This window comes from Zingiber officinale, chromosome 8B, assembly GCF_018446385.1.
Source record: "Zingiber officinale cultivar Zhangliang chromosome 8B, Zo_v1.1, whole genome shotgun sequence".
In the NCBI taxonomy this organism is placed as follows: Eukaryota; Viridiplantae; Streptophyta; class Magnoliopsida; order Zingiberales; family Zingiberaceae; genus Zingiber; species Zingiber officinale.
The window spans coordinates 113,439,924-113,495,276 of record NC_056001.1 but is presented as its reverse complement, the minus strand read 5'-3'; the positions used below and the strand labels follow the sequence as shown (position 1 = coordinate 113,495,276).

At 39.2% G+C, this 55,353-nt stretch overlaps 2 protein-coding genes and 1 pseudogene across 6 annotated transcripts; all 3 read left to right on the top strand.

The window, feature by feature from the left end:
- The first annotated feature begins 19,975 nt into the window (after window positions 1-19,975).
- On the top strand, window positions 19,976-20,760 carry LOC122016152 (auxin-responsive protein IAA4-like). The gene is made up of 3 exons (XM_042573372.1): window positions 19,976-20,149; window positions 20,241-20,510; window positions 20,600-20,760. The coding sequence occupies exons 1-3, from the start codon at window positions 20,013-20,015 to the stop codon at window positions 20,661-20,663; spliced, it is 471 nt and encodes a 156-aa protein (XP_042429306.1). The 5' UTR covers window positions 19,976-20,012; the 3' UTR covers window positions 20,664-20,760.
- Window positions 20,761-38,844: 18,084 nt separating this feature from the next.
- LOC122014208 lies at window positions 38,845-41,686 on the top strand (annotated as a pseudogene).
- Window positions 41,687-42,042: 356 nt separating this feature from the next.
- On the top strand, window positions 42,043-54,643 carry LOC122017015 (UPF0481 protein At3g47200-like). Of its 5 annotated transcripts, none has more exons than XM_042574469.1 (3): window positions 42,043-42,245; window positions 51,892-52,016; window positions 53,119-54,643. In XM_042574469.1, exon 3 carries the CDS (start codon window positions 53,122-53,124, stop codon window positions 54,310-54,312), a length of 1,191 nt encoding a protein of 396 aa, XP_042430403.1. In that variant the 5' UTR covers window positions 42,043-42,245; window positions 51,892-52,016; window positions 53,119-53,121; the 3' UTR covers window positions 54,313-54,643. The 5 variants fall into 5 exon arrangements, with proteins under 5 accessions (XP_042430403.1, XP_042430404.1, XP_042430400.1 ...); XM_042574470.1 differs by lacking the exon at window positions 51,892-52,016 and adding an exon at window positions 50,539-50,673; XM_042574467.1 differs by having other exon boundaries at window positions 42,044-42,245; window positions 51,892-51,991.
- The last annotated feature ends 710 nt before the right edge of the window (window positions 54,644-55,353 follow it).

Below are 55,353 nucleotides of genomic sequence, written 5' to 3'. Positions count from 1 at the left end.
GGTTTTGACCTGATACATTTGGCTTTGTGGAACTAACTGGAGCTACTCCTTATGAATTCTAACTAGTTAGACCAGAGTTTTGTTATTAAATTCAGTGGATAGGACTATTTGAAAAACCTCGAAGGTATGATTACTCTAATGATATCCAGGTGACTCACCATAGCATAGAAATTTATCCGAAGAATGTCTATTTGTTGAACCCAAAGCTAAACTTGAATCTAACACAATGTTAAACTCAACCCTAAAATTCAATCTAAACTCATCTCACATAATTATAGGATACCCTGATTGAAAACATAGATCAGTTGAGATGACTAAGGATCATAAATTAATATTAAATCAAATTACATAAAATTAAATTAAATCAAATTTAAATTAAAATAAAATAAAATAAATCAAATTTAAATTAAATTAAACTCAAATTCAAGATAAAATTAAAACAAACTTAATTTTTGATTCAGTTAATAAATGACTTCTATCTTTTGTAGGAAATCAAGTGGATATTAAACAGTACTTGTTCCAGACACGTGACTGGAGATCACACCATGTTCACTCAACTAACATACAAAAACTTAGGAACAGTTGCCTTTGGTAACAACGATAAACTCAAAGTAATTGGGATAGGTAATATTGAACTCAAAAATGACTCTATTGTTTAAAAGGTATTATTGGTTGATAACTTCAAATATAATCTACTTAGCATCAGTCAATTGTGTGATTCTAGATATAAGGTTAGGTTCATATATTCTATTAATCAAGCACTTAGATAACCCTAACATAAACCTGAAAAGGTTCAAGAAGGACAATATCCATGCAATCAATCTAATTGTCTCTTTACTTAAGTGTCACCTGAAACAAAAAGAAGAAACCTAGTTATAGCATGGAAGAATGTCTCACACAAACTTTAGAAATTTAACAAAATTAAATGGCTTAGTAAGAGGCTTACCAAAATTGCCCAACTTAGATCCAACAATATGTAATGCTTGTCAACAAGGGAAGCAAACCAAATCAACCTACAAATTTGTTGGTGTGATTTACACTAACGGTCTAACTCAGGTTTTGATTAATGACAAGTAAGTTTAGTTAGGCTTTATTGAGATCTAACCATTTGATTAAGTGTGCAAGAAATCCAGCTAGGTTGATGGGTTGACCGGATAACTGGTATGTGCCACGCCCCAGAGGAGTCTCTGCCAGAGGAAAATCAAGAAAAGGTCAGCTTTATCACAGCCGACGGAACATTCTGCTACAACATCATGTCGTTCGGACTAAAAAACGTCGGTGCCACCTACCAGAGGCTCATGAACAAGGTGTTCCGGTGGCAAATCGGCCACAACATAGAGGTATATGTCGACGACATCTTAATAAAATCTCCAAAAGCTATTGATCTCTACACAGACATCAAGGAGACCTGCCAAACTTTGAGGGCTTATGGAATAAAGCTGAACCCGAGCAAGTACCTATTTGGCGCGAAGAGCGGCAAATTCCTGGGATACATCGTCACCAAGCGGGGGATCGAGGTGAATCCGAGCAAGGTCAAGGCTCTACAAGATATTCCACCGCCATGCAACTTGAAGAAAGCCCAACGGTTGATCGGGCGTATTACTACTCTATCTAGATTCATATCCAAATCATCCAGCCGGAGCCTACCATTCTTCAAGGTGCTGCATCGGGCGACAAAATTCTAATGGGATGCGGAGTGTAACCAAGTGTTTGAAGAGCTCAAATATTATCTCAACTCCTTGCCTATATTATCTAAGCCGAGCATAGGAGAGCCGCTCTGGATCTATCTGTCGTCCACCAAGAATGCAGTCAGATCGACGTTGGTTAAGAAGAATGGGCAAGAGCAACAACCCGTGTATATTTTAAGTCATATATTGAAAGACGCTGAATCCTGCTACACTGGTCTGGAAAAGTTACCTTACGCTTTAGTACTAGCCGCTTAGAGACTCCGCTCGTACTTCCTCTTCCATCCAATCGTCGTGATGACCAACAGTACTTTGGGAAAAATCCTCCTCCATCTAGAAGCATCCGGTCGGCTGATCAAGTGGACAAATGAACTAAGTGAGTTCGACATCCAATACCAGCCCTTAACGACGATAAAAGCTCAGGCCTTGGCTGATTTTGTCACAGAAATCCAGAACGATGAGCTAGAAGCAACTTGGAGAATATATGTTGATGGATCTTCCACCTGACAAGACAGTGGAATTGACATCCTACTCATTTCCCCAAGGGAAGACCGAATGCAACTTTTCGTTCGGCTAGATTATCACGGCACCAACAATGAGGCTGAGTATGAAGCCTTGATAGCCGGCTTACAAGCAGCGCGGCATGTCGGGGCCGCAAAGGTCCTCATTCACTCAAACTCCCAATTGGCTGCCCAACAGCTGTCGGGGGACATTCAAGATTAACAACCCTCGACTCAAGTTATATGCAGAAGCCTTCGAGAAGCTAAAGACAAATTTTCAAGAAGTCACTGTACAGAAGATCCCTCGAGCGGACAATCAAACAGCAGATAACTGGCTAAATTAGCTAGTTCATTATTACCGATCATGATCAGCCAGTCAATTTAACAGGTTTTTTTGCTGGCACATATTGACCGGAGGGAGGGAGTTGTCTTTCCGAGCGATTGGAGAACACCATTAATCGGAATTCTCCGATCGGGTAGTACGCCGACTGACCAGGAGGCGGCGCGTCTATTAAAGAAGAGGGTTGGATGGTTCACCTTAATCGGAGATCAGCTATACAAAAGAGTCTTCTCTAGGCCCTTGCTCAAGTGTGTTGGACTAGAGGACGTAGTGTACATCTTACAAGAAGTGCACCAAGGCTCCTGTGGAGGCAGCCGTTCGCTAGCTCGAAATATTCTCCTGGTCGGATACTTCTGGCCAAATCTCCAAGAGGATGTCACTCGGACGACAGCCACATGCATGTCTTGCCAAAAGTATCACAATATTTCATACCGATCGACCGAAGAGATGAAGTCATCCACAGTATCTTGCTCGTTCGACTAATGGGGCATGGACATCGTGGGATCATTTCCCATAGCGATGGGTCTACGAAGGTTCCTGCTCATTGCTGTGGACTACTTTTTAAAATGGGTGGAGATCGAGCCCCTAGCAAAGATAAGTGAGCAAATGGTCATCAAGTTCATATGGTAGAACATCCTCTATCGGTTCGACATCCCCCGCCGGCTCGTCTCAGATAACGGGAGGCAGTTAGCGAGTCAGAAGCTCAAGGAGTGGTGCGAATTCTATGACATCTAGCAGATCACATTCACCATAGTCGCCTACCCCCAGAGCAACAGCTAGGCAGAGGTCATAAATCGGGAGATCCTCAGAGGCTTACGAACTTGGCTCGACCACGTAGTAGGTAGCTGGGTCGACGAGCTCTCAAGTGTATTGTAGGCCCTTCGTACGACTCCAAAGGAGGCAACTGGTGTAACACCATTCTAGCTGTTGTACGAAGGAGAAGCGGTGGTTCCTGTAGAGCTTGGAGTAGAATCCAACCGGGTGCGACTCTACGACGAGGGAAATGGCAAGCGAAGGTTAATAGAGTTCGACTTGGTGGATGAAGCACGGCATAAAGAGGTCGTTCAGCTTATGGCTTACCAACAGTGGATGAGGCAGAACTACAACAGGAGGGTGATCCCGAGGTCCTTCCAGGTCGGTGATCTGGTGTGGAAAAAATCAAGTCGGTCTGCGACGTCACCAAACTCGAGGCACCATGGGTGGGACCTTACATAGTCGTACAAAAACTCCGCTCGGGAGCCTATTACTTGGAAGACGAAAATGGGAGATGACTCGAACGGTCGTGGAGTGCGAATCATCTCCAATTCTACAAGCCTGGGTGAGAGGTGCGTGAGTAAATATAAATGTACTTGTATATATGCCTTCTGGATGCAGTGTTGACTTGAATAAAAACCAAAGCTTTCCAACTCTTGGGTCGACCAGGCCATGTTAAAAGTCGAGCGGTGACTATAAACCTCTGTCTCTATCAACGGTCGAGCAACGACCTTAAATCCTTGTCTCCATCAACGGTCAAGTGGTGACCTTAAACCCCTATCTCTATCAATGATCGAATGACGACCTTAAATCCCTATCTCCATCAATAGTCGAGCAGCAACCTTAAACCCATGTCTCCATCAACGGTCGAGCGGCGACCTTAAACCCCTGTCTCCATCAACGGTCGAGCGACAACCATAAACCCCTGTCTCCATCAACGGTCGAGCGTCGACCTTAAACTCTTGTCTCCATCAACGGTCGAGCGGCGACCTTAAATCCTTATCTCCATCAGCAATCAAGCGGCAACCTTAAACTCTTACCTCCATCAGCGGTTGAGCGACAACCTTAAACCCTTGTTTCCATCAGCGGTCGAGTGGTGACCTTAAACCCTTGTCTCCATCAACGATCGAGCGGCGACCTTAAACCCCTATTAGTGGTCGAGGGCGACCTTAAACCCTTGTCTCGATAAGCAGTTGAGCGTCGATCTTAAACTCAAGCCCTATGAAGAACAGTATTGACTAAAAACGGTCGATCGGGAACATGCGCTACTCAAAAGCTCTAAGTTTTTAAAATACGGGGACTGTTTAGTAATCAGGAGTGGATAAATCTACTATAACTGCTCATTACTGATCAGAGGGTCATAAAATCACACTTCAAAGTATAAACAACTCGTAGTTTCATTCGGATCTACGCCGCAACACGTGAACGACTAAAATGTAAGTCAAACCGAAAAACGCCGAATGGCAATAAGGGGACGAGCAAACAAGAAAAGATCGCCAGACGAGCAATCGTTTATTAACACTTGCATGAGGATTACAAACATACATGAAGGGTAATACAAATTCATTCGCTCGAGCAAGATCACTCTAGATAATCCAAGGCATCGTTAGGCAGCGACTCAGTTAGCTTGTCCCGACTGACGAGCGGGGAGGTAACTGCCTTCCTTAAGTTGGCCGAGCGTCTCGTCGATCGCAAGGTTGAACAGACGAAGTGCCCGATCAGTGACCTTGTCATTAAAAGCATTTGAGCGGAGGTTGGATCACTTTATGAGCTCAAACCTACTTAACTCGGGTAGCTGATAGGTCTCTAAGGCCGTTTGGGAGGCTTCCAACTCTACCTTCAGTTCCGCCAGCTCCTCATCTTTTACAACAAGCTGAGTTTTCGCGGTAGTCTACTTGGCCGACCCTCCGTCCCGCTCTGCCTTCAGGGTAGCCTCAGCATCCTTCAAGTTCTGGGCCAACACCCGAAACTCTTTATTTTTATCTTCATATCTTCAATAGCATGGAGTTTCCTAGTGTTGGCTGAATGAATTTTGGATTCAAAGGTGTTGGTCTGTTTATTAAGATAAACTAATTGGTTGGCCTGCTCGACGTTTTTCCCTTCTCCGCCTCCAGCTGCTCGGCGCTCTTAGCTAGATTGGCTCTTAATTGAGCCATCTCAGCATTTATTTGCTCCAACTGTGCCTGAAAAGCAGATGATTGGCCACTCGCGCTCTGCTTAACTTCCTGCTCCAAAAAAGTAAACTTTTGACACATGACCAGGCTCTCTACCCAATACTATGAGGAACCAGGAAATTATAAGAGTCGATTGGAGATAAATTAAGAACATACAAAAGCTTATCCCAGTGGACATCTGAGTATGGCGGTCCGTGAGCGCCTCCGGAGGCATGATCGATGCATGGGCTCGAGCGTCAGCCCATATCTGTGCGAACAGCCCCTAAATGATTATCTGGTGCTCGGGGGCTCGGGATTCAGCGTCGTCCGACTCACGTCATTTCTCAGTCAAAAGATGGATAACCACCGTTATATGGCGCCGGTCGCGCGGGGTTGATTGGGTCGAGGTCATTCTGCCAGACAGTCGAGACGTTGACATCGGTCGGATGCCAGACTTTTGAATCTTCGGCGGTGGCGACATGAAAGCAATTGACGGCACACAAATAGTTTCCTATGGCAAACCGGATAAGGATGATGTTCGATCAAATGATGTAGGAGGAATGGTCGCCGTGGCGGGAGCTAGTATTGAGGTTTTAACCCACTCGGCTGAAGGAAAGCATGGGCTAGTTCTGGTGGGAGTCCGCACCACGGAGGAAGCAGACCACGATGTAGTCTCTGCCCGACGTCTCTTCCGGCTTATCAGTGGTTCCCCAGAAGAGGCCGAGTCCGACGCCCCCTCAATCGGAATCACCAGCAGCCGTGCGGAGGGAGGATTCGATACACCAACCGCTCCACCGTTGGGCGTCCGGCTGGCTATCCCTTCGCTCACTAGGGTTGGCACTCCCTTGTTCTCTCCAAGCGGGTCTTCTTATAAGCCGATTGGCTATAAACCGCGGCTCTCCAACTCAGCCATAGTCGCAGCATTGATCTCTGCGTTTGCGAGTTAGGCTTTGTCGACCAAACATGCCCTTAGCATTATGTGAGTTACAAAAATGGAGAAACAATTAGTTAGATTCAATGAGAGGGATGACAAAGAGCATACCTAAGCTGGTTGGAAGCTTCATGCGGATCGGGTTCAAGTCGAACACGTAGAGGACTCCCTCATGTAGTAATTTATGGATATGGTATTTTTACCCGACCAATTGTGAAGTTGCGTGGAAGTAGTCCGATCGGCTCTTATACTTCTTGAGTTCCGATGGGTTCGACACCTCTAATTGCCACCTGGTCGAGAAGTCCGACCGCTTGGGAAAGTGAATGAAGAAGTAGTAGTCCTTCCAATGCTTGTTGGAGGACGTCATCTTGTCAAAGAAGACTAGGCCCACTCGGGCTTGAAAGATAAAAGTCCCCGGCTCGGACAATTTGGGATAATAGAAGTAGTGGAAGAGCCGATGAGTAAGGGAAATACCGTGTAGGCAGAATAGAATGATGACCCCGCACAACAGCTGAAAGGAGTTCGACACTAGTTGGTGGAGAGAAATATGAAAATATTTACAAGCAACAGAAAAGAAAGGGTGGATCGGGAACCGCAGACTGGCGGTAAATTGGTCCCTAAAAAATATTACGAAATCGGGCGGTGGTTCGTTCGGACGGTCAAAGGCAGAGGGAAGACCAATTTGATAGTTAGGTGGAATTTCATATTCAGCCCTCAAACTCTCCGCATCACTTGCATCAAACCTACACTCAATGGAGGTGTACTAGAGTCCAGGGACGGCGATGGGAGGTTGAGATGAGCTTGCCATCGAAAGAATGAATGAACAAGATCGAACATAAACGATAAACGAACACTAAACCGAATCGATCGAAGAACCTTACAAGGAAGATCATATATAATCGATCAAAGAAGCTTACAGGGGGATCACCAGAGTACAGGGAGACCACCGGTGAAGAAGTGGAATGCCACAGCGGCGAAGCTCGAAGACGAAGGCATGAAGTGGAGAAGATGATGGCACACGCGAGGCTTAAAAATCTCACGGTCAGTCGTTCTCAACCGTCCGATCCAAAGTTTCGAAAACCTAGAGGAAGATCTGACCGAGGAATTCAAAAAGGCGCTAGTCACGCCAACAGAGGATATCCGTCTGTCTTGTCAGGCGTGCGGCAGTAGAAAAAGAGATACGTGGCATGCGATTACCGGACAACATTTAATGAACTTAATTAAAAGGGATGGTCGTGTACTCGGCCATAATTGTCAAGGATTTACACGGGCTTCGAGAATTATGGATGATGTCAGTGACGACCGTGCTCGCTCAAAGAAGCGCATTTGGAGAATTCTCAAAGTATTGTTGCTGATCGTCCCGCTCTGCATGGAGAACGGGTTACCGGACCAATCGTCCATTTGCCGAGCGGCGTTGGTTGATGCGTCGATCAGATACTAGGGACCAAACACTCCGATCGGACGTAGAAATCGCCAAGGAAACCAGTTGTCCAGCCAGTCGGACCTGTAGCTTGCTTTGACTAGACTTGAGGGGGAGGCTTGTGATACGACGATAAGGGGGAGCCCACCTGTCACGGGTCAGTGGACACGGTGTCGATCAAAGTCAAGGCGGTTAACGTCGGGGCTTACGGAAAGAGCCTTGGTCAAAGGTGGTTGTCTGGTTATCCTAGTCGACAAAGGAGTGGCCGAGCGGATCACCTGGCCAGTCAGACGAATGGACGTCATGGACCGGTCGGACAAATGATCAAGCTTGTAGCCAATTGTTTCGGTCGGTAGGAAAACGAGCCGCTCAAACCACCCGTCCGACGCAAGGGATGATATTACACAGGAATGTATGAGAAAACAAAAGAGAACACTCCATCTATCATTAAATATGAAGAAGTCAAGATAAAGAAGAACACTCTATCTATCATTAATATATAGAAGTCAACATAAAAAAACATTCCTCTGACAATTAATATCATTAAATAAGGACAAATGAACGATCACAAAAAAAGTATAAAAGGGTACGTCAGGTATGAGAAAAGATAAGATTTACCTATTTCTTGATTACTCATTTTCTCTTCCTGATTCTAATTTGAGCGTCGGAGGGTCAATACCAAGAATACCTTCTCTGGTTTAATTTTGTTTTGCAGGATTGAGATCTTCATCCTGTCAGTAATCATCTCATTCTCAACTTTCTAACTTTTTTCATTCGGATATGATCAGAGCTGATTTGATTTGGATGTGTCTAAATTTATGAACAAAATTCATTATTATATCATCAATACGTTTTAGTTAAAATTCGTTGATTACCTTTAACTTATCATATTCGATTCAGATTAATATATTTTTAGACTCTCCCAAGTGTAATTATATCCCTGAATTTTGATTCCACGCTATATTTAATCCACAATAGGATTTAAAAATAATAATAATTTTCAAGAGAGAAATAGCTCTTACGAAAAAAAGATCCGCTACTAGTGTCAGTTCAATGGATATAATAAAAAATAAATATATATATGCTAGATATACGGTGAAATTATCATAAATCAATAGTTCTTAAATATTTACCGACCATTATATTAAAAATATCATTACGCTCATTATCTGTGCTATCCGATGCGACGAGAAACAGTTGTTTTAAAATCGTATAGTTGGTTTAGTTTTGGATATTTTAAGGTTACGTCTAGTTAGGTGTAATGTAATCGAGCTTATAATATAATGTAATAAAGATTACATTACTATGTTTGGTAATATAATGTATATAATCTTTGATTACAAGGATGATTACATTCTTTTGTTTGGTATCCATTATTTTTTATAAGGAATGTAATTCATATTATTATAAAATGATAAAAATATTCTGTGACTTTTATTGACGGCCGCCGCACCTCTGTCGGAGCTTGCGTCCGGTGACGGTCGGCCATCGACGGTCGGCGACGACGGTCGACGACCGGCGGCTACGGCGGCGGTGACTGACAACCGACGGCGGCGGCCAACGACCGTAGGCGACGACGGCCGATGGCGAGTGACCGACGGTCGACGACCGACGACCGGCGACGGCAATGGTCGACGACTGGCGACGACCGACGATCGGCGGTGGCGACTATCGACTGCGATAGAGGCGGCCGACGACCGGTCGCGACAGTGGACGAGTGACGACCGATGGGTGGTCGACTAACTAAGGGTATATTCGGCATTTATATTTTGATTAAACAGTGACCTCGTAATGCAATCGGATTACATAGTATTTACTTTGTAATTCAGATTATAAATTTTCACTATCTTTTATAATCGATATTATATTACATTACAGATTTAAAATTAAAATAAATAAAATAATCAACCTTATAATGTAATCTTGATTATATTACAAGACAGATTACATCTTACCAAACCAAACGTAGCATAAATATATTTTTAGTGTTTGAGTGAGTTAAAAAAAAAAAAATTGTGCTGATAGAGATATTTTTGAAAAGAGGTGTGTGATTTGATAAATAAATCTAAAAATATAATGCATGATTTAAATATTAATAAAAATTAAATTCGTGGGTCACTAATATTAGCCCATGGAAAAATTGGATCCTATCCTGACGTACAGTACGATAACGGTGCGAAAACTGTACGCAATCGTGCACAATAACTTTTTTTATGATTTTTTTTACAAAATTTCTGGTGACGTCAATAAGAATTTTTTTTTAAAAAATCTTAATAGTATACTTTAACTTTTAACTTTTAAAAACAAAATTTTAGTGATGTCCATCCTATGAAAATGAAAGAAGAGATGATACGTTGTGAAGAATGACTTTTTACTTTACATAGAGGTGCCCTTTTATCCTATCCATATGAAAACGAGTAAATAAAATATCAACATCTAGAAATTAAAAAAAAAATCCTTCATTAAAATTCTCCGATACTTAAGTTAATATAAATTTTGAACGGATAAATAAAGAACAGTATAAAACGTACGTGTGAGAGTAAGTTTCAGATGTTCAGAGAACAAAGAGGATCCCCTTTATATACCACCTCTCATGACCTCCGTAATCATGAGGTGACAAAGAATGTCAGAGATGGTTAGGTAAAAGAAAGTATGTAACCTATGCAATAATTGTCGTTTATACTTAAGTTATTGATAAGATGATTAAAGGAATATATTGTTATATGTAAGAAGGTTTCAGAAGAATATTCTCTAGCATTTAGTTGTTATTTTGACAGGTTGTTAGGATTCTATGCTCATATTGTCAGCTGAGTATATCCCTACCGGTCTATAAGGATGATTGTCTTTATGTTTGTCCTCGCATTAAACTGCTCAGTTATGTACTGCATAATATTAGCGATCCATTCAAAAAATAATATGATGTATTATGCGTACTTGAAATCTGTTCAAGAAGTCATATGATAAACTGTGTGCTGGAAACCAGTTTAGGAATTAATATGAAACTAAATGTCTTAGGTACGGGTGACCTTTTATCTGGTCGGATATATATAGAGAGATTTATAAAAATTGGAGAGACCGACTCTTATTTTAACTAGACTTATGACTAGTCGATTGTGAGATAGGCCGGATATTTTAAAGCTCCAGTCAACTATTGAATGACTGGACATACTATCTTCCCAGATCAAGAGTAAAGTATTAAATCTTTTATGTTCAACTGATTTAAGAGTCGGTTGATCCTCTTTCGAATGACTTGTGATCCGATTAGACTAGTCCTGATAATCTTAACCTAGGCGAATAATGAAATTAGATAGGGGATACTTTTTGTTTTTTTTTTTTTTTTTTTGACCGTCACGTCCTGATCCACTCGTTATATTTAATCTCAGATATAATCAGCAGTTTAAAAAAATATTAAAAAATTAAAAATTAAAAAGGAAAATAAATTAGTCGTACAGTATCTTACGGGCAATGTGCGTAAGGGTAGGATAACAACAAACATGCGGTGCCCAACGACCCTATCAAAATTGCGAGAGCGAAAGAGTCCAAACGACAGCACACGTGGACTTTGACGATGTGGGTTGGATATGCCGCGCCCATGATCTACTACATTTATTGCACATATTTTTTTTTTTTTAATTTTCTTAATGAAATAATATCCAAATCCACCTCCATTACGGGATTCGAACTCACATATTTTGAATTTTTAAATATAATTACAGTTGGAAAAGTCTAATGAAGACATTGGAATTAATACGGAGTTTGTGTTAAAATCATTTAAAATTCAAAAACTAATACTATGTTTTCTAAGCTGCGAAATTAAGATTTAAGAGCACAGTAAGACTTAAGAAGTTTCGCTTGGTCCATATTTGAGTTGATTTTTATGTATCAAAGATTATTAATAAGTTTTATTAAAATTTACTAATTATTTATCGTCATACAATATCTATATTTTAAAATATTGGATATAGTCAGAATAAGGAGAGCTCATGAATACATTAATAATAATATTATTAAGTGAATATAATATGTCTAATTCTAATAATAAATTTATGTCAAATTTATTTAAAGTTCTATAAATTTTAGAAATTTAAAATAATCAATGTAGAGTATGAAAGGTCGGAGGACATGATAAAATTCAAAAGACTCTAGGAGCACATTAGCTTTGATTTAGATTGATTTAGATATGTCAAAAGTTATCCATAAATTTTGATAACTTATTGACCAAGCCATCAATCAATTTTAACTAAAACTAACGAATGACTTTATATTTAGCTATTCCATTTAAATTAAGACTATTATATATTTTAAGATTTGCTTAAGTGTAAGTACGTGCCTCAATCTTGATTTCATCCCATATTTAATCTACCATGAGGTTAAAAAAGTGTTTTTTTTAAATCTTATAAAGCATTCATTTTTTTAAAAGGTTTTAAAATGTATTTGATATTACTTATAATGGGGGTCAATAAGTTAATAGTTAAGATAACGTGATGAACAAAAGTAAAAGAAGATAGTGGTCAAGGATGAGAAGTTTCTGTCTTGATGTAAAAAAAAAGGGGAAGTAACACTCAAGGTTAAACAATTCTTCGGGAGCATGATTCTCTCACCTCATAGGCATAATTTTTGATATACTCTCGGTCGGCTTCAGATCTTGAGGGTTTAGTCTTCTCATTTTCTTTTCGACATCGCCTCAATCTATACTCGGTTGGCTTCTTAGCTATTCAGGTCCTCAGGGTTCAGTCTCCTCATTTCTCCTAAGCACCGCCTCAGTCTACACTCAGTCGCCTTATTAGCTGGTCGAGTCCCTCGCGCTCAATCCCCTCATTTCTCCTAGGCATCGCTCCAGTCTATGCTCGGTTGGCTTTTTAGCTAGTCGGACCCCCAAGGCTCAGTCCTCTCATTTCTCCTAAGCACCACCATAGTCTACACCCAGTCGACTTATCAGCTAGTCGAGCTATTGTCGGGAGATAACATTATCAACAAATCACAAGAACTTGTCATAAAATAATGGTTATTCGTCATGAAATATTTTGATACTTTGCCACTTGTATAGCGCGAAACCTTCCTCTACCTAATGTGAATCCGCCATACTTCAATCATCACCTGACATGCCTTGACACTTGACATTCTATGATGCTTCATCATCACGGAGGTTATGAAAGGCAGCATAAAAAGATAGATTCTCTCTATTGGTCAGGTACGCACACACATACACATCTACTACAGTATTACTATTCATCTTCTCTGCACTTTCACTTTGTGCTGCTCTTAACTTGAGTGTTGGAGGGTCAACACCAGAAATCTCTTTCCCGATTCTCGCTCTAATGCCCTGTGGGATCTCTCTACATGTGTGCAGACTTATGGGTAATATCGGCGACCTTTCCCTCACCCCCACCCCGCTCCGTGGTAAGCTGGTAAAACCTGCAACACCCCTTGTAGATCCTAGATCCAGATCCTCTTTTTGTCAATGTCTATACCCTCATCACCGACTCCCCATTCGATGCAACTTCTGGACGGGATCCTACTTTAATAGTTGAGTGGATTAGAGATGCACATGTACATAGAAAGAGATACTCATATGTTAAGACCCTTGGCGGTCGGCTAGAAGGGGTGAATAGCCTCTGCACAAATTAAGCAAAAAATCTTTCTCGAACAAACAATTTAATTAAAATAACACTTGCATAAATATAGAATGAATAATAAACTAAAAGACAGACGCACACATATTTACTTGGTTACAACCGGGGAGGTTGTTAATCCAAGGCAGATGAAGTCGCACTATTTTCTCCTTCAAACGGAGAAATCTCTTTACAGCAATGAAAGAACAAAAAGACGAAGCTAAACAGAAACGGAAGTGTGTACAAGTGTTGCTTGGATATTTCTTGTTGTGGTTAGCTTCTGGGAGCAGGGCTGCTTATATAGCCCTGCTCGGGGCGTCTGGAAGAATTCCAAGTGCCTGGAAGAGTTCCAGACGTCTGGAATGAGATAAAATTCTATCCTCGACGCAACGTTCAAACACGACGTCGAAATGACTAAGAATCGGGTTCCGGACACCCGGAAGGGTTTCGAGCGCCAAGGACTAGTCCGGGCGCCCCGACCAAGTACGAGGGCCCCGGTCTGGTCCGGGCGCCCCGGTCTGGTCCGAGCGTCCTGGGGCTAAAAATCAGCCCTTTGCTGATTTTTGGTCCCAGCCTCCTACTCTGGTTCTGCTCGCGTCGGTTTGAGTCTTCCGCTTCAGCTCCGCTTGTATTGATCCGGGTCTTTCGCTCCGGCTCCGCTCGCTTGGGTGATTTCGGCCATCCGAAAATAGGGCATACTCGAACCCAACTTCTGGCCTTCTCCTCGAGCAAGCTTCCGCTCCGGCTTCTCGTTCCTTAGAATCGTCGCATTCTTCCTTCTTATCCGCTAGCGTACTCTGCCACAACTTTTCGTCCCTCGGACAGCTACGTCTTTTGCTCCTCGAGCAATCTTCTGCTCTATCTTCTCATCCTTCGAAAACACCGCACACTCCCTTCTCGTCCGCTGGTGTACGCTTCCGTAGCACCTCGTCCCTAAGACGCACTAAGCCCGTCGGCTCTCTCCCGTGCCGTGCTTCTCGCTAGTTGCGTCTTTTGCTCAACACCATGTGCTCCTAAGTTCCTACACACGTAAACATAGGATTAAATACAATATGACCTAATCTAACTTATTTTATCACATCAAAACTACCTTGGAATACTAACAATCTCCTTCTTTTTGATGTGAGCAACCCAAGTTAAGTTAGGGTAAACCAACATAAAGTAAAATTAATAAATTTTACAATAAATTATAAAAAATTAAGCTACCTTCCCCTAGACTTAATTTTCCATTCTCTCCCTTTGATCACATAAAAAATATGGTATCTTAAAAAAAATCTAAGGGTAACTTTTCAAAAATAAGAAAGTTTTTAGTTTTTAAAAAAAAACTTATCAAATTTTTTGAAAACTTTGAAAATAGTTTTGATATCACTTAAAAAAATTTACAATAATTTTAGAAATTTTAAGTTTTGTAAAAAAATTTCTAAATAAAAAAAATATTTGAGTAATTATTTAAAGCATTAATTATAATTAAATGTTAGGCAATTAAACATTTTATTTCATTAACTGACTTCCAGGCTGTGGCGAGACATTAAGCCTTCTTGATTATTGGAGTAACAACCACTTTCTAAACAAAACCTCTTAAGGAAATTAAACATTTAATCTACTCTCTGAAAGTCCTAAGTCTAATTAGATTTTAATTTAGACAAGATTTTGGAACCCAATATAGGTTCCAGCCTACTAGATTAATTAAAAATCTTTTGGGTATATATTTCTTTAAAATTTTCTTAATTTGTCCCTTGTGGTATTTAAAATACTAGTTCAAATTATTATATCTTTTATTATTTTGATTAAACGAACATGCACGATTTTTCAAGTATGTTATTTCTGTTTGCAAATTATCATTTTTCAATTTTATTTTGTCAAATTCTTCTAATGGACAAGATTTGGCTAGAATTAATTTTAACTCTTGGTTTTCTTTTTCTAACTTATAGCAATCTGTTGACAATAATTTAACAAATTTGAATAATTTATCGGGAGGCAGAAATTGTACCTAACTTACCTTGTCGATCCCATCATCCGTAGCTCTCCCTGAACTGCTGCTTTCATCCGATGTAGCTCCCCTTTCATTGATGCTCTCGATGCTTATTTCGGACGAGCTTGCTTCGTGTTTGTTTTCTTGATGGCTTGCCATTAATGCAAGTATGGAGAAAGCCTCAATCTTTGATTCGGACAACGTTTTCGTCCCACGTAGCCTTTAGCATCTTGTACTTGTTAGATTGGATAGACTTCTTGTTTTTGCCCTTGTCTTTATTCTTCAATTTAAGGCAGTTGTCTTTTACATGCCCTTCTTCATCACAATGGTAGCATATGATTTTTCTTCATTTTCTACCCTGTAGATTATTAGATTTTCCAGATTTAAGCAATTTTTTAAATCTCCTTACCATCATTGTTGTTTCGTCGTCATCGAGAGAGGATTCTGAATCTTGTTCATCCATCTTTTCCTTAAAGACAATGTTGTACTTTGGCTCCTTCTTTGAATCTGCACATCTTGTTTCATGGATTTCAAAAGTTAAAAATAACTCTTCTAAGGTAACAGATTCTAAATCTTTAGAGATATGGTAGACATCTAATAATGATGTCCATTTTATATTTCTAGGAAATGCATTAAGATCATACCTTAATGAATCTCTGTTGCTTACCTTTTCTCTGAGATTCAGAAGTCCGATGATGAGCTCCTTGATCCTCGAGTGAAGATGTGCTAAAGTTTCGTCTTCTTCTAATCGGAGGTTGCTATCTGGTTGCGAAGTAAGTCCCATCTCGCAAGTTTCACCTCCGAAGTTCCTTTGTGAAGTTCCAAGAATTTTTCCCAGAGCTCCTTGGTGGACTCGTAAGCTCCAATCCGGTTGACTTCTTGTGGTGGTAGAATGCTTAGCAGATGAAACTCTGCTTTGTCGTTTACCATTAAGTCAGTTTGTTCCTTCTTCGTCCATTGATACTTTTCCTTGCCCTCGGGTGCTTCCAAACCAAATTCCATTATTAATAATAAATAAAAATATTTTTTTTTTAAAATACCTCCGTTCTCTTTTTCCAGCTCGCGAACTCCCCCTCGAACTTTAGTGGGTAGATGCTTGGTCTGACCATCTCGTATCTTCGTTCGACGGTTAGTCCTCCTGAAGCAACCTGACTCTGATACCACTTGTTAGGAACCTTGGCGACCGACTAGGGGGGGTGAATAGCCCCTGCACAAATTAAGCAAAACAACATTTCTCGAACAAATAACTAAATTAAAATAACACTTGTATAAATATAGAATGAATACTAAACTAAAAGACAGAGACACACAAGTTTACTTGGTTATAACCGGGGAGGTTGTTAATCTAAGGCAGATGAAGTCATACTATTTTCTCCTTCAGGCGGAGAAGCCTCTTTACAGCAATGAAAGCACAGAAAGATGAAGTTAAACAGAAACGAAAGTGTGTACAAGTGTTGCTGAGATATTTTTTGTTGTGGTTATCTTCTGATAGCAAGGTTGCTTATATAGCCCTGCTCGGGGTGCCTGGAAGGGTTTCAGGCCCCTAGAATGTGATAGAATTCTATCCCCGATGTAACGTTCAAACACCACGTCGAAATGGCTAAGAATCGGGTACCGAGAGCCCGAAGTTCGGGCGCCCTGACCAGGTCCGGGCGCCCCGGTCTGGTTAGGGAGACCCGAGGCCAAAAATCAGCCCTTTGTTAATTTTTGGTCCCAGCCTCCTGCTTCGGTTCCGTTCACGTCGGTCCGGGTCTTCCGCTCCGATTCCGCTTGCATCGGTCCAGGTCTTCCGCTCCAGCTCTGCTCGCTTGGGTGATTTCGACCATCTGGAATAGGGCTCACCCGAACCCAACTTCCAGCCTTCTCCTTGAGCAAGCTTCCGCTCCGGCTTCTCGTCCCTCGGAGTCGCCGTGTGTTTCCTTCTCGTCTGCCACTGTACTCTTCTACAACCTTTCGTCCCTCGGATAGCTGCGTCTTTTGCTCCTCGAGCAATCTTCCGCTCCGGCTTCTCGTTCCTCGGAAACACCGCACGCTCCTTTCTAGCCCACCAGTGTACTCTTCTGCAGTATCTCGTCCTTGAAATGCACCGAGTCCATCGCCTCTCTCTCGTACCATTTTTCTCGCTAGTTGCGTCTTTTGCTCAACGTCCTGTGCTCTTAAATTCCTGCACACTTAGACACAGAGTTAAATATAATAGGACTTAACTTAATAGGACTTAACCTAATTTATTAGATCATATTAAAATTATCTTGAGGTACCAATATCTTATGATGATTTGAATATTAATAAATCTTAGATATGTGGTTTAGTAAAATGTGGGAGTAATATTGGCCTCCAATTGAAGTCCATAAAATATCGCGTATTTTAGGGGCTAAATTGAAATCACCCAATGACATAGACATGTGGCGCCCACCGACCATATCAAAATAGGCGAGAGAGGAAGAGTCCAAAGGACAGCACACGTGGACTTTGACAATATGAGTTGGATACGCCGTGCCCATAATCTATTACATTTATTGCACATATTTTTTTTTAATGAAATAATACCCAAATCGAGCTCCATTTCCGGATTCGAACCAACATCACAAGGCTGGACCCGCAATCCACCAAATACTAAACCGGCGTACCTAATTACCTAAACGCTTGCCGGGTCGGGTCTGCCGAGAACCCGACCGCTATGGCGTTACCCTCATGCGCGTGTTGTACATCTCCACGACAAGCTCCAGCTGTATCATTAACTCACATCATAAATTAATTAAGTTTCATTCGTTATTAATTATACACTTTGTTATGCTTCTTTTCATCGGCATTATTGGAGAATTTGATGTGATATTTCAAGATCTCAATTCGAGCAAGAGTACAAAATCATGGCCCGGTAAAAAATAAAAAAAATAATAAAATTTTGCACTAACATACTTGATATGGGATGTTAAGAGCTGATGAGTTGATGTGGAAGTTAAAATTAAAATGAGATGATAGTTAAAGTTAAAGTAAAATAATAATCAGAGTCTCATTTTTATCCGTGTTTAACTTCTCACTCGACGCTAGGCTATCAGTATAAGGACGATAGGCCTAAGAGTCGGTTAATTGTACTTGATAGATTCAGTGTTCCACTTGTGAACAATCGGTCAACACAAAGGCTTGCCGAAATTATGAACCACATTGCATATCTCTGTTATATATCCAGCCGGCTCAAAGGCTGGATGAGCGTATCTAAGCTTAGTGTTCGCTCTCAATATATGATCGAACGTCTCTAGAGTTGGGCGGATCAGACTTAATAGACCTATCTCTCCGTTCAGTACCAAGACATACAAACTAAACCAAAAGTCCCTGGAGTCAGGCGGACTTAATAGACTTATCTCTCTGTTCAGTGCCAAGACATACAGACTAAATCCAAATGCTCCCAAAGTCAATTGAGAGTATGAGGTTCAGTTTCCTACTTTTACAATATCACTCAGCTTACAGATTCAGTCCTACAGTGCAGTACAACGTTCAGTATAAATTTGACCATCACAAGGCCGGTCATAATTACGAGGCCGAGCGTCTTGTTATCCAATAATCAGTCTCTCATCATATGACCGGTCGATTTTAGAGCTGACTAGACTTGTGAGACTTGACTCCTCGTTACTTATCAAATCTTCATCATGAGCCTATGAGCGTATTGCCGACTAGGCTTATGAGATTCAACTCCACTTTTAAAGGTATATCGCTCCTATTTATAAGTTTGATCGAGTTTACGAGGCGTTGTTCACATTTCATATATGAATGTTCAAAGCAAATGTATAAAGTAATTCTCATTACAAATTCGGTAGGACATAGAGATGATCAGGCTTATACGGTCGGAATATATTCTAGGAGACAACATTATGAGAAAATCACAACAATATGTTAGAAAATAACAACTATTCGTCAAAGAATATTCTTTGATTACAACGTATACTTTGAATGGAACTTTTTTACGAATGTGACTATACAATTTCTATTATTATTGTGAAGACTACACAAGATTGTTCATATATGTATAACAGAAGATTCCTCAAAGGATAACTGTACAAATTTCAGACGGTATACCTTCCGTTATATGACATTTTCTGACATCGAATATTCCTTATCACTTCATTATTGCGGAGTTATGAGAGGTGATATAAAAATGAGGTTCTCTCTACTAGCGGGATATGTTTTACATATATTTTTATGCAACATCACTCTTTACTACACTCACTCAATTTTACTGCTCTTCTCCTCCATATTTCGCTTGACTACTATACGCATCGGAGAGTGTATACCAGAGATCCCTTCCCTGATTTTTTTACTTTAACGTTTTGTTGAATTTTTAGAGTATGCATAGAAAGGAGCCGAAAGAAGCGCCAGACGTCGTCATTTCTCCCTAGCAAAGTCTTCTCCAGATCAACAACGGTGTCATTTGTCCAGTACGCCATCTCTACCGCTTTTAGATAGGATTAATACGCTACTAAAATTTATCAAGATAATAAAATTCTTGAAGGGCGTCATGTAAAAATAGTGTAAATTGAAGGAGCAAGATAGAAGCGTTTCAATTTACCGCAAGCTGTGCTATAAATGGAGCGACCTTTCCCTTCCACCCCCAACTCCCCCTTTCTTCTCGATCTCGCTGCTAAACCAACGAAATGGAATCAGAGACGGACAACCTCAAGGCCACCGAGCTCAGGCTTGGCCTCCCCGGTAGCGGCGTCTCCGACGTCGCACCGCCAGCGTCTTCGAGGCCGTCCAAGCGCTCCCTCAACGACCACAGCCAAGCCCAGAAGTAAGTGCTAGCTTAGCTAACTAGTTCAATTTTGTCACCAGAAAATTAAACCAGATCGCCTTAATTCTCGGGTTTGAACTTAACGCCTCAGGGCGCAGCTGGTCGGCTGGCCGCCAGTTCGATCCTACCGGAAGAAGGCAATGAAGGCCGAGGCTGAGGCCGGGCTGCTCGTCAAGGTCAGCATGGACGGCGCTCCCTATTTGAGAAAGATCGACTTGACGGCGTTCAAGGGCTACAAGGAGCTGAGCAAGGCCTTGGAGGACATGTTCAAGGCCTTCGAGGTGCACAAAGGCTCAAACTACGCCATCACCTACGAAGACAAAGATGGCGACTTGATGCTCGCCGGAGATGTTCCTTGGGAGTAAGCCTCCTTCAGCCATATATATCAATCTAGTTTCATGTTTCTTAAATTAAAGATTTAACATCTTTAATTTATTTCCTTCTTCTCAGGATGTTCACATCTTCTTGCAAGAAGTTGAGGATCATAAGAGGAGGATCTGAGGCCACCAATTAGAAGTGATATATTGTGATTATATATATAATTTCAGTGCATGCAATTTGTACAAACAAGTTTTTGAGCAATATGATATATATTTCTCTTCCAAATGTAATTAAACAAGAGATCATAATTTAGCTAGCTTCTGGTTTCTTTGATGAATCTGAATTGCACCATATATGCATGGACCTTATCAAGAACAGTGGGTGTGAGGCTCCACAGGAGGGGGATCGGAGCACGGGTGACAAGGCTGTTTGTTTGCGAGTGAGGCATATATATGCAGTGCCATTCCTAATAATTGAGCCGTGAGATGAACTTTGTATGAAGCTTACTGCTTACCTGTTGTCGATATCGAGCTCAAATCCAAGGCCTCAATAATGATGGCCACCACCTTGTCTGCAACCTAACGACATGGAGCACTGCACAAGATAGGTCATAATGTCCTGTGTCTGCCTCAACTTGGATGGATAATAATTATAGAAGATAAGCTAGCTACACGCAATTAATTGCCTCCTCAACAATTAATATATATATAGGGAAACAATACCCAAGATATATGTGGTTTATCTAAGAGAAAGTAGAAAGAAATTAATGAAAAACTTACAATTAATCACGTAAGTTGGGTGCCATGGATTCTCAATATCAGTGCCGAACATGACTCGTATCTTAGAAGATTAGAAGGAAACAATTAATGTCTAATGTCTTCAGACTTTAGACATGTTGATGGACTAGAATACGAGGCTGAAGATGCAAATTTAGTAAACCAAATGATTCGGTCCGAGATCATGGGACGAGTGAACTCCTGAATGTATCCGTAGCCGAGATTTTTCAGTAAGTCGGACCTTTCCGATCAGGCCGGCTTTTGTCGAGTCAATCTATCTCTGATCGATTTTTGTCAGGTCAACTTCTATCGGATCAGTTTCTATCAGGTTGGCTTCTATTGGATCGACTTGATTTGTTGGGTCAGCTTATGGTGACAGAGTATTGTTGTCGGAACTCGAATGATGTTCTCCTGGCGAGAAAGGCCAAAAAGACTCAGAAAAAGATTAGATCGGCAGATTGAGCTTGAATTATGGCAGATTAAGCTTGATATGGATCGATGTTTCTCAGATTGACTTGGGTTGAACTCAGTCGGGAGCCAGTTGACTCGATCTGAGTTCAGGCTCGAGTCTGACACAGTATGCAATTTTCTCAGAACTGGAGAAAATTGCAACTTCAATGCTAAAACCAGAAAATACAAGCAAGCAACTTCAATGCTAAAAGTGTCTTACAAAATTGCAGTAAATAAATTTTTGAGTTGAAAGTTATCAAGTATATATAGAAGAAATAATGTCAGGAATTGTGTGTCTCAAAATCCAACGACACATGAAGTGTATTAGATAATGATCCGATTGAAATAAGGGGATGGGCTGACTCTTCCATGTATCCACAGTCGAACTCTTTCTGCAGGTCAGTTCAGCAGGTTGGGCACACGCCGAATTGGCTTCAATAGACTTTTGTAATTAAGTCCGCTTCTATCGGTCGATCTCTGTCAAGTCGGCTCCTACTGGGTCGACTTCTATTGAGTTGGCTTCTATCGGATCTGACTGTTGCTGTGCCTACACTACTAGAAAAATTATTTTAAACCAGGAATATTAACGATGGTATTAAATATCATTGTTATTGGTGGAACAATGATTGAATTTAGAATCCGTCATTGATCTATACACATTAACGATGATATTTTGTCTCATTATAGATGATTTGTCATCAACAATCATATTTTTTATTTCGATCATTAATGTCATACTTTAACGACAGGATTTCCGCTCGTCATTATTACAAGTCTTCAATGACAGATTTTCTTTTTCTCATCGTTCTTACTTTTCTAATTTTTTCTTAACGACATTAATTTTAAAATGTAATTATAAATACACATTTATTAAATCTAATTATTTTTTTAAAAAAATAGTATCAAATTAAACCATATTTTATAAATATCATTATATTATATAATGTATAAACATATTAATCAATCAAATTATTTCTTTTATAAACTAAATTTTCCCTTCCCACCGCCATCCTTTCCTTCCCTCCCCGCAGCACCAAACTTATTCCCTCTCTACAACCCCGCCTTCTTTCTTTCCTCTTCACAGCAATAAGATTTCTCCGCAAGCGGCCGGTTGGTGAACGACCACACGCGAGGGTTCCGATGCCTCACCGGCAGTGGGGGTTCTTCCGCTCTTTTTCCTTTTCTTATGTTTTAATTGAAGTTGAGTATTGGATGACTAACGAAGTGGTATTTTGCTTGTCCTTGGTCAAGCTATAGAAAGATGCCAATTTTAGCTTCTTGTGCATTTTTTCATTTTGATCTAGGTTTTTTTTTAATCATATCAGTGTCACTCAGGAGGATTTGGAGCTTATTAGGATGTATGTTGTGGATGGATTAGGAATGTAAATGTAATTTTGACTACCTCCAAGAAGATTGATCATCTTTCTTAAAAGCTTTCTAGATCATTGTTCCCTTTTGATGTTGTTTGGTCAATGTACCAAACCATAGAACCTGTTACTTTCCAATGAATTGTTTGCAAGCTCTTTGATCAATTGTTATATTATACTTAATTTGTATATTGATATCGAAGCTTCATTTCTCATTTATTTATACCTCTTATTGATGCTTCAGAACTGCAACTTGTCAATGAGAATATAAAAGCCATGCAACTGTTAATACAATAGTTCTACCCCCAAATAAAGTATTTTTTTATACTTTTGTTTTTTTAATAGTGTTCTGCACATATTCATAATGGATGCAACAAAAAAAAAGTTTTTTTTTTTTCTGAAAATGTAATTTTTATTCTATAGCATCATTGTTAATCGCTTGTATTTTATTGTAGCTCCAAACTATTACTCATTAATCTATTTATATTGTATTCTGAGCAGCTCTTTTAATCAACAAGGTTTGATCATTCATTATTCATTATTCATTATTTTTGGGAATCAAAGGTTCACAATTGTCAATACTTTTTGTTCAATTAAAGGTTCGATTAATTTGTAACAGATCCTCCTATCAATTTTGGAGCACTATTTTATAACTATCAAGTTTAATTATCTTGCAAAAGGAACACAACTAATATCTAGTGATCAAAATGGTAACATTAGAGTATGGGATCTCGTTGCAAATTCATGCAGTTGTGAGTTAGTAAGTACATTTGTTTTATTATGGGATAATGTTGCAAATTCATGTAGTTTTATTATTCAAATGTTCATTTGAAATGCTGTTATTTAGTAACAAATTAAAATGGACATGACCCAAATTCACTCACCCATATTACAAAGGTTGATACAGCTGTAAGGTCTTTAATTGTAATGTGGGATGGAAGCATGTTGCTGTTGTAAATAATCATAGAAATGTTATGTCTGGGGCTTACTAAAAGGAACTCAAGTATTAAATTTTGTTTGTTTCAATAGTTGATATCATTTAATTTACCAATCTGAGATTTCTTTTGTAGACAATGACATATTTTGAACCACTACATAAATTACAAGCACACCAAAATTTTGTGATCCCAATCAGTAACTACTAGTTGTCATTACTCTGCTATTAACTATCAAATAAATCCATGGTGGTTGTTTATTATTACTTTGATTGGATTTGACAATATTATTCTCATTGAAATAGTTGTCTCAGTTACCAATAATCAATTTAAGCACCATTTCTTAGAGATTCATGATTTTCAATCTTGACATGTGATGTGCTATATTACTTTTAGGTATCTTGCTGCTACTGCCTCTGATCACACCGTAAAAATATGGAATGTAGATAGTTTTATCTTGGGGAAGACTTTAACAGGCATGCAAACCTTTATCTCCTGTAGTGGATCTCTAGTATACAATGCTACCAACAATTTATTTTAAACTGAGATTTTTATTGAATTGGTTGATAATCCTTACAGGGACATTCGTTTGTCAAGGGTCGAGCGAATATTGTATTTCCTTGTTCTTTTTAGGATCCAAATTCTTTTAGAATTGGATATAGTCGGGGTCGAGATCCTCCACGATGCGATAGTGGACTCTCTTTCGTACAAGGGTCGAGTGAGTACCATATCTTGTTGTTCTTTTCAAGGCCCAAACTCCCTCAGGCTTGGACGTAGTCGGGGTCGAGATCCTCCAGGATGCGGCAGCAGACTCCCCTTCATACAAGGGTTGAGCGAGTACCGTATTACCTTGTCCTTTTTAGGCCCAAACTTCTAGGACTCAGACATACTCGGGGTTGAGATCCTCCAGGATGTGGTAGCGAACTCCCCTTATCGCCTTATCCATTTTAGGGCCCAAACTCCCTCAGACTCGGACATAGTCAGGGTCGAGATCTTCTATGCTATGATAGCAGACTCCCCTTCGTACAAGAGTCGGGCTAGTAGCACATCGCCTTGTCATTTTTAGGCCTAAACTCCCTGGACACGGACATAGTCAAGGTCGAGTTCCTCCAGGCTATGGTAACGGATTCCCTTTGTATAAGGGTCGAGCGAATACCATATTATCTTGTCATTTTCAAGGCTTAAACTCTCTCGGACTCGAACATAGTCAGGGTCGAAATCTTCTAGGCTAGGGTAGTGGACTCTCCGGTTCCAGAAATGATGTGAAGATCCTGCTTAAGATGGTGTGGTTGTTAAAGTTGAGATAGGAAAGCAATCCCCATTTGGTTCTGATGATTACCCAACTTTCGAGTCTTGTTCAGATGACTCTAGAGTAAAATACTTAGATGAGGTCAACCTGAACGAATATTAAGTTCCCTGGGAACACCCGGTCGGGTAAAGGCTGGGCGGGCTGAGAGGTGCTTAATCTTATATATAGCTCTTGATACACGTTTGGCTGGGTAAGGGCCGAATGAGCATAAGGTTCTCTGTGAACATCTGGTCAGGTAAAGTTCGGATGGACCCAAAGATATTTAATCTTATATGTAGCTTTTGATACACATTCGACCGGGTAAAGGCCGAACGAGCATAAGGTTCCCTATAAACACCCGGTCGGGCAAAGTCTAGACGGACCCAGAGATATTTAATCTCATATATTGTTCTTGATACACGTTCGGCCAAGTAAAGGTCGAACGAGCATAAGATTCTCTATGAACACCCGGTCGGACAAAGTTCGGACGGACCCAGAGATATTTAATCTTATATATAGCTCTTGATACATGTTCGACCAATTAAAGGTCAAATGAGCATAAGGTTATATGAGAAAACCCAGTCAAGCAAAGCCCAGACGGATCCCAAGATACTTAATCTTATATATAGCTCTTGATATACGTTTGGTTGGGTAAAGGCTGAATGGACATAAGACTCTCTATGAACACCCAGTCAGGCAAACCCTAGACGAACCCAGAGATATTTAATCTTATATATAACTCTTGATATACGTTTGGCCGGGTAAGGCCGAACAAGCATAAGGTTCTCGGTAAACACTCGATCGAACAAAGGTCATGCGGGCTTAATAATATTTCATCTCATAAAACTCTTTATACATACACTATTGTTCGGATGAGGATAGATTGAACATATGACTCTCTGTATATGCCTGGCCTTGAAAAGGTCGAATGGGTTTAAAGTGTAAGGAACTAGGGTGTTAAACACGTGAAAGCATAGCGAAAAATATCTAGTTTCTTTCATAAGATCCATGTGAAAGGAAACCATATACTAAGTACTAAGTTTCTACATGACAAAGGAGTTATACCTTTGTTGCGTGCCCTTCGCAATCTCGACAGCAACGTTTCTTTAGATGCGGATCTTAGCGCGATCAAGTGGTCGTGCCTCTATGATATCCACACGAACAAGCCTTGTTTATCACTCAAGCTCACAAAAGTGGAGAATGAAACAACCAAAGGTTGTGCTAGCAACCCTTCTTGAAAGTTTCGGCCAAGTGAAGAGAGGAAGAGCAAGAACACCAAAAACTCATCATGAAAATGAATCCAAAAACCTTTTTTTTATAGATTCATGAAATTGCCTCATGCCTTAATGTCCATTTCTTTAATTGACATTAATATTTGTCTTCATCCAATGAATCCAATGCATGAGCAATTCAAATTGTTCACTCTTTATCCAATGCATCCAATACATGAGTAATTCAAGTTGTACACTCCTCTTTCTTTATGAAATCACATAATGAGTCCAACTCATTAATTATCAATCCAATTGACTCAATGAGTCTAATTTGAATTGGACTTAATCCAATAGTTGGATTTAATTGAGTCTAACTCAATAAGTCTAATTTGAATTAGACTTAATCTAATGATCCATTATATGAATTCATCTCCATTGATTTGTTCTTTGTGTGTGACCCAATAGGTTCTCGTAACGTTGGCAATGTATCCAAATCAATATTTAGATACATAAGCAATGAGTGAGATCTAGCAAGACATCATTGCTACTCAAGTGATGAGAATATCGAGATCCGACTTAACCTTTCCGTAGCTAATATCTAGTATGACTTGGTCCTTCTATCCTTGATATCTAGATTGATCAATGAGGCATAGATCGTGTCATCCGCTTATCAATCTTTATGTTTCTTGATATCTAAGTAGACACACTCAATAAATAAGTTCAATATCGCATATTGACTCATTTACGTATGGTCATGCATTCTTTGTGTCCTACTAATCAAGGCGCTCACAGATATCACTTCCATTATATGGAAGGGATAGATCTTATCTACATCACTCACATCTCTCTGTATAACTTATTGCATACTCAGTGATTGACTTTATGGTCCACCTTGTTACGGGTAATGTTTGTTGATACCAAAGTATACAACTCCTTATATAGGGAACCGTAGTGACTTCAGGTTTAATGACTATTCATACCAATAGTCACATGAAAATATTTATGACACTCATATAACGATCCATGAAATATTCTCATGGCGGGTCATTCAGTATATATTCTCTAATATATACTCATGTGTCAACCTGATATCTCATATCCATGACTTGTGAGATTAAGTCATCCATTGACCTATATGTTAGTCTCAATGCATTAATATTGTCCTTGCATATTAATGCTTGACTATGAATAGTTAAGAGTAGTATTCTATGTATATTTATAATATCTCACTATTAATTCAACTAATTGATATGTTGTAGATTAGAACCTCCTACTCTAGGACATTATTATACTTATTCATTCGGCACTGAATTAAAGTAAATATAATAATCAAATTTTCCTTTATTAATAATGAAATATGATACAAAAGGAGCCCTTTACAATCATCTCATAATTGGTACTAGTGCTAATACTAACATAAAGTACTTGAAAATATAGTATTCCTAAAATATAGCTCTAACATACGTGCTTTATTATATGACTCCTCTGTAGGACCGTTGGGCCGGCTAGAAGGGGGGGTTGAATAGCCCTGAATAAAACACAACCCTTTCTCGAACAATTACGCTAACACTTGAAAAATAGATTAAGCATAAAATAAAGCATAAAAACGAGGCACCGGATTTGACTTGGTTACAACCGGGGAGGTTGTTAATCCAAGGAAGATGGTTGCACTAAAAACTCCTTCAGGCGGAGAAGCCTCGTTTACAGCAGTGTAGGCACACAAAGAGAGAAGCTAATCAAAGCAATGGAAACACACAAGTGTTGTTACAATTTCTGAACTGATGAAAAGCTTCTGGACCAAGGCTATATTTATAGCCTTGGTCGGGGCGCCTGGAAGTGTTCCGGGCGCCCTGGGGGGGATAAAGTTTTATCCTCCAACGTTCAAATCGCGTAAATCGCGATCTTGGTCAAAATCAGGGTCCGGGCGCCCCGGAGCAAAAAGTCAACTACGGTTGACTTTTTGTCCGGGACCACTTCTCCGTTAAGTCCCCGTCTCGGTCCGGGTCTTCTGCTCCGGATCCGCTTGATTGGGTGATCTCTGGCATCCGGAATAGGGCTCACCCGAACCCATCTTCCGGTCTTCTCTAGCGTGCTTCCCTCCGGCTTCTCGTCCCTCGGAATTGCCGCGTGTCCTTCTCGTCCACTAGGGTACTCATCCGCAGACTTCGTCCCTCGATCGCACCCCGTGCCGACCTTCGCGCTAGCTGCGTCTCTTGCTCCCCGAGCAATCTTCCGCTCCGGCTTTCGTACCTCGGAACCATCGCGCGCATTTCCTTCTCGTCCGCCGGTGTACTCTTCCGCAGCGCCTCGTCCCTCGGACGCACCGCGTGCCGTCCTTCTCGCTAGCTACGTCTTCCGCTCGAGTACCTGTGCTCCTAAGCTCCTGCACACTTAGACACAAGGTTAAATACAACACAGGACCTAACTTAACTTGTTGATTACACCAAAACAACCTTAGGGTTCCAACAATCTCCCCCTTTTTGGTGTGATCAACCCAAGTTAAGCTAGGGTCAACAATAGATATGAAATTAATTGCAATAATATGCAACATGATAGAAAAAATTAAAATTTCAAATTTTAATTTGCAATTTTTTCTACCTCCCCCTAGACTTATATTTTCCCTTCTCCCCCTTTGATCACAATAAAAATGGGGTTCCATGAAAAATAATCTAAGGGTTAAAAAAAATATTTCTATAAATTTCTAAGTTTTTAAGAAATTTAGAAAGTTTTTCTAAGTAATTTAAGCTGAGATTTCTTGTTTAAAAAGATTCTTAACAAAAAAAAATGATTTTTGAGAATAAAGAGATTCTAAGTAAGTAAATTTCTAATTTGAAATAAAATGTTTTGAATAACCTTTTTCAAGCACTAATTAATTCTTGTATTAATGCTTCATTAGTAAGTTAATTAAACATTTATTTCAATATTTTGGCTTCCAGGTTGTGGCGAGGCACTAGACCTTCTTGGTTATTGGAACAACAACCACTTTCTTAGACAAAGCCTAATAAAGAAATTCTTTGTTTAATTTTCTTACTTAAAGCGCAAAATTTAATTTTAAAATTAATTTAAGCATGATTTAGGAACCCAATATAGGTTCCAACCTACTGGATTAACTAAAAAGTTTTTAGGAACATATTTTCTTGAAATGTTCCTAATTTGTCCAGGGTGATATTTAAAGTACCAATTTAAATTATTAAATCTTCTAACATTGGTTTTAGATGAACATGCATGGTTTTTCAAGTTATCTACTTGAATTTTCAAATCATCATTTTCAAGTTTCAATTTTTCATTTGCTAGTTTTAATTTATCTAATTCTTCTAAGGGACAAGACTTAGCTAGAATTACTTTTAAATTTTTATTTTCACTTTCTAATTTGCAGCAATCTTTTGTTAAAAGTTTAACGAACTTAAACATTTTATCGGGAGGAAGAGATCGTACATGACTTACCTTGTCGATCTCGTTGTCCATTTCTCCCCCTGAGCTGCTGCTTTCTTCCGACGTGTCTCCCCCTTCATCGATGCTCTCGATGCTCATTTCGGAAGAGCTTGAATCGTAGTCGTCGTCTTGATGACTCGCCATCAGTGCGAGTCCGAAGAATGCTCCGACTTCCGATTCGGACGACGTATCGTCCCACGTCGCCTTCAGGGCCTTTCGTTTTTGGATAGGCTTCTTACCCTTTTCCTTGTCTTTGTTCTTCAGTTTGGGGCAGTTGTCCTTGACATGCCCTTCTTCGTCGCAATGGTAGCAGCGGATCGTTCTTTTCTTTCTACCCTGTGGATGGTTAGTTTTTCTAGAATTATATAACTTCTTAAATAGTCTTACCATCATTACCATTTCCTCGTCGTCGAGAGAAGATTCCGATTTAGGTTCGTCTCTCGAAGCTTTGAGGGCGACGTTGTTCTTTGGCTCTCTCATTCCTGCACATCTTGACTCATGCACTTCAAATGTTGAGAAAAATTCTTCTAATGAAATTTTTTCTAAGTCCTTCGAAATGTAAAAGGCATCTACTAATGATGCCCATTTTGAATTTCTAGGGAAGGAATTTAAAGCGTACCTTAGCGAATCTCGGTTACTTACCTCTTCTCCGAGATTCGAAAGTCCGGTGATGAGCTCCTGTATCCTCGAGTGTAGATGTGCAATTGTTTCACCTTCTTCAAGACGGAGGTTGGTGAGTTGGTTGCGAAGTAAGTCCCGTCTCGCAAGCTTGGCTTCGGATGTTCCTTCGTGTAATTCAAGGAACTTCTCCCAAAGCTCCTTTGCCGAATTGTAGGTGCCGACACGGTTGACTTCTTGTGGAGGAAGTACGGTTAGCAGATGGAATTCTGCTTTCTTGTTTGCCACGTACTCGACCTGCTCTTTCTTTGTCCATTGACTTTTTGTTTTGCCCTCGGGAGCTTCAAAACCGAGTTCCATTATTAATAATAAATCAAAATCGGTACCGAAAAATACCTCCATGTGCTTCTTCCAGCTTGCAAAGTCCCCCTCGAATTTTGGCGGGTGGATGTTAGATCCGGCCATCTCGTTGCTTCGTTCGGCGGTTAGTCCTCCTGAAGCGTCTCGGCTCTGATACCACTTGTAGGACCGTTGGGCCGGCTAGAAGGGGGGGTTAAATAGCCCTGAATAAAACACAACCCTTTCTCGAACAATTACGCTAACACTTGGAAAATAGATTAAGCATAAAATAAAGCATAAAAACGAGGCACCGGATTTGACTTGGTTACAACCGGGGAGGTTGTTAATCCAAGGAAGATGGTTGCACTAAAAACTCCTTCAGGCGGAGAAGCCTCGTTTACAGCAGTGTATGCACACAAAGAGAGAAGCTAATCAAAGCAATGGAAGCACACAAGTGTTGTTACAATTTCTGAACTGATGAAAAGCTTCTGGACCAAGGCTATATTTATAGCCTTGGTCGGGGCGCCTGGAAGTGTTCCGGGCGCCCTGGGGGGGATAAAGTTTTATCCTCTAACGTTCAAATCGCGTAAATAGCAATCTTGGTCAAAATCAGGGTCCGGGCGCCCGGAAGCATTCCGGGCGCCCCGGAGCAAAAAGTCAACTATGGTTGACTTTTTGTCCGGGACCACTTCTCCGTTAAGTCCCCGTCTCGGTCCGGGTCTTCTGCTCTGAATCCGCTTGATTGGGTGATCTCTGACATCCGGAATAGGGCTCACCCGAACCCATCTTCCGATCTTCTTGAGCGTGCTTCCCTCCGGCTTCTCGTCCCTCGGAATTGCCGCGTGTCCCTTCTCGTCCACCAGGGTACTCATCCGCAGACTTCGTCCCTCGATCGCACCCCGTGCCGACCTTCGCGCTAGCTGCGTCTCTTGCTCCCCGAGCAATCTTCCGCTCCGGCTTTCGTACCTCGGAACCATCGCGCGCATTTCCTTCTCGTCCGCCGGTGTACTCTTCCGCAGCGCCTCGTCCCTCGGACGCACCGCGTGCCGTCCTTCTCGCTAGCTACGTCTTCCGCTCGAGTACCTGTGCTCCTAAGCTCCTGCACACTTAGACACAAGGTTAAATACAACGCAGGACCTAACTTAACTTGTTGATTATACCAAAACAACCTTGGGGTATTATATTAATTTTTGAACAAGTTTTTACAGTATTTAATGTATGATCAAGCAGTTAATACAATAACAAATAATGCGGCCGACCTTGTGGAGCGGTTAAGATGCATTCCATAGGCAAATATCAGATAATATTTTGACAGCCTACCATAATTATCGGGAAATATTCCCTTGAAATCTCCTTTAAAAACTATTGGTTTCCCATTGATGAGTTAGTTATAACAGTGTTCTCCTCTAACAACCTCAGTAATGATGTGAAGCATAAACGATAAAAGAGGTACATCTTGTAGGGCCGGGTAAGCCGACTGGAGAGGGTTGAATTGCCTGAAACACTAAAACAAAATACCTTTCTCATCTTTCAACTTAGATTAGCAGCAATAGCATAAAAATAAACAATATGAAATTAAAAGAAAGAGACATGGAATTTACTTGGTTATAACCGGGGTGGTTGTTAATCCAAGGCATATGAAAGCTCACTAAGAATCTCTTTCGACGAAGGCGGAGAAGCCTCTTACACACACTAACAACTCCGACTATTGCTAGGAAATGACTACTCAAGTTTGTTACTTCTTTCTTAGGTCCAGGGGGTCCTTTTATAGCCCTTGGAAAAACTTATCCATAGGCTGAAGGCGCCTTTCATAGGGCTAGAAGGTGCTTCGAGCGAGGCGCCGGTGGATAAAGTTTTATGCACTGCAATGGCTCGAACCAGCCTGTTCGAAGGTGCCTTCCATGATGAGTTGAAGGCGCCTTCCATGCGTAAGGAAGGTGCCTTTCATGAAGGCTTGAAGGCGACTTCCAAGCACAGTGAAGGCGCCTTCCAGTAGAAGGCTTCAGCTTCTTTTTCTCTTCCTCTCGCTCTTTCGCTTGGGTGATTTTGGCTAACCGAAATAAGGCTTACCCAAACTCAATTTTGGCCTTCTCCTCGAGCAGCCTTCCTCCCTGGTTTCTTGTCTCTTGGACAGCCGCGCGCGTCCTTCTCGTCCACCGACGAAACACCTTATTCATCAGCCTCTGGTAGGTGACATCGACATTCTTTAATCTGAATGACATGACATTGTAGCAATAAGTTATGTCGACTGTAATGAAGCTGGCCTTCTCTTGATCCTCTCGATCCAGCGGCACTTGATGATATCTTTGGTACACGTCGAGCATGCAGATCATCTCGTAGTCCGCCGTGGAATTCACCATCTGGTCTATCCTGGGCAACAGATAGAAGTCCTTCGGACATGCCTTATTCAGATCACGGAAGTCGATGCAGACCCGCCACTTATTGCCTGACTTAGAGACCAGCATGATATTGGCAAGCCAGCTCGAGAATTGAATTTCACAGATGTGATCGGCCTCCAGTAATTTTTCTATCTCTACCTGGATGATTTGATTCTGCTTCACACTAAAGTCCCTCTTCCTTTGCCTCATCGGCCGAGCGTCCGGTCGGACATGAAGCTAGTGCTGAGCCACGCTCGACAAGATGCCTGGGAGCTTGTGCATTGACTAGGCGAATACATCATGGTTTTGCCTAAGGCAGGTGACCAGCTCTGCCTTCTTCTCACTTTCTAGGTCAGCGGCGACAAACGTAGTTTCCTCTTACCGGCTGGGGTGGATCTAAACCTTCTCATTTTCTTCATAGACCAGTGTAGGAGGATCTTCCATTATAGCATTTACCTCCAAGCGTGGGCTCTTCCGCGCGACCCTTGCTTCGAATTTGACCATCTCGACATAGCATCGCCGAACGGCCAATTGATTGCTTTTGACTTTGCCCATCTCGTTGTCAACTAGAAGCTTGATTTTCTGATAGAAGGTGGACATCACCACTCGGAACTCATTGAGGGCCGGTCGACCCAATATGATGTTGTAGGCGAATGACACGTCCACCAATATAAAGTTCGTAGTCCTGGTCCTCTTGAGTGGCTCCTCTCCGAGCGAAATGGCCAGCCATGCCTGGCCGATCGGCAACACTTCGTTGCTTGTGAATCCATAGAGTGGGGTCATCATTGGCCGCAACTCGCTCCGGTCAATTTGCAACTGGTCGAACGCCTTCTTAAATATAATATTCACCGAGCTTCCTATATCAACAAATGTTCGATGAATAATATAATTAACTATTACCTCTCGGATGATTAGAACGTTATCATGAGGGATCTTCACTCCCTCTAAGTCTCGGGGGCCGAAGCTGATCTCAAGTCCTTCGACCTTCTTTTTGCTATATCCAACAGCGTGTATTTCCAGTCACTGAGCGTGAGACTTCCTCGCTCGATTGGAATCATCGCCGGTAGGTCTACTAGCGATCATTCCAATTTCTCCCCGAGCGATGTTGTTCATGTTTTCTTCCTCTCGAGCTGAGGGTATGTTCCACTTAGTAGAAGCTCTGGTGGGACTCGCGTTATTCCTCAGCTGGGGCTAATGATGGCGTGGTTCGGCAGTCGTTCTTTCTTCATCCCTTCGCTCGGCTGATTGGCGGCGATATCCTTATGTGGTCGGTCTGCTAGCTATTGGTGTTAGGTTGTAGCAGTCACACGTGTTGCAGGGGCAGATCTAGCATGCGGGGGGAGGGGGGGGTGGGCCCCCCCCCCTTTACCGGCGGTAGAACGTCTAGTATTATGGGGTTCCACCGGTGGAGATAGACGATACCGCCCCTTGTTCCATGTAAAAATCACCCCTCCATGCTTGAATTCTTGGATTTGTCACTGGCGTGTTGTGTGTCGTCGACTAGTGGAAGGAGCAGAATAGTGGCGTCCATGCCTTGCCTTTTGCAGCTTTTGGGCGACTAGCTGCTGCACATGCTGCATGGCATACGTCTTGGGCTCCTGGTGTGGTTGTGCTCCTCTCGATCGAGGCCCCTTGGGGGGTTGATGGCTACTCGATGGTCGTCGCTCGGGCCCTGCTATGGGCTCGGCAAACGCCTCCTTTCTTCTAGCTGCTTGGGCTTCCTCTATGTTTATGTATTCCATGACCCCCCCTGAGCAGGTGGTCGAAATCCCTCGGTGGCTTCCAGATGAGTGATCGGAAGAACTCCCCTTCGGTGAGACCTTGGGCGAAGGCGTTCACCAATACTTCTGAGGAGACCGATGGAATATCCATGACCACCTGATTGAAGCGATGGATGTAGACCCTCAATGCCTCCCTGAGTCATTGCTTCAATGAGAACAGATTGACGTTTGTCTTCTTGTGATGATAACTACTGGTGAAGTGGTGTAATAACGCGGATCAGAAGTCTTTAAAACTATGGATCGATCTGCTCAGCAATCGCCTAAACCATCGTTGCGCTGATCCGGAGAGGGTGGTGAGGAAGACCCGACACTTCACCCTGTTGGTGTACTGATGAAGTGTAGTCGCATTGTCACTTGGCCAAGTAATCATCGGGATCGATTGTTCCGTTGTATTCCTCGATCGTCAGTGGGGTGCAATGTCTTGGCAAAGGGTCGTCCAAAATCCTCTGAGAGAATTGTTGATTGATTCACTCGGGCGAATCATCGTTCCTTGGTGCTTTCCCTTTCCGTGCGTCCCGAACGAGCTCATCATTCGAGGAAGATCCCCGGTCCTTGTCTGCTCGACACTATTCCTCTAAAGGAGTCCGGAATAGTGCTCAATGAAAGGGGATTGACACACTGGGTATCTCCCCATATGAGTCGGTCGACTTCTTGTTCTATCCTCGAATGTATGTATGATCAGTTTGGTCTCCGTATCCCACTTGATGATTCGCTGTTGATGTCGTGGGCTCATGCACTTGGCGCTAGGCCAGCGCCTGTTGTTGTTGTTAATCCACCATTTTTATCGCTCAGGCTTGTATCAGCATGTCAAACTCCTCCTTTGTTAGTGTCATGATGATGAGTCGTCCAACGTCCTCCATCTTATCATTTCGGATGCAGGCTACTTTCCCACAAACGGTGTCAATATGATGCTGTCCGAAATCGAGAAGATGGCTAGTTGGGGATGTGGCTACTACGTTGACTAGATGTAGACCGGCCCCACTCTGCAAAACAAGCAACACCAGTGTCGACCCAGGGAAGGGGTTCCTGACATTTGCCCTTCGACGCTTAAGTCAGTCGCTGGAATTGTAGAAGAAAGTGGAGCAACAGTAGCATAAGCACAAATAGTGAATCACACGTACCTCCGTCAGTGTATGAACCCTCCCTTTATATAGAACCCTGGTGGGTGACGTGCACACTCCTCGAGGCATGGGCACATTCTCCAATGTGTCCTATGAAAGGACCTATCAGAAAAGTGTCTCTGATACCATACCTTAATAGGGTGTGCATATCCCTAATAAAACAATAGAAGCTTCTGCCGTATGATCCGCCTGTTGACCATGTATTGTGTCAGCAGTACTATCTCCCAAAAGGATATTGAAAGATATGGCAATGATCCCGCTACTCGGCCAAGTGGGGTAGCCGCTCGGCTGGGGACTCTTCCGCTTGATCGGCCTCAGCTGTTCTTCTTTGCAGCGATTGGGTATAGTAGACTGCCGCCTCCCGATCGAACAAGCGTTCCGATCTCCTGGTGTTATTCCGCTCCGTACTGAGCGTCTGGCGATCTTACTAGCCTGATGTCGATCGGACATTGTCTCCTCGACTGATCCTTGTAGTCGACCTCCGCTCGACCTCTGTAGGTGAGTCCTTTGACATCCTGACGGTGATCATCTTGACTTTAATCTCCACTTAGGTAATTGACCTGTATCGAACTGGCACCCTTTTATCACCGCATCAAGTGCTTTAGAAAAGAAATAGACCATACTAGAGTCATTCATTTTTTTTTTTTTTTTGCTTAAAATATGATTGAAAATTTTTAATCATATATCCCTTGTCTAAATGTGCATTGACATCTAATTAGTTTCATACATGATCTTGTGTGATGTTTATTGTTTTAAGAGAGGTATGAAAAATCTCCTGTTTTATCTGAAAAAGTGCACCCTCTTTTGTTTCCAAGATACCATCTCTTTTGTCTTTGGCAATGATTGACAACCCATCCTCTATGGTTACAGACTCATCTTAGTAAATGCTTATCATTTTTCTTCTATGAGATTAATCTCTTCTCTTGTTTTTAGGTTGCAAATTCAAAGGGATTCTTGTCAAGTTTAGCAACAAAGGTACATCATCAGCAAAGTTATTTCTCTGTTAATATTTCCATAGCCTACTATATATTGCGATCTCATGCACACTACTATTAACAAAGTATGGCCAAACTCTCCTTCAGCATTTATATAAATAACAAGATACATAAATGTAGTAGAATTGGTCTACTGGCAAACTCTTAGATCCAACATATCTACGTAGTGAAGGATAATCTGATGTATGGAGCTCCCACCAATACGGGATATTGGCGGGTCCGGTATACAATTTTATCTTGTATTGCAAAAGACATCTATGAAGTAGTATAATTGTAAAATTGAAAGGCAATTAGCTTCTTGTCTTTGTTTGCAGATTAGTTGTTGAATGTAGCTTAAACTATATGAGTTATTGAACTTAATTAGGAACAGGATGAGTTTCTAAAATATTAGGCATTATAGGCTGTAACAAATCTGACCACTCGTCAAACAACATAGTTACAGTCAATTCCCTAACAAAAATCAACATAATCCCCTTTCTGGTAGAGATGAAGTTAGATCAATCATATCATATATGTAAATCTTAAATTGTTGCAACACCCCAAACCTCGCACTTGGCTGCACAACCAAATCAGGACAAAAGAAAACCAACTACTCATATAGGAACAATATGAACAAAATCGAGAGAATAATTACATTCGGCAATCTGCGTACCAAAGAAAATGGAGACCTACACAGATGACAAAGCTATAAAAGTGAGTCAAAGATAAAAGGGCAGCTCCGTGCAAAAAGTTTCCATCAAATATAGAATCCTGAAAAAAAAAATTGAATCATATTAGACTTACATTGTATTGTAAAAAGTTATTTTCACAATTCAAACTCGTGATCATAAAGTTATATGACAATAACTTAGCACCAAACCTCCTCTTTAAAAACAAAAATCTGAATATCTATCAGTAGTCATTGTTAATGTCAGATCCGTTTAGACCAGTTTTATCCTTTCATCTTTTTTTTAAAAAACAATATCTTTGACTTGTTAACAATAGCTAGGAATAGAAACTGCTAAAAGTCAACTCTTTTCATCCAATTGCTTTGCATCTACTTAAATATTAGGGAAACTGTCCTGAGATCTATCCTCCTCATGGGATTGATCCTCCAGTCTCCAGGGAGATAAGAGACAAACAATGATCGATGGATGGTTAGTTTTCCTTATCCTCTCCTATTATATTTGATCATCAAGATATGAAGAGGAGTTTTGGTGTAACGGTAAAGTTCGAATCTTGGAAATAATTTTTTATAAAAATAGGATAAGATTACGTATAATAGATTCTTCCCCAATACTCTGCATGACGGAAGACCCTTATATAATATAAACTTACAAATTTCGGACTTTATCTCCTACGTAGATTCAAAGAACTTTCCTTTTAAAACTTCAATAATTCCCTCTGATATAAAAAATATCTTGTTTAATTTATTTTAATTAGAGTTGACAATATTAAACAAGCGTGGTTCATGATTACGTACATGACATGAGCTGGCATGCTTACACTAACTATTGTAGTCTTTAAAACATTTAATATGACCTTTGATTGAATTATTTTGATAACATTTACATTATCCATTAATTTTTTAATTAATAATTTAATTAAATTATTATTATTTATTAATAACAAGTGGATTATTTAATGTGGCATCCATTCATGCTCCTAATCTATATAAAAGGGGCTAGCTATCTCATTGAAGAAAGCAAATGCATGGCTATGAGATGCTTCTCCGATAGGATGAAGATGTGAATATCATCGGCCGGGCAATCACTTGAGTTGTATGCCTTCTTAATCCTTCAAAGCGTATGCATTCTCTTCTTAATTACTTTTTTTTTTCACACAAAATGATGACTAAGATACCCTATTCTCTTAGGAATATTGTTTGCAAAGAAAGTTATAATAATTATCATTAATGAATATTATATTTTTTGGATTGGACTATCCTTTAATTTAAAAAAAGTGCATCATATATAGTCAACTAAGTTTTACTTTGTCAATTTTTTTTATAAAATATTCTGTCATCATTATAACATCCATCATCTCATAAAAAACATGAGATCCACTACCATATTAATATATTTTTTAATATTAACACTCATTATTTATAGGTCACACAGTTCACTCAATCATTTTAAAATTATATCATATTAAATAAATATATTTTAAATATGTTTTAAAATATTTAAATTATTATTATTATTTTTAATAACAATCTTACTTTTAAAAATAATTTTATTAATTTTCAAAAATAATATAAATTTTTTAAATAAATAAAATTTAAAACTTAATTAAAAAAAATTACACCCACCCCACTTTACTTGAACACGTTGAAAAGAAGAGGTGTTATAACACTCCTTTATAATCATTGGGCAAAAGACGATAATGCTCGCCCCCAGCGCCCCCGTGGACCTTGCCCAAGGCTATCACGAGGGGGGTTAATCACGGTAGCTTAAGGGGTTAAGGGCGTAGTGGGTTGAGGGACACGGGGATAAGGGATTCACGCCCTTGCTGCCGCCGCGATTCGAACCCATGTTTTCATTGGGCAAACTTCTATGCCCCAACTACTTCGGATAACCCCGTGGTTTAACACTAAATATCCCATTATAACATGCATTGTGGATGCCCTGATGGTTTATAAAAGAGTTTCTTTTTATAAAATATTGATGGAAAAATAATTGGAAAATCATATCCACTTTTAAAGTTTTCTTTTATTTTCTCGAATCTTAATATTTCTATATGTTTCATATTTATCTCTAAGACTTTATTTATACATAAAAATAAACATTAAATATCGTTTTTTTAAAAAAAATTAGAATTGCCTCTAAAGACGTTGGTGATTCCTGCACTTGTTATAAAAATATTAAATTTTACTATTTATTTAATTTTACATTTGCTGTTAATGTTTTATTTTATTTTTAATATAATAGACTGCAATAATACTCGTTCATTTTTCAAGTTTATAATTTCTCTCTATCATCTTCCCATGTTATGACATAACATAACATGCTAAACAGAATCATTAATATTGGATCTTGCTTTTTTTTTTTTTTTTTTTTTTTTTTTTTTTTGTAAATCTTGGAATTTTGTTCTAAAATTTAATACCAACATATTAAAGTTTTTTATTTTTTCCATTTAAATTTTATTTTAACTATTCTAATTGTATAACTTTTGTTTGCTAGCTACAGATAATGGAGAATAAAGATAGTACTTCTACAGTCGACATAGACGCGGAATGGGCAAGTGAATTGAAAAATAAGTCAAGCTATGAAACAGAAAGACAAGTTAGGGATCAAAATTCAACCATCTTTAAAGTCTCAGAATTTTTGCGAAGTGTTCAGCCTAAAGCCTATGAGCCAATGATCGTTTCGCTCGGACCTTACCACTGCCATCAACCTCACCTTCAAGACACCAATCAGCTTAAGTGGCTCTTGCTCAACAAATTGTTGGAAAAGGGTTCTGAAAAAAGTCTAAAGAACTATCTCATACTCATCAAGAAAGAAGAAACCAAAGCACGAACTACTTACTTTCAACCTCCAGCCGACATGTGTGAAAAAAAGTTCATCGAGATGATGTTGTTGGACTGTGTGTTTGTCATTATGATCTTGTGGTTTTGGAAGGAGGACGGAAGCGGATTGAAAGCAATAGAAAAGCCGATCTTTATGAGCGGGCAAGGATCATGGAGAATAGTGGCGCGAGACATGTTGCTATTGGAGAATCAACTGCCCTTCTTTTTGCTTGAGGCTTTGTTCGACAAAGCATTCCCTAACATGCGTGGTAGTCTAAAGGAATGGGTGGTCCAATTCTTCAGTGGCTTTGTCATTAATAACGAGATATCACGAGTGCCTAATGATGCTACTCGCGAGTTCACCACATTCTCCATCTTTTTTACTTATGCATTGTGCCGTTAAACACAAGTATAAGTATTAATGCTCCACCCGATCATCATCGTCAGTCAAGTTGGAGGAGGCTAGGATGGCTTCCGAGTGCGACTCGCCTGAAGGAGACGGGAATCGGATTCAGGAAGAAGCGAAAGCCGACGAATTTCTTAGACATCAGCTTCAAGGGAGGGGTTCTGGAGATCCCTCAGATCGAGGTGGACGAAGACACCAACATCCTGTTGAGGAATCTCATCGCGCTGGAACAGTGTCGCATTAACGGCAGTACTGCCGCTGGCGACGACGACCCCATCACGGCTTATGCTTTGTTCATGTCTTGCATCATTGACACCGCTGCAGATGTGGAAATACTCCAGCTAAAGGGGATCATCGTCAGCAGGCTGGGCAACAACGAACAGGTCGCCCAGTTCTTCAACAGACTTTGCAAGGAGGTGGTGGTGGACTACGACAGATGCGACATTTCACGAGTCTTCAAGGAAGTTAACGAGCACAGGAATTCTGCATGGAACGCATTGCGTGCGGACCTTAACCGCACATACTTCGGCGATCCACGGTCAAGTCTCTCATTCATGACAACTATTTGGTCCCTTTACATTGCGGTCATGCAACTCGTTTTGGCTTTTCTAAATTCTCGTCGACGGGGTTGACGGACTGTATCGAGTCGATCACTTTGTAACTTGTTGCAATATTTTTTAAGCCAATAAAATTTAACTAAGCTGCAAATTGAAAAAATTAATTCTCAAATAGTTCAAGCGACTAATAGATCCTATAATCCATTATCGATATTTTTTTTACACTATAAACAATACCTGATTTAGTAACTAAATTAGCAATGGAGATTAAAATCCCTCGCTAAACTAGAGATGAATATTAAAATCCGTTTCTAATTAATAACAAAATTTCCATCATTATTATGATAGAATTTAATTCCTATCAATCAACAGCGACAAAATAGAGACGGAGTCTCTTCTTTGTCACTCTGTTAGCGATAGAAATATATAATTCTGTTGCTATTTAAATCCCGTCGCTAACATAGCGACGGAAAAAATATTCCGTCACAATTTTGGCGATCAAAATTAGGGCTAAATCCCGATCTCATGTTCCCCGATCTTGTGCTCTCCGATGTCTTCGACATTCTCTCTGATCTCCGGTGTCCTTCCCTCTTCGATCTCCGACGTCTCCGGCATCCTCTCCTCCTCAATCTCGGTACGCTCCTCTCCCCTTCCCTCTCCTATCGTCTTTCATGTCGTGAGTTTGTGTCCACGCGCTTGGCCGGTTGTGAGCTCGTGGCGGCGAGCTTGGTCGATCATGAGTTTGTGACCACGAGCTTGGCCTATCGTTAGCTGACGACTGCAAGCTTGGTTAGCCATGAGTTTGGGCAGCCAAATTTACCCCAGCACTATAAAAAAAATGGACATCAGGACCGGAAAATTAGTAGTGGTTGATAAAGTGGTTGTAAAAGTATAACCAATAGAATCGGTTCAAGTAAACCGCTCCAAATACCACTTCAGTTGATCTTTTTTTTTGAAGCGGTTGTTAAACCTTTGCTGTTGAACACATATAAATTTGGTCTTTGAAACCCCTTCTATAAATTTGGTTTAGAAGTGGATTAAGATTGCTTCTAAAGGTCGCATAAGAGATAAAAAAAAATACGCTCGTATCTCTTATTATTTTCACAATTCTAGTAATTGTTTCTGTTCTAGCGACCCTCTCTTTTCCAGAGACCATATCTATTCCAGTGATCCATCAAAATAATTGCACTCTAGCATTATCCTTCCACATCCGCTTCATAAATCACCTTTGATTTTGTTTGTTGACGTAATTTTTTGGTTTAGTTTTTACAGGGGTTACAATCTTTTTAAGTGTTAATGGTGATAAAATTCTAATCGATTAGGGTTTGTCTTGGGGCTATAAATTTATAAAATTTTCCATTAAATCCCTAAATTTATCTTTTTGTCTACTATATTCATATTATTTTTCAAGTTTATTATTGTATTTTGCTTACTGCTGGTCTACTATGCTTGCCTTGATATGATTCTCTGCTAATGTATTGTGAGTGCAATTCAAGATGGCAAAAGGGAATTGTTACTAAAAAAAGAAGAATAGGAATCTGCACTTATGTGTTAGCTCTCTTAGGTTGTGTGCCAAGTGCTAATTACAAGTTATTGATCATTAAAAAAAAAATCTGAATGAAAACATATGCTTGCTCATTGATGTATAGTGATTGTTCTTCCTCAAATTCAATGCAGTTTCAATTCTTGAAAGACTTGTTTCAGTGTTAATTAGAATCTTATTTTCAGACAACCCTTCATACCTCAGGTTTGAAAATTCCTAAAACATGGATTCTTTGAAACCGGCTTCTTAACAGCTCTTGTTCCAGAATTCAAGTGGTTTAAAGGAGTGTTTGGTAGAGTTTCGATTAAGCGTTTCTTAGATTCTAGCTACACGGAAGCACTCACTTTTGAGTGTTTGTGAATGTCAAATTCTGTTTCAACTTTTATAAATTTTACTCGAAATCTATAAGTAAGGATTTAATATTTCTTCTTAATTTTGTTTTTTTTATTTATGATCTAAAATTAAAAATTGACATTTATGTTCTTACTAAATGAATCTACTTTTTTTTCTTGCTTTAGTAATCATATTTTATTATAAGTATTTCTTTTTAAATAACATTTTATATTTTTATATAATTTATATTTCTAGAATTTTTATACATATTTATGTGTATTTATATAAATTTTGTCATTTTTAAAATATTTTTATTTTTATTAATTTTATATATGTTTTCAAACATTCATGTTATAAAAATAATTAATTTTGATACAATATTCAAATAATAATAATAATTATATAAACACTCATGTTTATTTTTTTCAAACAATATTCATGTTTAAGGATTATCATTTAACTAAAAATTTAGTTAAAAGCAATTATTCATCAAATACTCCCGCTTTACCTTGTATTAGCTTTTGACTTATATTTCCGAACACTTCATACTTTAACTTCTCACTAATTTCAAAATAATCTCTATAAAAATCACTTTTAAATAAGTAAAAACTCTCCCAGACACTCTCTAAATATGAGTTCTGAATGTCTGAAATATAGAAGTACTCCAAGCTTGAATCTGACATTGATATCTGAATTTCTGAAACTCCTATGAAACAAAGGTTATCTGCGTTATCTTTGTGCCAATTTGGAGGAACGTGTGCAAGCTTTTGGAAGGCAAATGTTTTCAGATTGAAATAGAAACACTAAGTTCAAATTTAAAATAGAAATGAGAAACCTACAGAAATGAAACCGAACATGATGTACCGACCTAAACCTATTGCATGCTAAGTTTCTTATACAACTCCTTGATGAGTGAAAAGCACAAGATGTAAGGAAGATGTTCATTCTCCACACCAATCCAATTGCTGAACCACTCGAGATACAAATCAAAGAGTTTCACTCATGAATCTGATTTCTAGCTGAACCAGAATTCTGATTTTTGAATCAAGTATTTTAGCAATTGCAATTTAAGAATTGAGAAACTTGTTTTCAAAATGTTGCTATTGAGTTACTCCAATCTTAATTGGTTCTTCGCCCATACAATTAAGAGAGTTGACAAATATGGTTGTGCACTTGGCGATCCTAGGCTCACGACATAGGAGGAGTTTGATAGAGGAGATTTGGAGTCATCAATGGCTCACAAACACAGGATAGAGTCGTAACATGGAGGTTGTGGAGCTACACACGGCTAGAGGATGTAGCATAGAGCTCCGACAGTGATGATGATGGGACACATATAGCATGGAAGGGATTAGTCACATGATATCCAAAGGTTTATATGAATTAAAGCAAGCACCTAGGGCATGGTATGAACGGTTATCCAATCACTTGATATCCAAAGGATTTAACCAAGGTCAAATAGATCCGACCCTATTTGTAAAAATCGTAGAAAAAGACATCTTCATAGCCCAAATCTATGTTGATGATATAATTTTTGGCTCAACCAACTCTAAACTTTTAAAAGAATTTATTAAACTAATGGAAAATGAATTTGAAATGAGTTTGATTGGAGAACTTAACTTTTTCTTAGACTTACAAATCAAACAAACCAAAGATGGAATCTATATTTATCAAACTAAATATGCTAAGGAATTAATTAAAAAATTTGGCATGGAAAATTCAAAAATTATAAATACTCCAATGGCAACCAACATCAACATTGACTCTGACCCAGAAGGAAAACCAATAGACCCAAAGTACTAAAGAAGTGCAATAGGTAGCTTACTCTACCTAACTGCAAGTCGACCCGATATACTATTTGCAGTAGGTATGTGCGCAAGATACCAATCTTGTGCAAAAGAGTCGCACCTAACATATGTTATAAGGGTATTTAGGTACATTAAAGGTACACTAAATGTAGGACTCTGGTACTCTAGAACTTGCACCTTTTACCTTTTTGGCTATTCTGATTCAGACTATGCCCGGTGCAAACTAGACAGAAAAAGCACAAGTGGTAGCTGTCAAATTCTAGGTCAATACCTAGTAAGTTAGTCAAGCAGAAAGCAACACTGTGTTGCTCTATCCACTACTGAAGCTTAATACATAGCCCCTAGGAGAGTGCTTCTCAACTTTTGTGGATGATGCATATACTAAAAGACTATCAACTAGAATACAAAAATATAAAAATTTTAATTGACAATATGAGTTCAATTAATCTAACCAAAAATCTAATTCACCACTCAAGGACTAAACACATAGAGGTAAAACACCATTTTGTAAGGGATCATGTAGTCAAGGGTGAAATTGTACTCAACTATGTCGAGTCCAAATCAAACCTAGCTGACATTTTCATAAAACCCTTACCTGAACTTGAGTTCAGTGCACTTAGAAGGCAAATAGGAATGTGTTGGGTAAAATAGATTTTGATTTTCAAATCAGTTTTCTACCTTTATTCTTATTTTCAAAATCATCTTGTGTTTTAAAAACTCTAGGAAAAATTTTGTTTTCAAAATCCTAATTTTTCTTAGATTTTCAAATTTGGACTTAACCTAGGCTCTACCCTAGAAATCATGTTCCCCTAGAATTCAGCCAGAGCATCTCACAAACACCTAGGCTTACCTTGATTGTGCTTGAAAAACTTAGAATGGTGTGAGATGCATAGGGTTCAGCCTAGACTCAAGAATGCTTATATCTGTGCATCAATATGAGTCTGGGCGTTAAATACCTAATTTACAGTAATCAAGTCAAGTCATCCAGCCCTAGTCAAATCTAACTGGATCTATTGACTTAACTTGACTAACCAAGTGAAACCTGTTGTCCTCTAGACAATCAGCTAGTAGCTAGATGGTTAGACATGTGGCCAAGAAATTAAGTATTTGATCGTTTAGGGTTACTCATCTTGCACATTAGGGCTCTGATACCTTACTAAAAGAACTTACTTAGCTTGCAATCAATTTAACTCAACTCATGCTTGGATGTTAAGGTTTAAACTTATTGCTCCTCCTTGGCCGTTAAATATTTTGGAATACATTATTCATTTAAATATTTTTTAAAAAATACTCTTAGACTTTCTTAATATTTTTTTTAATATATACTTTTCAAAGTCTTTTGAAAATTTAGTAAAGTTTATTTTTCAAAAAGCTTGTTTAAAATTAAGAAAATATTTACAACAAAGCTTTTCAAATTTAACAGAGTTTGAAAACTTATTCTTCTCCAAAGATTTCAACTAAGTTTCAAAATTGGCTAAAGTTATTTTTTAAAGTAAACTTTTTACTAGCTCTTTACACTTAGTTGAAAGAAAATTATCTCTTTAGACATTTAGCTAAGAATTTTACAATGAAAATTAATTATAAAAAGCTAAGTGTTTTCTTTAAAAAGTTTTTCCCAAACTTAATTCAATTTTCGTACTTAAGAAAATCCCTTTTTAAAGACTTTTAAGGTTAATGAAATTTTTTTAAATAAAGTCTTTAAAAAAAAACTTGAGTTTTCAAAAACTTTGGCTAAACAGAGTTGTTTTGCACTTAAACTATTTTCACATAGCAACATTTTTATTAAGTTTTTCCTACAAAATTTTCCCCACAAAGTTTTAAAAGCCAGGCGTTTTTGGGCTTCAGCATTTTTACTATGTTTTTCCTACAAAGTTTTTTGATATATGGCAAAGGGGGAGAGTAAGACAGAAAATTCAAATTAAGGATAAGAGTTCTCTTATTAAGGGGGAGCTTGAAAATTTCAAACTTACCTTTTATAAAGTTTAAAATTTCTTTAGCTTGTACTTAACTTGTTACTTAAGTATGTTTACGTTTATGCTTAAACTTCCTATTTAAAAACATGCTTATGTTTATTTATGCATTTTGTTTTACTTAACTTCGAATTTGAGTTGCCATAATAAAAAAGGGGGAGATTGTTGGTGCGGGAAATATCAGACGATCGAACCCAAGTTTTGATAGTGACAAAGGGTTCAAAGTTAAGTTGTCTTGTGATCTAACAAGTTCATGGAGCTTGCAGGAAAGTTCTAAGTGGTACTTAGGCAAAAGTCCTAGCTGCGGTTAGGTAGGTGGAAAACCCTAGGGGGTGGTAACCCTAGGCCATAGGGGGTAGTAACTCTATGCGGAAAGTCTTGGCGGGTCGAGGGCTTCAGGCAAAAGTCCTAGGGGGTAACCCTAGGTGGAAAGGTCTAGTGTCGCGAATCAGGTGGAAGACTGGACGGGTCGGGAAGCGGAAGTCCAGCAGAAAGTCTGGAAGCTTCGAACGCTGAGCAAAAGTCCAATCGATCTGGAGGATCGCACTGGCAACAGGTAAATCTCCTGAGTGGAGTAGGTGAGGACGCGTTCCCCGTAGAGTGAACAGTAGGCGTCGGGTCGACCTAGGGTTTCTGGTTGGAAATCCGAAGTCAGACCCGGATAGTCTGATAACTGTCGATTATATCATTTATCATATTTCTGTGCTAACTTTGTTTTGCAGGGTTTGTGTTTGGGACTAATACATTTTGCAGGAACAAAGAAGCACATTTGACCTCGAATGAACAGTGTCTGAGGCGCCTCCAAGGAGGCGCCTCGGGTGCAAGCCGAAGCCAGCTGTCCAGAGGAGCTGGAGGCGCCTCGGAGGAAGCTGGAGGCGCCTTGGACCAGGGATTGAAGGCGCCTTGAGGAGGCTTGAAGGCGCCTTAAACCTGATAAGGTGCGACCAGGTTTGCGTTGATCCACCCGTGCGACTCGACGGCCTGGAGGTGCCTCGGACAGGCTTGGAGGCGCCTCCAGCACAGTATAAAAGAAGGGTCGAGGCAGAGGCTTAGGACATCAATTCTAAAGCTGTTATTCATCAACGTACTGCTCAAAAATGACCCAGTGAAGCTACGACGAGTTTTCGACAACCCAAAGCTACAAGTTCTCCTCTTCGTATTGTCGGTATAAGTTACTGTTAGTACTTTCAATTGTAATCTCTTCTTGTACCGAATTTGCGATTTGATAGTGAATTGGCCACAGTAATTGCTCAACGAGCGAGGACCTTGGAGTAGGAGTCGTCCAAGGCTCCGAACCAAGTAAAAATACTTGGGTCCTTTTTTGTGTTTGCTTTTATTATTATTTTCGCTGCATTACACTCGAACGCTTTATGAATTCGAATCGAACGAAATAGCCATGAGCGCTATTCACCCTCCTCTAGCGCTTCTCGATCCAACAAATTTTAACCCATCTAGTTTTTGTTGCCAAGCAATCAGCTCCCACTCCATACAGTTAGACTTGTTTGCCAATCAGCTCTCAGCTGATTCCACATACTTGGATTTGTTTGTCAAACAATCAGCTCCCAACTGATTTCGCACACTTGGACTTGTGCCAAGCAATTAACTCTCGGTTGATTACACACACTTAGACTTATTCGCCAAGCTTCAGCTCCCTACTTACTCTACCTGGTCTTGTTCCTTTGATTCCCAACCAAGACTTAGCTCTTGCCGTATTACAATAAGGTCTTTAGTTGCCTAGCTGCACTAGAATTTCACCACCGTCTAGTTCCAATCAGGACTTCATTTGCCTAGCTTTACGAGGACTTTTTGCTTGTTAAGTTACTTGCTCTTGCACACTTAATATCAATTCATTAGATCTTAATAAACCTAACTTTAATTTTTATCATACATCAAAACTTTAGATTAAATATTGTACTCTCAACACTAACACTGAGTTCGGGAGTGACTTGAACTTAACCCGGATGTGACTCGGACAGACTCAACTTGAGCTGGGTTGGAGTTGACTGACCTGAGCTTGGCTGAGTCAATCTTTATTTGACTTGATTCATCATGGGAACTGAGATGGACTTGTTATTGAACGAGTCTTGGACTGGCCACGTGGTCTTTTCTGTCTCTGCCACATCAGATAACTTTTTAAGATGCAACACGTATGAGAAGTTAATATAATGGAAATGAAAATGCTAGCTAAGATACACCTAGAGTTACTAGAAACGATATAATAAGAGGAAAAAAAACAAAGTCCTGAAAGCAATGAGGAGATGGCAAGCTAATGACGTGGCTCACTAATTGACTAGATGAAGATTCTTTGTATATTCTAAAAGTTTAAGGAATATTAATGTCGGGTCGGGAAGAGGTTTTCGATGTTGACCCTCCGATACTCAAATCAGTTCTCTAATCAAATGTAGAAAAATAGTGAAAAGATTATAGCTAGAGTGTGTAAGAAATTGAAGTTGTGTGCATACCTCTTCCTATAAATGAGAACCCTTTTTATAGTGCCATTGTAGTGTTTGCGCACACATCTCAAAGCACAAGCGTGTTTTTCCACACATACAGTGAAAAAACAACTCTGAAAGTGTCCTTGACACCATTCCTTAAGCAGTCACACCATTCTATGATGTAATAGCCTAGAAGCTTTTAAAGTACGATTCACCTGTTTTATATCAACAACATCAACTCCTAAAAGAATATACTTAGTAGGATTGGATAGAATCAACCCGAGCCTGGACATAACCAACCTGAGCCCGCTTGGCCTTATCCATGTCGCTCAGCTACAACTCTAGTCCGCTCGGCCATGCACTGATCCGCTTGATCGTACTCTAGTCCACTCGGCCGACTCAGACATCTTTCTTGACTTTATCTTAATCCACATCAACCTACCTTTCTGACTTTGGCTCACTTTGGTGGGTCCCTTGTAGTTATTGAACTTAATTAGGAACAGGGTTAATTTCTAAAATATTAGGCATTATAGGCTGTAACAGATCTGACCATTTGTCAAACAACATAGTTGAAGTCAATTCCCCAACAAAAATGAACATATATAATCCCCCTTTCAGTGAGTTCCCACCATCATAATCTTTGTCAAAGCTAAAAATTGCCCTCGATAAACATCAAAGTAAACAAGCTGACGTTTATACAAATGGAATTAACATGCTAACATGACCAAACTACTTGTATTCAAATCCTCAAACTTGTTTCGCAAGCACTACTTACTATACTTATGTTTATCCGAACTGTGCTTCTATGAATGTTTGAACTCTTGACAACTACTTTCAGTGAGTTTACCCCCAGCAAGTCTTCATGTCATGTGGTCAAGCCTCAAGGAGAATCGAAAGTTTAGTAGAGATGAAGTTGGATCAATCCTATCATATATGTAAATCTTGAATTGCGATTTGAACTCGTGATTATAAGGTGATACGACAATAATTTTATTTAGCACCAAACCTGCTAGTCATTGTTAATGCATGTCAGATTTTCTTACACCAGTTTTATCCCGTCATCTTTTATTAAAAAAACATTATCTTTGACTTATTAACAATATCTAGGAATAGATAATACTCAAAGTCAACTCTTTTTAGTTTTCACCCAATTGACTTACATGCATCTACTTAAATATTAGGGAAATTGCCCAGAGATCTATCGGTTAATTCGATCATGCCTGTACAGGCAGTGCCCCAACCTCTCACATTGGGATGGTGGAACTCACACTTAAGTAATGGGTCCCACCCCCTCATTGTGAGAGGTTAGGGCACTACCTATATAGGCAGGGTGAAATTTACCAGATCTATCCTCTTCATGGGATTGATCCTCCAGTCTCCAGAGAGATAAGAGACAATCGAATCAAAAGTGATATACATCTTAAAGAACCCTAAACATTTCTTAAGTCAACCGTGATGTATAAGAACAAAAAGTCATTGTATTGTTTCCGTGGGCATTGTTGCAACAATGAAGTTGCATGATAAATTATGTGTAATTGCTTTAGTTTAATTGGGTTTTCATACTTTAAAGGAATTTGAGTGAGTCAAAAGCAAAGTGGTTGAAGCAATTGAGCAAATTAAAACGTACAAGGAATGACGTCACCATGTTAATTAGTCAAAGTCAATTCTTTCCCTTCTAGATATAATAAGTAGGTAAGTTGTAATTTCCAACAAAAGAAAATATCTACTTTAAATTTTCAAGGTAAGCAAATATTGTTTATTTTATAAAAAGTATTTTTATTCGATTTTAAACTTTAAAATATTTGTATTCAAAATCATTATATAAACCCTTATATAATATAAACTTACAAATTTAGGACTTTATCTCCTACGTAGATTCAAAGAACTTTCCTTTTAAAACTTCAATAATTCCCTCTGATATAAAAAATATCTTGTTTAATTTATTTTAATTAGAGTTGACAATATTAAACAAGCATGGTTCATGATCACGTACATGCCATGAGCTAGCATGCTTACAATAACTATTGTAGTCTTTAAAACATTTAATATGACCTTTGATTGAATTATTTTGATAACATTTACATTATCCATTAATTTTTTAATTAATAATTTAATTAAATTATTATTATTTATTAATAATAAGTGGATTATTTAATGTGGCATCCATTCATGCTCCTAATCTATATAAAAGGGGCTAGCTATGTCATTGAAGAAAGCAAATGCATGGCTATCAGATGCTTCTCCGATAGGATGAAGATGTGAATATCATCGGCCGAGCAATCACTTGAGTTGTATGTCTTCTTAATCCTTCAAAGTGTATGCATTCTCTTCTTAATTACTTTTTTTTTCACACAAAATGATGACTAAGATACCCTATTCTCTTAGGAATATTGTTTGCAAAGAAAGTTATAATAATTATCATTAATGAATATTAGATTAATTATCCTTTAATATTACAAAAAAGTACATCATATATATATATATATATTCCAAAATACTCTTTCATCAACCCATACTTACTCAAATAACTTTGTAGGCTTCAAATTAATATCAATTAATGAAACATTTAATTTTTCTCTGAATTTATACATATTCATTTTTTAAATTTTAATTAGTTGATGCATAGTAATTAAGAGTATTTTTTTAAAAAGTGCAATCTTTACTTATTTTAAAGTTCGTTTAACAAAACCTCATAAAAGTTAATTAAACTAAAATTTTAAATAATAGAATAGGTATTAAGTATTCTGATTTTCTGTATTCTAAACAGATAAAAAAAAACATAGTAAACTAAGTTTTAGTTTGTCAATTTTTTTTTTCTAAAATATTCTGTATTTTTTTTTAAAAAAAATTCTGATGGTTTATAAAAGAGTTTCTTTTTATAAAATATTGATGGAAAAATAATTGGGAAATCATATCCATTTTTAAAGTTTTCTTTTATTTTCTCGATCCCTTATATTTCTATCTGTTGCATATTTATCTCTAAGACTTTATTTATACATAAAAATAAACATGAAATATCGTTTTAAAAGAAAAATAGAATTGCCTATATATAAACATGCTGTTGGTGATTCCTAAACTTGTTATGAAAATATTAAATTTTACTATTTATTTATTTTTACATTTGTTGTTAATGTTTTATTTTAATTTTTAATATAATAGACTGCAATAATACTCGTTCATTTTTCAAATTTACAATTTCTCTCTATCATCTTCCAACATGTATAACATAACATAACAAGCTAAACAGGATAATATTGGATCTTGCTCATTTATTTTTGTAAATCTTGGAATTTAGTTCTAAAATTTAATACCAACATTAAAGTTTTGATGTATTTACCTTTTATCTAGATTTTATTTTATTTTTTCCATTTAAATTTTATTTTAACTATTCTAATTGTATAATTTTTGTTTGCTACAGATAATGGAGAATAAAGATAGTACTTCTACAATCCACATAGATGAATGGGCAAGAGAATTGGAAAATAAGGCAATCTATGAAACACAAAGGCAAGTTAGGTATCAAAATTCAACAATCTTTAAAGTCTCAGAAAATTTGCGAAGTGTTCAGTCTGAAGCCTATGAGCCGATGATCATTTCGCTCGGACCTTACCACTGTCATAAGCCTCGCCTTCAAGTCACTAATCAGTCCAAGTGGCTCTTGCTCCACAAATTGCAGGAAAAGGACCCTGAAAAAAGTCTAAGGAACTATCTTAAACTTGTCAAGGAAGAAGAAATTAATGTGCGAAATACTTACTCAGAGCCGCCAACCGACATGTGTGAAAAAACGTTCATCGAGATGATGTTGTCGGACTGTGTGTTTGTCATTATGATCGTGTGGTTTTGGAAGAAGGAGAAAGGAGGAATGAAAGAAATAGAAAACTCGATCTTTAAGAACAGGCAACGATCATGGAGAACAGTGGCGCGAGACATGTTGCTATTAGAGAATCAACTGCCCTTTTTTTTGCTCGAGGCTTTGTTCAACTCCGCATTTCCTGATAAACACGGTAGGCTAAAGAAATGGGTGGCCCAATTCTTCAGTGGCTTTGTGGTTGATAAGATGCTAGAAGTACCCAAGGACACTAAGACAATTCATCACATTCTCCATCTTTTTTATTTATGTATTGTGCCATCAAACAGAAGTAGCAATGTTGTTTATGTTCGACCAACGATACGTCATGGCCCGAGGATGGAACGGGTACAAACTGCGACTCAATTGGAAGCAACTGGAATAAAGCTCGAGAAGAAGCGAAATGCAATGTCTTTCTTAGATATCACATTCGAGAAAGAGAAAGGGGTTTTAGAGATCCCCCAGATCAGGATTGATGGCGATACCAACATCCTCTTAAGGAACCTCATTGCATTGGAGCAGTGCCAAAAGAGCACTAATTGCTATGAAATTTCGACCTATGCCTGGGTCTTATCTTGCATCATTGACACTGATATTGACGTTGAACTACTGCACAAGAAAGAGATCATCATCGACAGGCTTAGCAATACAAACGAAGCTGTCAATCTCTTCAGCGAGCTCTGCAAGGAGGTGGTGGTCGACCACAAAAACTACTACATTTCAAAGGTCTTCAAGGAGGTAGAAAAATATCTACAAATGAACTGATTGGAGGTGGAGGAGTTAGCAAAATATCTACAAATGGAAAATTCACAAATGTAGACCAGCCCAATGGGACACGTGGACCCCAGGTTGAAGCTTGTGCTAAATCAATCACAGGTGCACGTACCACAGGAATGACCCAACACCAGGCCACAAATGCAAACTTACAGTTTCAAAGTAAATGGCAATATTTATGTATTGTGTCACTTAATTTGCTTGTAAAGCTAAATAGTTCTTATTGTGCTATAATTTGTAACAGATAAAGTGGGACTGATGTCCATGATATGCCATTTGGCAGACTACCGGTTGAAACCAAGCTATAACTGCCGTTGGGCCATTCATCTATCTATAGCATGGACGCTGAGGGGTGATTGAATGAAACACAAAACATATGTGATTGAATGAAAGCACCCAGTGCACAAGGTGGAGATCGCAGGGAGGGTTTGTCACTAGTCGAAGAGGAAGAGGAAGAGAGGCAGTGTAGAGAGACTTTTGACGTACACAATCCGTGCAGAAGACAACTTACCATCTGAAACACACAAGAAAGGCAAAAGTTTTGCTTTTGCTAGTGTGTGGTTCATAGGCTACCACACAAAACTTTGCTTTGTTCGTCAACTACCTGGGTATATGACCCACTTGAAAGGATATGCCTATGTTACACAAAACTCCAATCGTACATTGACATAAGAACATCCTGTAGTAGGTTACATGGAACTCCAACCGCGCACTCACTTTGAGAATGACAATTTAGATTATCTCCAAAACAGATTATATAAGACTTCAACTGGGCACTCACTTTGGAAACATCCCTGACTAAGACTATCCTCATAATATACTACATATGATTTTAACTGTGTATTCACTTTGAGAACATCCCGGCTAAGAACATCCCCATAACAAGTCATACACTTTGGAAACATCCTCGATTGGAAACATCCCCTAACATGTTATACAATTTGGGAACATTCTTGATCGGAACATTCCCATGACAATGCACTCGTATTGTAAGAACATCCCAAACAAGAACATCCTTGTCAAGCTAGACCC

Bases quoted from the DNA above. Each gene is read 5' to 3' on its own strand.
- LOC122016152 (XM_042573372.1), top strand. From the start codon at position 20,013: ATGGAATCAGAGACGGACAACCTCAAGGCCACCGAGCTCAGGCTTGGC. The intron at 20,150-20,240 runs GTAAGTGCTAGC...TTAACGCCTCAG, and splicing joins GACCACAGCCAAGCCCAGAA to GGCGCAGCTGGTCGGCTGGC. The intron at 20,511-20,599 runs GTAAGCCTCCTT...CCTTCTTCTCAG, and splicing joins GCCGGAGATGTTCCTTGGGA to GATGTTCACATCTTCTTGCA.
- LOC122017015 (XM_042574466.1), top strand. From the start codon at position 42,162: ATGTCTTCGACATTCTCTCTGATCTCCGGTGTCCTTCCCTCTTCGATC. The intron at 42,246-53,118 runs GTACGCTCCTCT...TGTTTGCTACAG, and splicing joins TCCTCTCCTCCTCAATCTCG to ATAATGGAGAATAAAGATAG.